Source organism: Delphinus delphis, chromosome 6, assembly GCF_949987515.2.
Source record: "Delphinus delphis chromosome 6, mDelDel1.2, whole genome shotgun sequence".
NCBI classification, from domain to species: domain Eukaryota; kingdom Metazoa; phylum Chordata; class Mammalia; order Artiodactyla; family Delphinidae; genus Delphinus; species Delphinus delphis.
The window spans coordinates 76,970,577-77,042,665 of record NC_082688.1 but is presented as its reverse complement, the minus strand read 5'-3'; the positions used below and the strand labels follow the sequence as shown (position 1 = coordinate 77,042,665).

At 36.8% G+C, this 72,089-nt stretch overlaps 1 pseudogene; it reads left to right on the top strand.

Moving 5' to 3' along the window:
* Positions 1-41,076: 41,076 nt before the first annotated feature.
* Positions 41,077-64,172, top strand: LOC132427685 (14-3-3 protein zeta/delta pseudogene; annotated as a pseudogene).
* Positions 64,173-72,089: the final 7,917 nt, after the last annotated feature.

Sequence of the window (72,089 nt, the reverse complement as noted above, 5' to 3'; positions counted from 1 at the left end):
GGCTTCGGTCGGAGCGCAGGGAGAGGACTGGGATTGGCAGCGTGAGCACAGCCTGCAGGGGGTTAGTGCGCCACGGCTGGCCGGGAGGGAGTCCGGGGAAAAATCTGGACCTGCCGAAGAGGCAAGAGACTTTTTCTTACCTCTTTGTCTCCTGGTGCGCGAGGAGAGGGGATTAAGAGCGCTGCTTAAAGGAGCTCCAGATACGGGCGTGAGCCGCGGCTAAAAGCGCAGACCCCAGAAACGGGCATGAGACTCTAAGGCTGCTACTGCCGCCACCAGGAAGCCCGTGTACGAGCACAGGTAACTATCCACAACCCCCTTCCGGGGAGCCTGTGCAGCCCGCCAGTGCCAGGGTCCCGGGATCCAGGGACAACTTCCCCGGGAGAACAAACGGCGCGCCTCAGGCTGGTGCAACGTCACGCCGGCCTCTGCCGCTGCAGGCTCGCGCCGCACTCCGAGCTCCTCCCTCTGCCCGGCCTGAGTGAGGAGAGCTCCCGAATCAGCGGCTCCTTTAACCCTGTCCTGTCTGAGTGAAGAACAAACGCCCTCCAGCGACCTACAAGCAGAGGCGGGGCCAAATCCAAAGCTGAGCCCCTGGGAGCTGTGAGAACAAAGAAGAGAAAGGGAAATCCCTCCCAGCAGCCTCAGAAGCAGCGGATTAAAGCTCCACAATCAACTAGATGCAGCCTGCATCTGTGGAATACATGAATAGAAAACGAATCATCCCAAATTGAGGAGGTGGGCTTTGAGAGCAAGATTTATGATGTTTTCCCCTTTTCCTCTTTTTGTGAGGGTGTATATGTATGCTTCTGTGTGAGATTTTGTGGAAGCTTTGCTTCCACCATTTGTCCTAGGGTTTTTTATTTTATCTCCTTTCTTTATTTCCTTCCTTCCTCCCTCCCTCCCTCCCTCCCTCCCTCCTTCCTTCCTTCCTTCCTTCCTTCCTTCCTTCCTTCCTTTCTTTCTTTCTTTCTTCCTTTCTTCCTTTCTTTCTTTCTTTCTTTCTTTCTTTCTCTCTTTCTTTCTTTCTACTTTTTCTCCCTTTTATTCTGAGCCAAGTGGATTAAAGGCTCTTGGTGCTGCAGCCAGGAGTCACTGCTGTGCCTCTGAGGTGGGAGAGCCAACTTCAGGACACTGGTGCACAAGAGACCTCCCAGCTCCACATAATATCAAACAGCGAAAATCTCCCAGAGATCTCCATCTCAACACCAGCACCCAGCTTCACTCAACGTCCAGCAAGCTACAGTGCTGGACACCGTATGCCAAACAACTAGCAAGACAGGAACACAACCCCACCCATTAGCAGAGAGGCTGCCTAAAATCAAAATAAGGCCACAGACACCCCAAAATACATCACCAGACGTGGACCTGCCCACCAGAAAGACAAGATCCAGAGTCACCCACCACAACACAGACACTAGTCCCCTCCAACAGGAAGCCTACACAACCCACAGAACCAACTTTAGCCGCTGGGGACAGACACCAAAAACAACGGGAACTACGAACCTGCAGCCTGCAAAAAGGAGACAACAAACACAGTAACATAAGCAAAATGAGAAGACAGAAAAACACACAGCAGATGAAGGAGCACGGTAAAAACCCACCAGACCTAACAAATGAAGAGGAAATAGGCAGTCTACCTGAAAAAGAATTCAGAATAATGATAGTAAAGATGATCCAAAATCTTGGAAATAGAATAGACAAAATGCAAGAAACATTTAACAAGGACCTAGAAGAACTAAAGATGAAACAAGCAACGATGAACAACACAATAAATGAAATTAAAAATACTCTAGATGGGATCAATAGCAGAATAACTGAGGCAGAAGAATGGATAAGTTACCTGGAAGATAAAATAGTGGAAATAACTACTGCAGAGCAGAATAAAGAAAAAAGAATGAAAAGAACTGAGGACAGTCTCAGAGACTTTTGGGACAATGTTAAACTCACCGACATTCGAATTATAGGGGTTCCAGAAGAAGAAGAGAAAAAGAAAGGGACTGAGAAAATATTTGAAGAGATTATAGTTGAAAACTTCCCTAATATGGGAAAGGAAATAGTTAATCAAGTCCAGGAAGCACAGAGAGTCCCATACAGGATAAATCCAGGGAGAAATACCCCAAGGCACATATTAATCAAATTGTCAAAAATTAAATACAAAGAAAACATATTAAAAGCAGCAAGGGAAAAACAACAAATAACACACAAGGGAATCCCCATAAGGTTAACAGCTGATCTTTCAGCAGAAACTCTGCAAGCCAGAAGGGACTGGCAGGACATATTTAAAGTGATGAAGGAGAAAAACCTACAACCAACATTACTCTACCCAGCAAGGATCTTATTAAGGTTTGATGGAGAAATTAAAACCTTTACAGACAAGCAAAAGCTGAGAGAGTTCAGCACCACCAAACCAGCTTTACAACAAATGCTAAAGGATCTCTAGGCAAGAAACACAAGAGAAGGAAAAGACCTACAATAGCAAACCCAAAACAATTAAGAAAATGGGAATAGGAATGAACATATCAATAATTACCTTAAATGTAAATGGATTAAATGCTCCCACCAAAAGACACAGACTGTATGAATGGATACAAAAACAAGACCTATATATATGCTGTCTACAAGAGACCCACTTCAGACCTAGAGACACATACAGTCTGAGAGTGAGGAGATGGAAAAAGATATTCCATGCAAATGGAAACCAAAAGAAAGCTGGAGTAGCAATTCTCATATCAGACAAAATAGACTTTAAAATAAAGACTATTAGGAGAGACAAAGAAGGACACTACATAATGATCAAGGGATTGATCCAAGAAGAAGATATAACAATTGTAAATATATATGCACCCAACATAGGAGCACCTCAATACATAAGGCAAATACTAAAAGCCATAAAAGGGGAAATCAAAAGTAACACATTAATAGTAGGGGACTTTAACACCCCACTTTCACCCATAGACAGATCATCCAAAATGAAAATAAATATGGAAACACAAGCTTTAAATGATACATTAAAAAAGATGGACTTAATTGATATTTATAGGACACTCCATCCAAAAACAACAGAATACACATTTTTCTCAAGTGTTCATGGAACATTCTCCAGGATAGATCATATCTTGGGTCACAAATCAAGCCTTGGTAAATTTTAGAAAATTGAAATTATATCAAGTATCTTTTCCAACCAAAATGCTATGAGTCTAAATATCAATTACAGGCATAGATCTGTAAAAAATACAAATACATGGACGCTAAACAATACACTAATTAATAACGAAGTGATCACTGAAGAAATCAAAGAGGAAATTAAAAAATACCTAGAAACAAATGACATTGGAGACACGACAACCCAAAACCTATGGGATGCAGCAAAAGCAGTTCTAAGAGGGAAGTTTACAGCAATACAATCCTACCTTAAGAAACAGGAAACATCTCAAATAAACAACCTAACCTTGGACCTAAAGCAATTAGAGAAAGAAGAACAAAAATACCCCAGAGTTAGCAGAAGGAAAGAAATCATAAAGATCTGATCAGAAATAAATGGAAAAGGAATGAAGGAAATGATAGCAAAGATCAATAAAACTAAAAGCTTGTTCTTTGAGAAGATAAACAAAATTGATAAACCATTAGCCAGACTCATCAAGTAAAAAAGGGAGAAGACTCAGATCAATAGAATTAGAAATAAAAAAGGAGAAGTAACAACTGACAGAAATACAATGGCAGAAACAATGGCACAAATACAAAAGATCATGAGAGATTACTACAAGCAACTCTATGCCAATAAAATGGACAACCTAGAAGAAATGGACAAATTCTTAGAAATGCACAACCTGCCAAGACTGAATCAGGAAGAAATAGAAAATATGAACAGACCAATCACAAGCACTGAAATTGAAACTGTGATTAAAAATCTTCCAACAAACAAAAGCCCAGGACCAGATGGCTTCACAGGCGAATTCTATCAAACATTTAGAGAAGAGCTAACACCTATCCTTCTCAAACTCTTCCAAAATATAGCAGAGGGAGGAACACTCCCAAACTCATTCTACGAGGCCACCATCACCCTGATACCAAAACCCGACAAGGATGTCACAAAGAAAGAAAACTACAGGCCAATATCACTGATGAACATAGATGCAAAAATCCTCAACAAAATACTAGCAAACAGAATCCAACAGCACATTAAAAGGATCATACAGCATGATCAAGTGGGCTTTATTCCAGGAATGCAAGGATTCTTCAATATATGCAAATCAATCAACGTGATACACCATATTAACAAATTGAAGGAGAAAAACCATATGATCATCTCAATAGATGCAGAGAAAGCTTTCAACAAAATACAACTCCCATTTATAATAAAAACCCTGCAGAAAGTAGGCATAGAGGGAACTTTCCTCAACATAATAAAGGCCATATATGACAAACCCACAGTAAACATCATCCTCACTGATGAAAACCTGAAAGTATTTCCACTAACTTCAGGAACAAGACAAGGTTGCCCACTCTCACCACTCTTATTCAACATAGATTTGGAAGTTTTAGCCACAGCAATCAGAGAAGAAAAGGAAATAAAAGGAATACAAATTGTAAAAGAAGAAGTAAAACTGTCACTCTTTGCAGGTGACATGATACTATACATAGAGAATCCTAAAGATGCTACCAGAAAACTACTAGAGCTAATCAATGAATTTGGTAAAGTAGCAGGATTCAAACTTAATGCACAAAAATCTCTGGCATTCCTAAACACTAATGATGAAAAATCTGAAAGTGAAATCAAGAAAACACTCCCATTTACCATTGCACCAAAAGGAATAAAATATCTAGGATTAAACCTACCTAAGGAGAGAAAAGACCTGTATGCAGAAAATTATAAGACACTGATGAAAGGAATGAAAAATAATACAAATAGATGGAGAGATATACCATGTTCTTGGATTGGAAGAATCAACGTTGTGAAAATGAATCTACTACCCAAAGAAATCTGCAGATTCAATGCAATCCCTATCAAACTACCACTGGCATTTTTCACAGACTAGAAGAAAAAATTTCATAATTTGTATGGAAACACAGAAGACCCCGAATAGCCAAAGGAATCTTGAGAATGAAAAACAGAGCTGGAAGAATCAGGCTCCCTGACTTCAGACTATACTACAAAGCTACAGTAATCAAGACAGTATGGTACTGGCACAAAAACAGAAATATAGATCAAGGGAACAGGATAGAAAGCCCAGATATAAACCCACACACATATGGTCACCTTATCTTTGATAAACAAGGCAGGAATGTACAGTGGAGAAAGGACAGCCTCTTCAATAAGTGGTGCTGGGAAAACTGGACAGGTACATGTAAAAGTGTGGGATTAGAACACTCCCTAACACCATACACAAAAGTTAGCTTAAAATGGATTACAGACCTAAATGTAAGGCCAGAAGCTATCAAACTCTTAGAGGAAAACATAGGCAGAACACTCTATGACATAAATCACAGCAAGATCCTTTCTGACCCACCTCCTAGAGTAATGGAAATAAAAACAAAAATAAACAAATGGGACCTAATGAAAGTTCAAAGCTTTTGCACAGCAAAGGAAACCATAAACAAGACCAAAGACAACCCTCAGAATGGGAGAAAATATTTTCAAATGAAGCAACTGACAGAGGATTAATCTCCAAAATTTATAAGCAGCTCATGCAGCTCAATAACAAAAAACCAAACAACCCAATCCAAAAATGGGCAGAAGACCTAAATAAACTTTTCTCCAAAGATGATATACAGACTGCCAACAAACACATGAAAGAATTCTCAACATCATTAATCATTAGAGAAATGCAAATCAAAACTACAATGAGATATCATCTCACACTGGTCAGAATGGCCATCATCAAAAAATCTAGAAACAATAAATGCTGGAGAGGGTGTGGAGAAAAGGGAACACTCTTGCACTGCTGGTGGGAATGTGAATTGGTACAGCCACTGTGGAGAATAGTATGGAGGTTCCTTAAAGAACTAAAACTAGAACTACCATATGACCCAGCAATCCCACTACTGGGCATATACCCTGAGAAAACCATAATTCAAAAAGAGTCATGTACCAAAATGTTCATTGCAGCTGTATTTACAATAGCCCAGAGATGGAAACAACCTACGTGCCCATCATCGGATGAATGGATAAAGAAGATGTGGCACATATATACAATGGAATATTACTCAGCCATAAAAAGAAATGAAATTGAGCTATTTGTAATGAGGTGGATGGACCTAGAGTCTGTCATACAGAGTGAAGTAAGTCAGAAAGAGAAAGACAAATACCGTATGCTAACACATATATATGGAATTTAAGGGAAAAAAAAAATGTCATGAAGAATCTAGGGGTAAGACAGGAATAAAGACACAGACCCACTAGAGAATGGACTTGAGGATATGGGGAGGGTGAATGGTAAGCTGTGACGGAGCGAGAGAGTGGCATGGACATATATACAGTACCAAACGTAAAATAGATAGCTAGTGGGAAGCAGCCGCATAGCACAGGAAAATCAGCTCGGTGCTTTGTGACCACCTAGAGGGGTGGAATAGGAAGGGTGGGAGGGAGGGAGATGCAAGAGGGAAGAGATATGGGAACATATGTATATGTATAACTGATTCACTTTTTTATAAAGCAGAAACTAACAAAAAAAATAAGAAAAAGAAAATTCCTGATAAGACAGAATAAACTTGTTTCCCATTAGACCATAACAAACATTTTATCCAGTGTTGTTGCACCTGAATCAGTGGTGTCAATTTTTTTCCCATGTTTTCAGATTATTGTCACTGAAAATATTTGATAAACTATTATGATATATGTCCATTTTAACATCTTAAGGTAAGAATTTCACTGTGCTGGAAAATAATGACCTTTAAGTATGAAGATAGTATTTTGATTATAAAGCAGAACATTTCTGCTACCTCATCCTTTAAAATGTTGCCACATTCATTAACTTCTCAGGTTATAGAAAGCACATAGAATCCATTTCTTATCCTTAAATATGTTTATATCTACAATGCATGAATCAGATATTGATGAATGTAATAACTTGTGGAGTTATTTAAACATTAAAAATTTCAAGTAGCACAATGATTTAAAGTCAACCAGAATACTCCCTCAAAATATTGTTTTATGTAATTTTGTGGCCAGTTCCATAATAGCAAAGTAAAAATGCTTATACATTATTAAGAAATTAAAAGAAAATATTTCACTTTTGCTGCTCCTTTGAAAACACCATTATTAGTGCTCAAATAAAGAGGGAAAACTTTTAATTTGGGTGAGGGTGAAATCCCTTATGAGTAAAATTATCAACTATATCTCAGTTTTATAATAACTTATTTTGAAGATAAAGAGATTACTTTGGTTTAAAGTATTACAAAATATATTATGTTACAGGAAAAGTGAAATTTAAAGCTAACATTATTAGCAAATTGAACTAACATAAATCACTCACCAATGTATTTTACTCTTTTTAACAAATCCATAATATGGAACATAGTTTAGGAGAGATGTCCTTTTTCCAAAAATTGGTCAGGTTTAGTTTTGAATCACTAGGCAAACCACACAAATCTTTGAGCCTTATGGTCTTCATCTACAAATGAGAAAACTAGACTAAATGCACTTTAATATCCCTTCCAGCCTACAAATTTATGTAGCAATGTTATCTTACGTAATCCTTTAAGGAATGAAGATTTCTAGATATATAAATCTCCCCTTTAAGTTGCAAACTTTACCTGATGCATTTACAATAAATGCATTATAATACTTAACTGTCACCCTAAAATAATATGAGATGACAGACAATCTCCTAAGTTCTGCCTCTTGAAGTGGCTGGTTGATTGATCAGCACACAGGGATTTCTGGGCCTTGGTTCCAATTCTCTGCAATATTGGGAAGAACTCTCTGAAAATGAGGACACCAGAACCTTCCCTGTCCCTGTTTCACTGTTTTGAAGACAAAAGAGATACTATGCATTGAAATATATACAGAAAAACAACAAATCACTGTAAGAATGCAAAGAATTATTATTGTGGTGACCAATTTTGACTTTCTCTTGATGAAAATATCTGGATATTATATAAAATATATCTTTTTTAAGAAGATTTGTACATTTATGGCTCAAATCTTTCAATTAATTTGACTATTCTATAGTCATTTTGTTTCATTTCTAATTTGCTGCTTTATTTCCTAATTATATAGGGCTTGATACTCTGTTTCTCCCAGAGTCTAGAAGTTTGAACTTTTAACAGTTAAAGACATACACCTACAGATCTCTTTGTCACTCTGGCAAATTTGGTATCACCATTCACTTTAAAACAATGGTCCCTTAAACTGGGAAAGTTTTTTTGTTTATTTTTGTTTTTTTGAGATTTCTAGGCTCCAGCCTGAGGTATTCTGATTCAATATGTCTGGGCAAGACAGGAAAGCTCTGCTTCTCAAAATCCCCCCCAGGTAATTCTGAAAAGAGTTAGTTTGGCAACTACAATTTTGTCCTCAATTTGTAGCTGCTGCTTATGTTTTATAACAAATATAAAATTTTCCTCTGACATTGGTCACAAGCACATTCAGAGAAAATTTATAAATATCTGTAGAGAACTACCTGTAACAATTTTCTGCAAGAAATTTTGAAACATTATATCAATGGTAGAGCTAAGACACTTCAAGAAGATGGTGAAAAGTGAGTGGAGTTACCCTTAGGAGGAAATTGTTTTCTGTTTTGTTTATAGTCATTCACTGGTCAACAGAAACTATCTCAGAACAGTTGTCATCACTAAATAAAACATGGAAGATCTCTGTATAACAAAAAGGTGGCTACACAGTTAATCAGCATTATTGAGAAAATGTTTCTCACAGGCTTAAATGAAAAGTATAAAATAAACTGCACAGTTTCCTGTAGAAATTCAAAGATTTTCATGCCTCTGGAGTTTACAACAAATAAGACAAAAAAGTTAACCAAAACTACCATTATAGAAAAATAAATTATATTAACTCCAAAAGTATAAGTGTAAAATAGGTACAACTTCATCTTTTGGGGGGGTTAAAGCATATATAGATTTTACATTCTATTCATTCTACGCAGAATAGTTAATTATGACAATGAGCTATAAAATGTTCAGTACCAAGAATTAACACCACTTCTTCCAAACTTAATGCAAAACCACATTTGTTTTTTCTAGGAGTCCTAGAGTCTGTAGCCACTGCAGAATGTCTTTATGTGCTTTGGTTATCTTCTTGGCAGACACCTATCATGAGCTTGATGGTTGGTGTTGACATGCTTCCAGGCAACTGTGTTATATGCTGGAAGTCTTATATAGATGAATATAACTGTTCCATTACATTCTAGGAGACATAGCTTAAGTTCTCCTTGAAATATTGTACAAGATATCATATGGGCAGTCTATAACGTAAATCAGCCAGGGTGCTACTCCAAATATCACCACAGGAGGCTGGAATGTAATTAAATACAATATCTAATTACTTAATGTGACATGTACTTGAAAAGAAGTGTAAACTACCTTTGTCAGTAAGGAGTTTCATGATTGCTCCCATGCATTCTTGAAAAGTTCAAACCCCATGTGAGAGAGATGGGTGATATATAAACCACTTGTATTGGCTGTTCTGGTGATTTCATGTTTGGTTCAAGTTTGTTTCAGAAGAGGTAACATAATACAAACCACACAGATTCTAGCAGTTTCATAGCCATCTTTAATAATGTTATCTATTTTGCAATTTGCATGAAAGCTTCCATGTCAAAGATATGAAATTATTTTTCTGTTGCTACCATACAATTAAGAATAGTGAATTGAGTAACATCCAAAGTAAAATACAACTTATGCAGAAATATCCAAAAAGTACTGAACATTCTGGCTAGTGATGGGGATCTTCCCGAAGCTCTCCTTACATTTAATCACACTTGGAGCCATGCCTACTTCCTGTTATCTCTTCTAGATCCTTATCACCTTGACTGTAAAAAGATAAACGTTTGCACTTCAGCATTTTTATCCTTGAAAAATCAGGCAATTCCTGAAGACTCGATTATAGTAGCTCTGTAACTGTTGAGCTGATGGTGTTCTGACCTTATCTAAAAGAAAACATTTCTGTAATTATCTTCTCCAGTCTATCAGGCAGCCCCTGCCTCAGAAATGGGAATGAAGTCTCACCTTCCATGGATCTGACGGTCAGAGAAGAAGCATGAGTACCAGTCCAATGGACTGGATAGTACACTGGGTACAGTGCCAGAAGGAAGAATACAAGTTGCTGGGGCCATCTCTTGAGCAGAGAGATTCAGAAGGCACAGCCTGGCGGCACCTCCAAGGTCCCTGCAGCTGCCATGTGAGCACTGAAACCTGCCCCTGCAGCCCAAGCCCCAGAGGTTTGGTTGCTGTCCATTTTCAACTAAGAATGTGTCCAGGAGATGAGCTTATGCTGAAGTATTTTGGCGTGAGCTATATGCCTCATTTTCAGAGTCAGGGAAGGTGTTTATTTTCCCCAAAACATGAATTCTTAGCAGAGAGAATCCTAAAATGAAAACCAGTACTATTACCAAAAGACAAGGGAATAGATGAGAGGTTAAAACAATTTATGCCAAAATGAGGAACTGATTTGCAATCGGGCTGAATATAGAGTAGGGGCTAATCATAAAACAGTTTTATTTTTCTCCTACCAGTGCCTGAAAACACACTCTGTAGTATCTAGCTTATCTACCTCTGGAGAGCATCTTGGTCAGACCTCCATCCACTCTGTTACTATATCAGGGCAGTCCAAGTCAAAGGTTCAACTTCAGCCTGACCTACTGCTCTTCCCCTCTTGATCTGCTTAGGCCTGACAATGGCTTGTAGAATTACCTGTGGGAGAGGGAGGTATCATCTTGATTTTATTTTCTATTTAATTAAGTTTTCTACTCCTTCCCCCACTGCTCTTATGCTTCTGACCGTCTGGAATTGGGAGCATTGGAAGAAGGTCTTGGAGGAAGAAAGGCAAATGCTTTATGTGTCTAGTTTGTTTGTTTGTTTAATGTGGCTCTTGTTGCCCTTCATCATGGGCACTGTCAAAAAGTTGACTTTCTTTTTCAAAGTCCATTTTTGTGTTTGGAACATCCTCCTTCCCTGCTCCCCTGCAGGGATCTTCACACTGTCCTCTTCCTTGACTCTTTGATGTATCCCCTGCACATACACCCTCTTCCATCTCTTGTCCAGCAAACAAGAGATGGCAGAAAAACCTAGCATCTTTTTGCTAAAGCCCTTCACCTCATTGGCCAGCCCTCTTGGGTGAGTTGCTTTTAAGACTGCCAAGTCTCTGATAGTACTGAGTCCTTGCTAAGTTTTCTTGCCTTATCTGGCTATAATAAGATGACTTCAGCCAATCTTCTACCTTCAAAATTATGCAGGCAGGAGATAGCCACCAACTTCTTGGTTGGCTTAAAACTCACATTTCTGGGATTTTGCATTTATTCAGAACTCTTTTGCATTTATCTCCAGTGGCAGCATAAGGCCTAAGATTTGCAGCTCAACAAGCATCCAGTCCAGAAATAGAATGCCTTCCCTCCTTCTTGTAGGCAGTCCAAGTTTTGGGAGTGATTCTCTTGGGATCCCTTTACTCAGCTTTATTTAATGGGAAGGGAAAGGAGCATTCGCCTCCCCTACCTGGAAGGAGGGGAAAATTCACAACCTCTTATTCCTGTAAGTATCTTCCAAAGCAGGTTTTCTCAGTGTCTCCAGTCTAATCTAAATATTGTTTGGAGATAAGTAGTGATAGTGCCTACACTTGTTGTAGCAGTCTTTAGAATGCAGAGGTTCATGCTACACATTCTCAGCTAAAGAATTTTAGGCTAAATTCTGAGACAATAGCAGTTTAAATAAGAAAAGTAGAATAGGGGATAAATTTTCTGATTTATTCTGCCACCCACTTAGTATTACAATAGCCAAACTAGAGAGCTTAATATTCTTTTCCCTACCATGCCCATTTTTCTATTGGCAGATTTTAAAAAAAGGTGGACCGAGAGAAGGCTAAAAGGAATGAGGAGTACTAAATATATAACTGCTCCTATTATCCTACCTTCTGAGATTCAAGACTCTTGGTTCATGAAAGGTTAACCACATTCTGTGATAGCAGTATAGAACATGTGTGATTCCCTTTTATCTAAAAATAGAGTATTCTAAAGAATGTAGAACTATATTATTATTTTACTATTTAATCCTGTGCTCAGTGAGATTCTAAAAACCTGAGAACTTTCTCAACACAGGAAACATAAATCAAGGGCTTACATTTAATACCCCACAAAGCAGAAATAATCTCCCACACACACACACACAAAAGAAAAAGCACTCTTATAGATGTAGAACATTAAGCAGATGCACATAGTATTTCTCTTCAATGTGAGCCATTGAACAGGTGGGAACCATGATTTAATAAGCTTTGTTTTAAATCATCATTAGATAGAAGACACCAAAAGCAAATGTGCAATCTTATCAAATACAGCAACAGAACTTGAGCTTAGCCATTCAATACTAGAGGCACTGAAACTCATAGAATATAATTCCGTTTTGATTATGTGCACAGATAAACCAATGTAAAATTATTTTCAATTTATACAGATAAAATAGATTTTCTTTTAGGTGGAACTCATCCCAATGATGAAATAACATTTAATAAAGAAGAGAAAGGGCTTCGCTGGTGACGCAGTGGTTAAGAACCCGCCTGACAATGCAGGGGACATGGGTTCGAGCCCTGGTTCAGAAAGATCCCACATGCTGTGGAGCAACTAAGCTCGTGCACCACAACTACTGAAGCCCAGTGCCTAGAGCCTGTGCTCTACAACAAGAGAAGCCACAACAATGAAAAGCCCGCGCACCGCAGCGAAGAGTAGCCCCCACTTGTCACAACTAGAGAAAGCCCGCATGCAACAACAAAGACCACAAAGACCCAACACAGCCAAAAATAAATAAATTAAATAAATAATTTTTTTAAAAAAAAGGAGAGAAAGAAAGATTTAAATACTATTATGCCTGAATAGAGGAACTAAATGTAATCTAATAAATTATTTATTAAGAAGAAACTGGTAATTAAAATAAAATTCCAAACCCGATATGCTTTTTAAATATTAGCTGCTTTTAAAATAGTGTGTGTCCTGGGAATATTGCATTCAGATATTTTTAATATTCAATTATTTTTTAAGATCATTGACTATTATGACAAGAAAAATGATATGATTCACATTACAGTGTTTATGAAAATTAAAAATATAGTGATTACTGGAACACATCCTTTATTTTTATGGAGAAATTCATTATTCCCTAATGCATCTGGAATGCAAAAAAAAAAAAAAAAGCTTTTTCTTTTTAAATTAATTAAGTCAAGGGTTAGAATTTCTTTACTTTGCTCAGTTTGTAGAGATGGAATAAGGCTCTTAAATTAAATGTCCCCAGAAATAGAAAAAGAGTTGAATTATCAGATAATCATAAAAACAAACTCCAAAAAGAGATTGTACAGTTAATAGTCTAATCATTTTGATGAAGAGTGCACTTAATTCTTAACCACATTTCTACAGTGATGACAACTAATGGAAAAGCAATTACCGTGTTAGAATTATTCCTTCACTTGCTGAGTCTGACCCTTTATGTTTCCATAGGGAATCCAATGGGGTTTGTGATAAATTGAGGTGGGAAAGTACACTAACTTTCTTTGAAGCTAATTGTATTGCCTCATTTACCAGCATCTAGCACAATAATTATCTGACCAAGCATTCTTTGTTATGAGCAATATGTACAAAATGTGGGCAATCAATAATAACTAGAAAACTGAGCTGGCAAAAAGAAATCATTATACATGAGTTGGAGTTATACTCAATTGCATAATAAAGTATTTCTACAAGAAAACTTGTGTTAGTACAAAGTTCTGTATAAATATGAAGTTGTACTGTAGTGATAACATTTCAGAAAATCAGAAGAAAATGTATCATTTTTTAATGTTAAATAATAAAGCAACCCTCCCCATGTAATGGTATGAGTTTTCAAACACATATGGAATCAATTCCTCCTTAACACTGTGTAGAACATTTCTTGAATAGTAACTGTTCCTAAAGAACAGTTCATAAGACAGAAAATCAGAAATCAAATTACCATATATATGGAATATAAAAGACTTGCTTGCTCTCTCCTTTTTCTGTATTTCTGGGGGATTTGAGTGGGGATGAGGGTACCTATGTATGAAGCTTGAAAATGAAGAGGAGGATTTTCCATAATCCAGACTGACTCCATCTTAGAATAGTAGATGTGAACTTTTGTAATAAATTAAAAGAAGGAAGGATAAAGTTATATTTTGTTAGCATAAGAACATAAACAATCATCCCAACCAATGTCATCAGGCAGTATGAAACACACATTATTTGGAGGATATTTGATCCTATGACTAAACTCATTTTTTATCCCCCTTATCCATTCATTGAGATTCTAAACTCTCCTGGGAAACATCCAAAACTAGGAAATAAAACAAGACAGATACGTAATAGAACAAAACGATTGACAGTCTCAAAAGCCTGGAGGGCAGGAGGCAGATTCCAGACCAAGATGCCTAGGGCAGCATGGGAAGAAAGAAGTGATTGGAAAGAGGGTGATTTGAAGTGCTGTGCCAGTGATGGTGACTGTAAATCTGTCATGCCCACTGGGGAACAACTGGGCTGAGAAATAGGATATTTCTCTCATCCTTCACATTTTCTACCCAAAGCCGATTCTTTTTAAACTGCACAAAGCAATGTGAAACTGAAACAATGAATAGTGAATGAATACTTAACAAATAAATAGAATAGTGTATTTTTCTAGAATCCGTGTGTGACAGTATATTAAGAACTCTCACATTAAGGAATTACCTGTGATTGGAAACATAATTTATTCTTTTTCTCTTTCTATCCATATAAAAGCAGCTCAAGGTTGTTCTTACTGGAACTCTTAGCACCAGTGTGTGTGTGTGTGTGTGTGCACGCACGTCAAGAGAAACAGGATGCCATAAACTATTGTCAAGTCACTTCACATGAATTATTCTCAGGCCTTTCCTTCTCTCCCAAATCCACTGACTTGAGGCTGTGAACAGCCTTTATTTACACCCCTAAAAACGTGAGGAAAGTCACCCTCTAGGAGTTGAACCAAAACCTAGTGAAGCATCTGGAGACTGAGATATTGAATTAACTTCTGATTTTCTAGTTCAAAACATTTTTTATGATTTCATTTGGCCAGCTCCAAATGGCACATCAAACACTATACCTTTATTTTTACTTTAGCTTAGAAACATTTTTTTTTTTTGTCAATTATTAGTCCGTGAGCTCTTTGTGAAATTGTTGGGTTAATGTTCTGATTACTTCACATATAATTCAGTGACTTTTTATGGATGGAGAAGGGAAAAATAACCCCACTCAACAAAGGGTTCTTTTTTTTTTTAGTGATTAGCTTTCACATGGCAGCATCCTTCTTGAGTTATACCAAAACAAACAAACAAAAAAAGGTTTTTGTTTGTTAGTTTTGGAGTCTCACTCTTCTGTTAAAAATTTTAAAACCATCAACATTAATTCATAATGCATATGAATCTATTATTGGTGAGTACCTGAACAGTCTCAGAGTATAAGACACAGCTAGCTCTGTCTATGAAGAATCAGTTACCCATGGTTAAGACAAGTACATTGGGGTCAAGTGAACCTGGATTCAAGTGAAATTTTCACCATTAACATCAAGTACAATGTTGGGTAAACTCTAAGCCTCATTTTTTTTTTTTTCACTTGTAAAATGAGAATACAACATCAACATTGTCAAGATGTTGTAAAGTCAAAAAAAAAAGTCTTTTAATTAATTTCTCTGGTAACTTTTGCAAGGTCACCTGCTCTTTTTCATACAGACTCTTAGCTCAAAACATAGTAAATAGAAAATGCTCTCTGAAAGTGTGTAAAGGGAAAGAAATTTAGTGTATGAACTTGAGAAGTTGGTGATGAAATTTTTATATGTGTTTGTGTTACCAGTTCTCTGGATTGTCTTTCTTCATTAAAACAGTTTCATTTCCATTATGTCTTAAAGCATTTCCTTAGAATTTCTAATCTAAGCCAGGCACAATTTGCTAGCACTTATATTCATTTTTGCCTTTACTTTCCTCATTTTTTGTGGAAACTTGGGAGAAGAAGGGGGATATTTGGGTAATATTACTCTGCCATGTTGAGCTAGAAGTCTCAATTTATTTTCTAAATTAGGTGACATATATCTGTCCATTTCCTTGGATTTTGAGTACAGTTGTAATTTCAATTATTCCCTGCCCTTGAAAGCTATCAGAGCTTGCAAACAAGGTGACAAGACTTCACAAAGAAGACCCTCTGTGGTAGGCTCTTATGTTTCATGAAATTTACCCATCTTGCCAGAAATAAATTGTGGGATTTTTTTTCAAAACTGGAATCCAATGCATATATAAGGATATACTTTAGCAGTTAAACCTCCAATTGATAAAATATGGATGCTTGATCATTAAAAGTTGAATGATGGACATGCATTCCAAGAGGAGATTTACCAGGTAAAAAACAAATCTTTAACGATAATAATAATAATATCAGTAGCCTTAATTACCCCTTCGTAATCAACTATACCCCAATAAAACTTTTTTTAAATTCCTTTTTTTTTAGGTCTGGAATTCTATCCTTTCAGATTCTAATAAGTAATCAATACAATTGATCAGCAGTCCAAATTTCCATAAATGTATTTAATGCCTCATATGTCTAAGTCTTTGTGCTAGACAGTATGAAGAATATAAATAGGAAAGGATGTAGCTCTTGTGTGTATAGAGTTTACAGTCAAAGTCATAGAGCTGGGTATACCAAATGCAGTACTTCATAAAAGGAGGAATTAATAAATACTGAATGCATATTTACTCCCAAAGCCATTGTTCTCTCTCTATTTCACTGAAGTGAATATAGGGGAAGAAATGAGCCAAGAATTCATGGAAAATGAGACAAATGCAATAGGTAGAGATGCAAGACACAGAAGTGTGTAGAGAAATAGGTTGTATAAGTGTATCCGGGCAGGAATCTGAAGACCATTATAGAATGAGAGGGACACCTGCTGACTGTAGGCCAATCAGGCTTGTCTTTGAACTGTTTCTAACTTCCTTCCCTGTGAAAGGGAATATACACTCTTTAAAAGATCAATGTTACACCTTAAATATACATATATGTAGCATTTGAGCTCTAGGAATAATACCTTAGTGTGCCATTTTATGCTGTAAGAGCCATAAATGTTTTGAACTTGACTCAGAGGTGAAAAGGCTCTCCAGAGAAGCTTTTAAATGTTCAGAGTTGAAGACATATTTTTCCTCTCTCTAAAAGTGAACAAAAATCCCTAGGGAGAGAAACCGAAATAAACAAATCAGTAGGAGGGTGGGAAAAATAGTGGACCAGGTGGTAAGATGGTGTTAGGAACCTGGCAGTTTGATAAATTCAATTTTCTGAGCAGACACAAGAGAGAGTAAGAACGAAAGGAGCAGGCCAGGGAGAGCAAGCCTCAAGAGCTATTATAAAAAAAAACATATAAGCAGAGGAGTGTTTATTATAAAACTAATGGAGCTTAATTTTAAAGGTTCTTTTTTTCTGTTGTCACCTTCCAGGGGCCTGGGAGGGTCTCTAATGATGTGTTCATGTGATAATATATCTTGAAAAATTTAGAAAGCAAAATAAGTTATTTTAACCAAAGTTAGTTAAGATCACTGTCTCTTTCCTCTCCAATTTATGCTCTGTGACAGGTCCCTTCCTATCAATTCAGGCAGCTTCAGTATGGCCTCAATTGTTACTGGGATCTAGCTAGAGGTAGGCTGAGTTGCAGATTTTTATTTTAGAAGGATAGTATCTGATTCTCAGTTACTTCTTTGTAATCAGTTAACTTATTTCTAGCCCTCTTGCTATAGCAATTACATCCAGCATCTTCAACCACCTATTGAACCAACTGAGTTTTGTTTCCAATTTTTTTAAATAATTTTTATTGGAGTATAGTCGATTTACAATGTTGTGTTAGCTTCAGGTATACAGTAAAGTGAATCAGTTATACATATACATATATCCACTCTTTTTTAGATTCTTTTCCCATATAGGTTATTACAGAGTATTGAGTAGAGTTCCCTGTGTTATACAATATGTCCTTATTAGTTATCTATTTTATATATAGTAGTGTGTGTATCTGAATCCCATTCTCCCAATTTATCCCTCCCTCCCCACAATTCCCCCCTGGTAACCATAAGTTTGTTTTCTACATCTGTGACTCTATTTCTGTTTTGTAAATAAGTTCATTTGTACCATTATTTTTAGATTCCACATATAAGCGATATCATATGGTATTTGTCTTTCTCTGTCTGACTTACTTCACTCAATATGACAATCTCTAGGTCTATCTATGTTGCTGCAAATGGCATTATTTCATTCTTTTTTATGGCCAAGTAATATTGTATTTAAAATTTTATTTTATTTTGCTTGAAAAGGGTCCCCAGAATTGTATAAGCTTCATGACCCACAAAACCCTGGATGAAACATAATTTTTGTAATGGAGATGTTGATCACTGACTTGGAGGCAGAAAAGAGATTCCAAGAAATACATGTGGTAAATAAACTGATATAACATGAGAGTATTAATAACTCTGGGTTGGGAATGAGGAGACCTAATCTCCTACCTCAGAACTGTTTAATAGTCATAATAATTTCATATAACAGGAATAATAATTTCATCTCTTCTGTAGTATCTGTAAAAAGGAAACGGTTAATCCAACTCATGATTCCCAAACACCCGTCCTTGAATTGGTAATAAAGTTTGAATTCATAATAACATCTTTAAGGACAACTCATTCATTCACACCTGACTAGAATGGTCATTGAATATCTACAATATGTCAGAGACTGCTAGGTACCAGGAACACATGGACTCTGCCTTCCTGTAGCCGAGAGCCTAGTTTTTTTGTTTTGTTTTGTTCTTTGTTGGTGGGGCTGGAGTGTGGAATCATTAAACAAATAATCATGGAAATCCATACAAAATTACATATTGTGTTTAAGTACTGTGACAATAACATAGATGCAGGAGTGTAAAATAATTAACTTCTGAAAGAGATTATTTAAGGCTTCTCTAAGAAAGTGTCATTTAAACTGAGATATGGATAAGCAGGAGGTAAGTAATGACAATGAGATTAACAGAGGAGACGGAGAGTTTATCAGGCAACTGGCAAAGCACAAACAACATCTTGAAGCGGGACAGAAACACAGCTCAAGAAAGCAGTGGTCTCCACATTTTATTTTGACCATGTATAATCGGATTAAAAAATTTGACTACACTACGATATATGTTTGTTATTTATTTATTCATAAATAGTATACACACACTATAGTTTTTATATTTTGTGTATAATACAAAAATAACAAAAATATAAATGTTTAAATATCAACATGAATGGTACAGAAACCTTTCCACCTTAGCACTACTAATTTGTAATTTAATTAAGCACTGTTAATCAAGTGATGTGACTAGATTATGCACCTTTACTTTTGAAAATCTTGGCTTAATGCTTTGTAATATAGTAATTAAAAGTCTTTGGGCTTCCCTGGTGGCGCAGTGGCTGAGAGTCCGCCTGCTGATGCAGGGGACGCGGGTTCGTGCCCCAGTGTGGGAAGATCCCACATGCCGCGGAGCGGCTGGGCCTGTGAGCCATGGCCGCGAAGCCTGCGTGTCCAGAGCCTGTGCTCCGCAGCGGTAGAGGCCACAACAGTGAGGGGCCCACGTACCGCAAAAAAAAAAAAAAAAGTCTTTGTTCTATGGCCAGTTTATTTTGATGACTAATTTTAATGGCTTTAAATTATAGCTTTAAAACGTAATAATCCACAAAAGAGCAAATCTAAATAAGAAAATTGCATGGTTAGCTAAACTTACCAAATTATGACTTCGGTTTTTCAACACATTAACCAAGTAAGCAAAAGTTTTTATTAAAAATTGCCCAGCAAATTACAATTTTTTGGCATCATTTCCGGGTAAACTAATCAGAGTGTTTTTCAGTTTTTAACAAAGGAATCTGAAATCCACAGAATTCTTTATTAAAAAATTCTAAGAGATATAAAACCTTGTTTCCATGGACATGAAGTGTGCAGAGATGAGAACATTTATAGATGATGCAATCACACAACTTTCAGCCTGTATATCGTAATGATGGAAAGAAACACTTCCACATATTTGTCTTCCAAAAAGCTCTATCCATAAAAAGAGTTTCTTTAAAAGAAAGTATCATTAGCTCTTTCACTTGTTAAAGTGATCACGGTTACCTCAAATAGATTAGGCAATTTTAGTTCCAAAAAAATAACTAGTAGGTTTGAAATTGAAAAGAGCCATATGACAGAAAAGATAAGCTCATTTTCTGAAAAGGAAAACTTCAGAATTTGTCTTTAAGTACAACAATTCTTCTAAGAATTTTACCATTGTTAACCAGCAAAACTTTGGACATTAGAGATTTTTATAGTTGTGGCTCATCTTATTTCCAAAGGATTATAAACACTCTATTCTATAAAGCATTGTTTTTAAAAGCCACTTCAGTTTAACCTTAGTAAAAGAGTAAAACTATTTTTAAAAGAAAGCCTGTGTTACATGAACTGCAGTGCTTTAAAATACTCTGAAAGGTGACAGAATAGCAAGGGTGAACCCATTTAGCAATCCAAGTTTTCAAGCACCCACTCTTTCCCAGAGAGCTCCTCCATTCTCTGTGATGGTTCACCTTCTGACAAAAGTAACAAGCAAGTAATTCTTATTGAAAATAGCAGTGAAGTCCGCTTTTATAATTTTGTACATGAATATTAAAATAAATCATAATACTTTCTCTATTACCTCAATGTAATATTATCTTGGGACCTCCTTTGTCTTTCTTTACCTCACTTTGTAAACTCCTACTTTAGAGGAACCAAAACAAAGTCAAGGAGGCTGGAGGGCAAAAAGCAAGGTGAGTGAGAGACAATGCAGGGGCCAGATCCTGCAGGACCTTGGAGAGCATGTTCAAGGTCACCTCATGAACAATAGAAACCGCAATCAACTATATGGTGGAATTTTTTGGAAGTGGAAATGTATTTACCAGATCATTCTCTATTCTCTGGTTGTATCATCATTAGTATTAGAGTTTGGTGTTAACTTTTTCAAATAGGTTATAATCATGGTATTTTCTTTTAAATTTTATTTTATTGTGATAAAAACACAACATTAGACCTACTCTCTCCATAAATTTTTAAGTGTCATTATTGTTGACTATAGGTATAAAGTTATAAGGCAGAGCTCTATAGCTTATTCATCTTACTGACTGAAACTTCATGCCGCATTGTTTAGTAACTCCCTAATTCTCCCTTCCCACAGCCCCTGGCAACCACCATGCCACTCTTCGATTCTATGAATTTGACTATTTTAGATACCTCATGTAAGTGGGATCATGCCATATTTGCTTTTTGGTAACTGGCTTATTTCACTTAGCATAATGTCCATACACCACATTTTCTTTATTCATTCAACTCTTTTTAATGTGTTTGATTCCATGAAAAGCTGTCCAGTCTTGTTTTCTTCCACCTCAATGATTGTTGCTATTGTTTTAAAATTTTAATGGTCTGTGTAATCCAAATGTCTGAGAACCACTGGTCTATATAAGATCTATGATCCCTTTACATAAAATCTATGGTCCCTTTAGTCTCTAGAATTCTGGGATTATATACTTGAAGAAAAAGATGGAAGTCCATTATGAAAACAAGCCAGGGCATTTTTGTTATTGTTTAAGAATAGAAATAAACTGTCTTTGTATAAAATGGTTACCTATAATTAAAGATGCCACAGAGATGTGTCCCAAGGGTTTGGACAACCCATAGATTATATAGCTCTTTCCAGTCAGTTTCCTACCAGCTATTATACTGGATATATTATTAAGCATCCTTCAGCAAGTGTGCTGATAATTACTGGAAGATTTTAGAAAACCATAAAGTAACTATATACAGGCACTCTTCAGAGATATTGCAGTTTAAGTTCCAGACCACCACATAAAAGCAAGTATCGCAATAACGTGAGTCACCAAATTACTTTTTTGTTTCCCAATGCATTTAAAAGTTATGTTTTACACTATACTGTAATCTATGAGTGTGCAATAGAATCATATCTAAAAAATGATGTGCATACCTTAATTTAGACATGTTATTACAAACAATGCTAACCATCATCTGAGCTTTCAGCAGGTCATATTCTTTTTGCTGGTAGAGGGTCTTGGCTCATTGTAGATGGCTACTGACTGATCAGGGTGGTGGCTACTGAAGGTTGAGGTGGCCGTGGTAATTTCTTAAAATAAGACAACAAAAACTTTGCCACATGGATTTGACTCTTCCATTCACGAATGATTTCGCTCTAGCATTCAATGCTGTTTGATAACATTTTATCCACAGCAGAAGTTCTTTCAAAATTGGAATCAGTCTTCTCAAGCCCTGCCACTGCTTTATCAACTAAGTTTATATAATAGCCTAAATCCTTTGTTGTCATTTCAATAATCTACACAGCATCTTTATGAGTAGTCTCCATCTCAAGAAACCATTTTCTTTGCTCATGCATAAAAAGCAACTCCTCATTCCTTAAAGCATTATCATGAGATTGCAGCAATTCAGTCACACTGAATTAGACTCCACTTCTAATTCTAGGTCTCTTGCTATGTCTACCACATCTGCAGTTACTTCCTTCACTGAAGTCTTAAACCCTTCAAAGTCACCCATGAGGGTTGGAATATACTTCTTCTAAACTCTCGTTAATGTTGTTATTTTGAGCTCTCCCTATGAATCACAAATGTTCTTAATGGCATCTAGAATGGTAAATCCTTTATTTTTCAATGACTCTGCCCCGATCCATCAGAGGAATCACTATCTGTGGCAGCTGCAGCCTTATGAAGTGTATTTCTTCAATAAAAAGTCATGAAGTCAAAATGACTCTGATCCATGGGCTGCAGAATGGCTGTTGTGTTAGCAGGCATGAAAACAACATTAATCTCATTGATCTCATTGTAATTTCCATCAGAGGTCTTGGGTGACTGGGTACATTGTCAATGGGCAGTAATATTTTGAAAGGAATCTTTTTTTCTGAGCGGTAGGTCTCTCAAGAGTAGGCTTAAAATATTCATTAAACCATGCTGTCAACATGTATGCTGTCATCCAGGCTTTGTTTTTCTTTATAGAGGACAGTCAGAATTCAGATTCAACATCATTCTTAAAGGCCCTAGGATTTTCAGGATGGTAAGTGAACACTGGCTTCAATTTAAAGTCGCCAGCTGCATTAGCCCCTAACAATAGAGTCAGTCTGTCCTTTGAAGCTTTGAAGCCAGGCATTGACTTTGCTAGCTATCAAAGTCCTAGATAGCATCTTATTCCAATACAAGGCTGTTTTGTCTACAAGATGTTGTTTAGTGCAGTCACCTTCAGTAACACTCTTAGCTGGATCTTCTGTATAATTTGCTGTAGCTTCTACATCAGCACTTGCTGCTTCACCTTGCACTTTCGTGTTCTGGAGATGGCTTCTTCCCTTAAACCTCATGAACCAAACTCTGCTGGCTTCAAACTCTTCTTCTGCAGCTTCCTCACCTCTCTTACCCTTGAATTGAAGAGTCAAGGCCTTGCTCTGGATTAGGCTTGGCTTAAGGGAATGTGGCTTGTTTAATCTTCTAGCCACACCACTAAAACTTTCTCCATATCACTAATAAGCCGATCTCACTTTCTTATCATTCCTGTGTTCACTGGAGTAGCACTTTTAATTTCCTTCAAGAACTTTTCCTTTGCATTCACAACTTGGCTTACTGTTTGGAGCAAGAAGCTTAGCTTTCAGCCTGTCTCAGCTTTTGACATGCCTTCCTCAATAAGCTTAGTCATTTCTACCTTTTGATTTAAAGTGAGAGACATGCAACCCTTCCTTTCACTTGAACACTTAGAGGCCATTGTAGGGTTATTAATTGACCCAATTTCAATACTGTTGTGCTTCAGGGAATGGGAGACCCCAGGAGAGGGAGAGAGTTGGGGCAATGGCTGGTTGGTGAAGCATTCAGAATACACATATTTGTTGATATAGTTCATGCTTGTGGCACCCCACCCCGAACAATTACAATAGTAACATCAAAGATCACTGATCACAGATCACCATAACAAATACAAAAATTTAGAAATATTGCAAGAATTACCAAAATGTGACATGAAGACATGAAGTGAGCAAACTGTTGGAAAAATGGTGCCAATAGATTTGCTAGACACAGAGTTGCCACAAACCTTCAATTAGTATAAAACACAATATCTGCAAAGTACAATAAAGTGAAGCACAATAAAACAAGGTATGCCTGTAACATACTCTAGAAAAAAAATTGAAACATCAAATACATTTTTCAGGTTTCCAAAAATGTATTATTTTAGAAGTGAGAAATCCTTAGAATTGAATGAAAGCTAGACTTTTTTTTTGCACATTTATTGTCATATAGACACATCCTAAATGGTAATGATTTTGTAAAATATAAATCTGTAAATGGCAATCATTCTGTAAAATATAGATCTTATTCTCTGGTTTTATCCATGAAAATAAAATCGCAAACTTGCATGAAACTTGTTTTTATCATAGCTGATACTTATCAAATTGCCAAGAAAAGCAAAAATATTAAAATAAACATAAATAAAAAACTAAAATGTTAGACTGGTTTTTGTTTCAATAAATCCACAAATATGGTACTTCTCAGTTTTCTTCCATCTCTCAGGCAGGAAAGATTGCATTTACACAAAGCTAGAATGAGGTCTCATGCTATTCAGACCTCATTATTTTGACCAAGTTATCTGTGACATCTGTGATATGTACTTATCTAAATGATATCAGAGATAATTAAAAGCAAGCTTCACTTGTCAGAAAAGATATTCAAGGTAAAGTGTTTCATGACGTCATTTTCATTTTACAGAAACAAATATAGGAACCAATATGAACTGTCTTTTTTTTTTTTATGAGTGACTATGTTTATATTAAACTGTGATTTTCACAAAGCTTTTCACAGTTCCCATCACAGATTTTCCACAAACTGTGTCATGACTAAAGTATAAACCCTTAAAATTTTAGAAGGGGCACAAATCTGTGGTGCAAAAATTTTTTTAAAAGATAAAGGTGTGTATTATTACCAGGTACACTAATAAAGACATGATAGGCCATATCTGGACAAATAGCTAAAAAACCAGAGTAAGTTGTGAGCCCTACTAATGCCTTCCATTCCAACTTTCATTTTTTAAAAAGCCATAAAAGAGAAAAACACTTTTTGTCTCCTATCCAATTATGGACTCAGAAAACAGTATTTGCTAACTTTAGTAATAAAATACTTTAAACAGGTTAAATAAAAATTCCTTTAAAATATTTAGTATTTTAGAAGTAGTAATATGTGTTTGATTGGCATACATTTGAAAATCTTAAATTCTGTTACAAAAAAGTCCTTGAATGCTATACTTTTTCCAATGAGTTTGTAAACACAATAGAATTTAAGCATTAGTTTTTAGGGGAAATGAATACATTTTTTTCTTAACATCACTAATGCAACTAACTAAATTCAAATTACCCAGTTCATGGATTATCCTCAGTGTTAAATGTTCCATTTCACAGGGAGATGAATTATTAATCTACCCAGTGGTAAACTCCATAGTTCTCTTTAACCTAAATTTCCCTTTTTAATTGAATGTTTCAAGACATTATAAATATATGGCTAAATATGTGGATATGAACAAGTATATCTATGAAAAATTATCTAATAAGCAAATCTCAAATTCTGTAGCATTTCATATTGTACATTTTTAAAAATTCAGATCCACAATGGCAAAGTCTTACAATTATATGAAGCTGGGACTGGTACTAGTTATGGAAATTAAAGAACAGAAATAATTTTTACCAAGGAGAACAGACATTTAACTGCTGAGTTTTTAAATAGTTTTTATAGTCTTAATATAAAATTGATCTTGTCCTGGGATCATCATATTTTTCCCAAATGTTTAGGGATATTCTCCATCTAGTTCCAAACAATACTAAAGTTTTCCTTCCATTTGGTTATATTGATCTTCATTGCTTCTGAGGACAGTATTTTGAAGTACAATTGAGTGAGCAATGCTGCTTGAGGACTAGAAAATTGCTTAGTAGTAAATTAAGTCTTATTCAAAGCCAAGGAATTTTAGCAATAAATAGGTTAAATTTCCATTCTTGATTATGCAGGCATTTGAAACAACCAATATTGATGCCTGTAAATTAATGTATTACCAGTAATTGTTAATGAAGTTGGACATGCAGGCTATATAATTTATAATAATATAATCTTGGAATTCAATCCCAGTAGAGAAATACTGAGGGCACTTACCAACAGATGTATGATGCCTCTCTTGTTCTGGGAATCGAAGAGCCTGTTAAATGCGGTCCATGTTTTAAAGAATAAATCTCACCACTTAAATGTAACTCTCTCCTTAAAATCAAGAACAATATTTTAATTGCTAAATCTAGTGACTTCTTATCGATTTTCCTCTTTTTTGGTCTCTCTAAAGGCTCTGGCCCTGTTGATCATTTCCTCCTTCTGGAAATTCTCCTGTCTTCCAGGATGTTACTGTCTTCTATTCCTTTTGCTTCTTTGATCATTCTTTCTCACTTTCCTTCATTATCACCTTTTCATCTATATCCCTATTGAATTATATTTTCCCTATTTTTCTTCCTTAGGCCTTAGTTTATGTGAGCTCTATACATTCCACTTGGTGTGTACATAAATGTGGAACTTTTAAGTTATAGGTACACATTTTATAGAATATACTACCTGAATATATTATAGGTAATTCTAATTCAATAGACCCAAATCTTGCCACATTATGTGTTCTCAACAGCTCTTCTTCCTGAGAATTGATTAAAGACATTGCATCTAACAGGGTTTTATTACCTCTTTTTCTAGTTAATTGAAAAAAAATATCTATGCTGTTTATCTCTAATCTTCCCAGACAATCTTATTTCCTGCAAACAAAGTGATTTTTCTGGACTACAAATCTGACATTGTCACACATCTATTTAAAATATTTCAACTGTTCATCAAAATATAAAGGTGATTTCTGAAATCTTTAGCATGGAATTCAAGACTTTTCATAATGTAGGTCTACTTCTCTCCATTTCATTCATTCATTCATTTTTGCCATGTCTGTCATTCTGATAGGCACTAAAAATATGAGGTCATAAATAATATACTCAGTCCTTTCCCTCCTAGATCTTTTAGTGTCCCCCACTTCCAGTCTCCACTGTACCCACAGACTGTTCTACCTTTTAAAATGTCTTGATTTTTCATACATCATGCCTTTGTTCCTGAAATGTTTTCTTACTTGAGTGTCCTTTTATTCTTTGCCCATCTCACAGTATCTTACCTATCTTTAAAACTAACTGAAATTGCAGCATCTTGTTTCAAGCTATAATTTCTCTTATGTATAAGTTCCAATAGAATGTTCTCTAAACTATTGATTAACTGTAATTATTTAATATCATAGAGAAGCTAATATATACTATTACTTTAATGTATAGTACTATGTATCATAGGAATTAATAGAAGGTCTTTGAAGTTAGTAAACTTCAGTCTCACATCCCGACTCTGTCCTTTATGATACGTGTGATCCATTGTAGGAAAATTACTTAGGCTGTCTGTGCTTCTCTTTCTTGGTATATAAAAATGGCTCACTAGATCTAGTTATATATCTTGATCTAGATGCCTAATCTATGCCTCCATCTCTACAAATCCATTTACTTCTCTAATATGTCATTGGTCAATTCATTCTAATTAAGAAAGTAATTCTGATATGTAGATAATGTATACACTGTTGATTCAATGTATTTTATAAAATGCATACCAATACCCATATATGATTATACCCAGGGCCCTGTCTTCAACATTGTCCACTTTTCTTTATTAAGGTACAGACATTCATAAGAATGGTTTGGTTAAATAACTGGCAGTCTTTATAATTAAATAGAACATGTGCTTATAAAACATTTTAATCAATGACTACCTGACATTAGGCAAGTTATTTAGCTGTTCAGAATTTTAGTATCCTAACTTCGAGAATGAGAAAGTAGTGTCATAGTGCTTTCCAGTTCTGAACACTCATTTCTGATTTTCCATAATCTATAGAACTCTGGTTACAAAAGCAGTACTGTATACTAGCAACTTTAATAGTGCTTCATTGATTTTAACATTTGTATATGCTTTATCTATTTTACTCTAATGGTTTTGTGAGATGAGCAAGTCGTTACTATATCTTTTAAGGTGAGAAAACCAGTGATAATGCTTAAATGACACTGGCATGACACATAGTTAAAATTAGTTCTTCTGTTTTCCAGTCTAATGTTCCCTTTGCTACACTAGTAGTTTCCAGCCAGTGGGCTCAGGACTCCCTGTAGGTCTCAGAGCCCTGAGTTTTAGATTTCATAAGCCTTAGTAGAAGCATTCACTCAAATTGCAGTCATGTTATACAAGGGCCTAGGAATGTTTGTTTTAACACTTTGTTCTTTTCAATCATAAAAAATCTATCTATCCATCTATTTATCTACCATGGATATTTGCTTTATAATTTTATGACAAGTGTTATAATGCAATTTGATACAAAATCAACAGACCGAGCATCCAAGCAGTTGAATAACCATCCCTCTGTTCTTCCTTCTACTTAGATATTCTGCCTCTTATCTATATCAAATTCTCCATGTGTAGAACAGAAAATAACAGCTACTCAATCAATTCTCCATGTTGAAATATACATATAAAAAAGGAAAATAGAACAATCCCAAAGTCCTATTTGGCCATTAATTTCAATCCTGTAATTTTTTTTTCAAACCTTATCTTATGCTGCTTAAAGCAGTAAGGATGGTATTTCATTATGTAAATTAAGGTTCTTACAGATTCTGAAAGTGCCAAAACCAGGCAAAGAACTGAAATGAGAGAAGCCGTGGCAGGAAATTGAGCAGCCATGGGTTGTTAGTTAAACTGCAGAATGAGGCCATGCCAGGAGCATGCCTTCATGATGTTCTCATGTTCTCATGAATAAGGATTTTCTGAGCTGTTACACTATATTATAATTTCCTTCAGTAAGAATCTGCTTTTAATTTATCTTTATGTCCATTATATTCCATTACAGGACCTAGAGTAGGTACCTAATAAATGTTTTGGAGAAGCAGGGAGAATAGGGAATTACAGCTCTGCTGTTTACATGTGCGAATTTGGGCAAAATACTTAATTGTATCCATTGTAACATGATACTAATAATAGTTAATTCACAGGATTATTTTAATTATTAAATGTGCTTGGCATTTATTTAAAGCTGAGTAAATGTTAATTTCCCTTTCATTAACCTTGAATGAATTAAGGAATAATTGCTATTTTAGGCAGGATGAAACTACAGGAATAGAGTGAGGTCATGCTTTTAAAGACCTCAGATTACATACTTAAGAATTTCAACTTTTTTTTCTAAGAAATGAGAAAGTATTGTAATTGAACAGTGCCATACATAAACTTATGATTTAGAAATAGTCCTTGGGCCTCAGTTAAAATTCATCTTGGAGAGTATCTACCCTCATAAAAATTCAGATAAGAGATTATGTGAGTTCTGGTTGGTGCAAGAGCACTGGAGATGGAACACGTGGAGTGGATGGATAAGAAGCAAATTTTGGGTGCTATCTTGATAAGACTTGACAATGGATTAAATGTAGAGACTGCTAGAAAAGAAGGATGTGAAGATGGCTCCAATATTTCTAGTTTGAAAAGCTAGATGAATAAATGTTATTTATATTCACAAAGATAAGAATGATTTATATGACTACATAATTAATGAAGGTTCATTGGAGAACAAATGATAATAATTAAGTATAAAAATATAACTATCATTCATTAGCACCTAAACTGCTACAAACTTTATCTCATTTAACCTTCATACTGCTCCTCTGAGATAGATGTTATTTCCATTTTACATGTGAGGAAAATGAGGCTCTGAGATACTGAGTGAGTAGTTCAAATTCACTGAGCTGAGCCAGAATTTGAGTACATGTCTTATTCTAAAGACTATGTCATTAAATTATATGCTACATTATGTGTCACTAAAGATTTGGGTAATTATCCTAATGAGGGAAAGCAAAGCATTTGGCATTATTTAGCCTAGGGAAGTAAAGACATGTTAATAGCACAAAGCATGTTTATAGAATACCAAAAAATGTCAATATTTTGGAGTTAGGTTGAGGTCAAAGCAATACAAGTAAGTTATTAAAAGAACTCACTAGGTCAGAGGACTGTAAGAAACTAGAATTAGAATTAAAATTAGAGAGGATGCAAAACATATCTTTGGGGAATGATGTATAAAAATGTAAAAAGTGTCCTAGCGGACTCACATTCTACGAATACTGCTCTGTAGGAAAATATAGGAGGAAATATACGGCTATTTTTTTCTTAGAAATTGTTTAATGCTATGTACATTTTGCTTAAAAATATGCAAACCTTGTTGTCCTATTAGACAGCAAAGAAGCAGCGCTTAGTAAAGAAAAAATTGAAGCAGCAAAATAAGTCAAAAGTGCTATGACTGGGGGGGATGTTCAAGATAGTGGAGGAGTAAGACATGGAAGTCACCATCCTCCCCACAGATACATCAGAAATACATCTACATGTGGAACAACCCCTGCAGAACACCTACTGAATGCTGGCAGAAGACCTCAGACCTCCCAAAAGGCAAAAAACTCCCCACGTACCTGGGTAGGGCAAAAGAAAAAACAGAGACAAAAGGATAGGGACGGGACTTGCACCAGTGGGAGAGAGTGGTGAAGGAGGAAAATTTTCCACACACTAGGAAGTGCCTTCACTGGTGGAGATGGGGGCGTGGTGGAGGGGGAAACTTTGGAGCCATGGAGGAGAGCACAGCAACAGGGGTGCGGAGGGCAAAGCAGAGAGATTCCCGCACAGAGGATCAGTGCTGACCAGCACTCACCAGCCCGAGAGGCTTGTCTGCTCCCCCGCCAGGACGGGTGGGGGCTGGGAGCTGAGGCTCGGGCTTGGGAGGTCAAATCCCAGGGACAGGCCTGGGGTTGGCTGCGTGAACACAGCCAGAAGGGGGCTAGTGGGCCACAGCTAGCAGAGAGGGAGTCCAGGAAAAAGCCTGGAACTGCCTAAGAGGCAAGAGACCGTTGTTTCGGGGTGCGTGAAGAGAGGGGATTCAGAGCACCGCCTAAACATGCTACAGAGAAGGGCACGAGCCACAACTATCAGCGCAGACACCAGAGACAGGCATGAAACACTAAAGCTGCTGCTGCAGCCACCAAAAAGCCTGTGTCCAAGCACAGGTCACTATCAAAACCTCCCATCCCAGGAGCCTATACAGCCTGCCACTGCCACGGTCCCGTGATCCAGGGACAAGTTCCTTGGGAGAACACACAGTGCGCCTCAGGGTGCTGCAATGTAACACTGGCCTCTGTTGCCACAGGCTAGCCCCGCATTCCAGACCCATCCCTCCCTCCCAGCCTGAGTGAGCCAGAGCCCCCTAGTCAGCTGCACCTTAAACACCGTCCTGTCTGAGCAAAGAACAGACGCCCTCAGGCGACCTACACGCAGAGGCGGGGCCAAATCCAAAGCTGAACCCCAGGAGCTGTGCAAACAAAAAAGAAAAAGGGAAATTTCCCCCAGCAGGCTTAGGAGCACCTGATTAAATCTCCGCAATCAACTTGATGTTCCCTGCATCTGTGGAATACCTGAATAGACAATGAATCATCCCAAAAATGAGGCAGTAAATTTGGGAGAAACTGTAGACTTGGGGTTGGCTTTCTGTATCTAATTTGTTTCTGATTTTTTGTTTATCTTAGTTTAGTATGTAGAGCTTATTATCATTGGTAGATTTGTTTATTAATTTGGTTACTCTCTTCCTTTATATATATATTTTTTTTTTCCTTTTTTGAGTTTCTATGTGTATGCTTCTTTGTGTGATTTTGTCTGTATAGCTTTGCTTTTACCATTTGTACTAGGGTTCCGTCTCTCCATTTTTTGTTTGTTTGTTTGTTTTTCTATGGTTTTTACTGCTTGTTATCATTGCTGCATTTGTTTTTACGTTTGTTTGCTCTCTTCGTTCTTTCTTTCTTTTTTTATGACTATTTTTTTTACTTTCAATAATTTTTAATAGTTTTTTTTACTTTTTATTTTAATAACTTTATTTTATTTTACTTTTTCCTTTCTTTTTTCTCCCTTTTCTTCTGAGCTGTGTGGCTGACAGGGTTTTGGTGCTCCAGCCTGGTGTCAGGCCTGAGCCTATGAGATGGAAGAGCTGAGATCAGAACACTGCTCCATCAGAGACCTCCTGGCTCCATGGAACATGAAATGGCAAAAGCCCTCCCAGAGATCACCATCTCAACACAAAGACCAAGCTCCACTCAAAGAATAGCAAGCTTCAGTGCTGGACACCCCATGCCAAACAACTAGCAAGACAGGAACACAACACCACCCATTAGCAGAGAGGCTGTTTAAAATCAAAATAAGTTCACAGACATCCCAAAACACACCACCGAATGTGGTCCTGCACACCAGAGACAAGATCCAGTCTCATCCACTAGAACACAGGCACCAGTCCCCTCCACCGGGAAGCCTACACAGCCCACTGAACCAACCTTAGCCACTGGAGGCACACACCAAAAACAACAGGAACCATGAACCTGCAGCCTGCAAAAAGACCCCAAACAACGTAAGTTCGGCCAAATGAGAAGACAGACAAAGAAACAGCAGATGAAGGAGCAAGGTAAAAACCCCACAGACAAAATAAATGAAGAGGAAATAGGCAGTCTATCTGAAAGAGAATTCAGAGTAATGATAGTAAGGATGATCTGAAATCTTGGAAATAGAATGGAGAAAATACAAGAAACGTTTAACAAGGACCTAGCAGAACTAAAGAGCAAACAATGATGAACAACACAATATATGAAATTAAAAGTTCTCTAGAACGAATCAATAGCAGAATAACTGAGGAAGAAGAATGGATAACTAACCTGGAAGATAAAATAGTGTAAATAACTACTTCAGAGCACAATAAAGAAAAAGGAATAAAAAGAACTGAGGGCAGTCTCAGAGACTTCTGGGACAACATTAAATGCACCAACATTTGAATTATAGGGGTCCCAGAAGCAGAAGGGAAAAAGAAATGGACTGAGAAAATATTTGAGGAGATTATATTAGAAAATTTCCCTAATACGGGACAGGAAATAGTCAATCAAGCACAGGAAGCACAGAGTCCCATACAGGATAAATCCAGGAGAAAGATGCCAGACACATATTAATCAAACTATCAAAAATTAAATACAAAGAAAAAATATTAAAAACAGCAAGGGAGAAGCAGCAAACAACATACAAGGGAATACCCATAATGTTAACAGCTGATCTTTCAACAGAAACTCTGCAAGCCAGAAGGGAGTGGCAGAAATATTTAAAATGATGAAAGAGAAAAACCTGCAACCAAACTCTACCCAGGAAGGATGTCATGCAGATTTGACGGAGAAATTAAACCTTTACAGACAAGCAAAAGCTAATAGAATTCAGCACCATCAAACCAGCTTTACACCAAATGCTAAAGGAACTTCTCTAGGCAGGAAACACAAGAGAAGGAAAAGACCTACAATAACAAACCTAAAACAATTAAGAAAATGGTAATAGGAACATACATATCGATAATTACCTTAAATGTAAATGGATTAAATGCTCAAACCAGAAGACATAGACTGGCTGAATGGATACAAAAACAAGACCCATATATATGCTGTCTACAAGAGACCCACTTCAGATCTAGGGACAAATACAGACTGAGAGTGAGGGAATAGAAAAAGATATTCCATGCAAATGGAAATCAAAAGAAAGCTGGAGTAGCAATTCTCATATCAGACAAAATAGACTTTAAAATAAAAACTATTACAAGAGACAAAGAAGGACACTACATAATGATCAAGGATCGATCCAGGAAGAAGATATAAAAATTGTAAATATTTACGCATCCAACATAGGAGCACCTCAATAAATAAGGCAAATACTAACAGCCATAAAGGGGGAAATCGACAGTAACAGAATCATAGTAGGGGACTTTAGCACCCCCTTTTCACCAATGAAGAGATCATCCAAAATGAAAATAAATAAGGACACAACTTTAAATGATACATTAAACAAGATGGACTTAATTGATATTTATAGGACATGCCATCTCAAAACAACAGAATACACATTCTTCTCAAGTGCTCATGGAACATTCTCCAGGATAGATCATATCTTGGGTCACAAATCAAGCCTTGGTAAATTTAAAAAACTTGATATCGTATGAAGTATCTTTTCCGACCACAACGCTTTGAGACTAGATAACAATTACAGGAAAAAATCTGTAAAAAATACAAACACATGGAGGCTAAACAATACACTACTAAATAACCTAGAAAACACTGAAGAAATCAAAGAGGAAATCAAAAAATACCTAGAAATAAATGACAATGAAAACATGCTGACTCAGAACCTATTGGATGCAGCAAAAGCAGTTCTAAGATGGAAGTTTATGCCAATACACTCCTACGTCAAGAAACAAGAAAAATCTCAAATAACAACCTAACTTTACACCTAAAGCAATTAGACAAAGAAGAACAAAAACACCCCAAATTTAGCAGAAGGAAAGAAATCATAAACATCAGATCAGAAATAATTGAAAAAGAAATGAAGGAAATGATAGCAAAGATCAATAAAACTAAAAGCTGCTTCTTTGAGAAGATAAACAAAATTGATAAATCATTAGCCACACTCATCAAAAAAACAAGAGAGAAGACTCAAATCAATAGAATTAGAAATGAAAAGGGAGAAGTAACAACAGACACTGCAGAAATACAAAGGATCATGAAAGATTACAACAAGCAACTATATGCCAATAAAGTGGACAACCTGGTAGAAATGGACAAATTCTTAGAAATGCACAACCTTCCGAGACTGAACCAGGAAGAAATAGAAAATGTGAACAGACCAATCACAAGCACTGAAATTGAAACTGTGATTAAAAATCTTCCAACAAACAAAAGTCCAGGAACAGATGGCTTCACAGGCGAATTCTATTAAACATTTAGAGAAGAGCTAACATGTATCCTTCTCAAACTCCTCCAAAATATAGCAGAGGGAGGAACATTCCCAAACTCATTCTACGAGGTCACCATCACCCTGATACCAAAACCAGACAAAGATGTCACATAAAAAGAAAACTACAGGCCAATATCACTGATGAACATAGATGCCAAAATCCTCAACAAAAAAACTAGCAAACAGAATCCAACAGCACATTAAAAGGATCATACACCATGATCAAGTGCAGTTTATCCCAGGAATACAAGGATTCTTTAATATATGCAAATCAATCAATGTGATAAAACATATTAACAAATTGAAGGAGAAAAATCATATGATCATCTCAATAGAGGCAGAAAAAGCTTTTGACAAAATTCAACACCCATTTATGATAAAAACCCTGCAGGAAGTAGGCATAGAGGGAACCTACCTCAACATAATAAAGGCCATATATGACCAACCCTCAGCCAACATCATTCTCAATGGTGAAAAACTGGAACCATTTCCACTAAGATCAGGAAAAAGACAAGTTTTCCCACTCTCACCACTATTATTCAACATAGTGTTGGAAGTCTTAGCCCCAGCATTAGAGAAGAAAAAGAAATAAAAGGAATACAAATTGGAAAAGAAGAAGTAAGACTGTCACTGTTTGCAGATGACATGATACTGTACATAGAGAATCCTAAAGATGCTACCAGAAAACTACTAGTGCTAATCAATGAATTTGGTAAAATAGTAGGATACAAAATTAATGCACAGAAATCTCCATTGCATTCCTATACACTAATGATGAAAACTCTGAAAGAGAAATTAAGGAAACACTCCCATTTACCACTGCAACAAAAAGAATAAAGTATCTAGGAATAAACATACCTAAGGAGACAAAAGACCTGTATGCAGAAAACTGTAAGACACTGATGAAAGAAATTAAAGATGATACAAACAGACGAAGAGATATACCATGTTCTTAGATTGGAAGAATCAACATTGTGAAAATGACTATACTACCGAAAGCAATCTACAGAGTCAATGCACTCCCTATCAAACTACCACTGGCATTTTTCACAGAACTAGAAAAAAAATTTCACAATTTGTATGGAAACACAAAAGACCCCAATAGCCAAAGGAATCTTGAGAAAGAAAAACGGAGCTGGAGGAATCAAGTTCCCTGACTTCAGACTGTACTACAAAGCTACAGTAATCAAGACAATATGGTACTGTCACAAAAACAGAAAGATACCTCAATGGAACAGGATAGAAAGCCCAGAGGTAAACCCATGCACATATGGCCACCTTATCTTTGATAAAGGAGGCAAGAATATACAATGGAGAAAACACAGCCTCTTCAATAAGTGGTGCTGTGGAAACGGGACAGCTACATGTAAAAAATGAAGTTAGAACACTCCCTAACACCATACACAAAAATAAACTGAAAATGGACTAAAGACCTGAATGTAAGGCCAGACAGTATAAAACTCTTAGAGGAAAAAATAGGCAGAACACTCTACGACATAAATCACAGCAAGATCCTTTTTGACCCACCTCCTAGAGAAATGGAAATAAAAACAAAAATAAAGAAATGAGACCTAATGTAACTTAAAAGCTTTTGCACAGCAAAGGAAACCATAAACCAGACGTAAAGACAGCCCTCAGAATAGGTGAAAGCATTTGCAAATGAAGCAACTGACAGAGGATTCATCTCTAAAATTTACAGGCAGCTCATGCAGCTCAATATCAAAAAAACAAACAACCCAATCCAAAACTGGGCAGAAGACCTAAATAGACCTTTCTCCAAAGAAGATATACAGATGGCCAACAAACACATGAAAGGATACTCAACATCACTAATCATTAGAGAAATGCAAATCAAAACTACAATGAGGTATCACCTCACACCAGTCAGAATGGCCATCATCCAAAAATCTACAAACAATAAATGCTGGAGAGGGTGTGGAGAAAAAAAGGGAACCCTCTTGCACTGTTGGTGGGAATGTAAATTGATACATTCACTATGGAAAACAGTATGGATGTTCCTTAAAAAACTGAAAATAGAACTACCCTGCGACCCAGCAATCCCACTATTGGGCATATACCCTGAGAGCACCATAATTCAAAAAAGAGCCACATACCACAATGTTCATTGCAGCTCTATTTACAATAGCCAGGACATGGAAGCAACCTAAGTGTCCATCCACAGATGAATGGATAATGAAGATGTGGCACATATATACAATGGAATATTACACAGCCATAAAAAGTAATGAAATTGAGTTATTTGTAGTGAGTTGGATGAACCTAGAGACTGTCATACAGAGTGAAGTAAGTCAGAAAGAGAGAAACAAATACTGTATAGTAACACATGTATATGGAATCTAAAAGAAAAAATGGTTCTGAAAAACCCAGGGGCGGGACAGGAATAAAGACGCAGACATAGAGAATGGACTTGAGGAGATGGGGAGGGGGAAGGGTAAGCTGGGATGAAGTGAGAGAGTGGCATGGACATATATACACTACCAAATGTAAAATAGATAGCTAGTGGGAAGCAGCTGCATAGCACAGGGAGATCAGCTCTGTGCTTTGTGTCCACCTAGAGGGCTGGGATAGGGAGTTTGGGAGGGAGGCGCCAGAGGGAGGAAATATGGGGATATATGTATGTGTATATCTGATTCACTTTGTTGTAAAGTAGAAACTAACACACCATTGTAAAGCAATTATACTCCAATAAAGATGTTAAGAAAAAAAAAACAAAAGAAGTACTATGACCAAGCAGGGCACAAAGGAAAAAATACAAATGACTGATAAACATATGATAAACATCTTACCTGCTATTAATCAAAGAAAGAAAAATTAAAACAATAATAAGATAACATTATTTGTTAAATTTGTAAATGTTTGTGATATACTGTCCTGTACGGTGAGGGAAAATAGTTTTTGATTGGAATGTTAATTGGAAATAATAATGACAATAATAATAATAATAAACATCTCTGAACGTTTCCTCTCTGGCAGATTCTATTATGATAATTTGCATATTTTACCTATTAAATCTTTATAGTGATCACATGAAGTAGTTTCAAGAATTCCATTGTACAATTGAGGAAACTGAGCCACATAGAATCAGCCTCTGGTCCCGTAGGCCGACTGACTACAGAGCCTGCATTCTACCTTTTCCAGAAAGGTACACTATTTGGAAAGTACTTAAATAATTAATTTAATGTCCAAACCCTTTGACATGGCAATTCAAGAATTTCTAGTAAGTGTTTAAAACTATGACAAAAAAATGGTGTAAATGGGTAGACAGTGTAGCATTATATATAACAGTAAGAACTCAGAAACAACCTAGTGTCCAGCAATTGGGAATTAATGGTGATACATCAATACTGTGTATATTATCTGTATTTTTTTTTTTTGCGGTACACGGGCCTCTCACTGTTGTGGCCTCTCCCGCTGTGGAGAACAGGCTCCGGACCGCAGGCTCAGCGGCCATGGCTCATGGGCCCAGCCGCTCCGCGGCATGTGGGATCCTCCCGGACCAGGGATGAACCCATGTCCCCTGCATCGGCAGGCGGACTCTCAATCGCCGCTCCACTAGGGAAGTCCTGATCTGTATTATTATACTTAGAAGATTATTTGATTACATGAGGAATGACTATATTCAACTAGTAAGCAAGTTGCAGAAGAGTATATATTGTATAATTATGATCTTCATAAACACAAACATATATAAACACACACATCTGTGAAGTATTGGGAAGTTTGTTCATGAAAATATTAGTTTATCCCTGAGTGGTTAGGATATTAGTGATACTTAATTGCATGTCTGTCTATTCTAATTTTTTCCCATAGAGAGTATGTTAAAGTGAACAGTCTCTTTGTCACAATCACAAGTTCAACACTTGTGACTCTTTATGACACAGGAGAAAGAATTGAGCAAGTCCAGTAGAAACGGTGCCTGTAGGACAAAAGAAGCATAACTCAGTCAACTTGGTGAAAATCTGCATCTTTTAACAAACAACTGAAATGTTACTCAAGGACACAGAAGGCTTCCTCTAAGTTGTAACTGAAAGGAGTAAACAATAAGGGAAAGGCTGCTCTCTTCATTTCCCACTAATGTTATCTGCTCACTCTTGCTTTTAGTGGTTCTGAGAGTTTAATCCGTGTCCTAAACAATGTCAGTTTCACAGCTTCCTGTGGTTGATAGATTGTTCTAAGAACTCACAGTTTTAGTAGTCAGAGAGCTCTTTCCTGATTATCCATTCTAAACATTCTCCCTCAGTTTCCTCCTAGTCAGTCTTCTTTGCATCTTGGTAATTATCGATTGTTCCAAAAGTCTGCAGACTGACTCATTCTTTTAGGGTTTTTTGGCAGCAACATGTATTCTCAGATATTTTACTTGTAGTTTAACTCATTCGTATCCCCTAGTGTGACTTCTCTGTATTTTCTACAATTGATTCATATTTATGTGGTTTTCTACCAAGGTGCTTAAAGCTCCCATTCCTGGTTAAGATAATTAAAAATGTATTTTCAGAAAACGTGATAGCTGGTCAGACTATGATTTATAGATTGGTAACTTTTGGATCTGGAGAAAATTTACCCACAATGTGAATGTAGTAAGTTAGCCTTCAGTTTGTTTAGTAAGCAGAAATATGAGCAATTTATTTTCCATGGACAATTAGGATGCTTTACTGTGAAGCTTATTGACCTTTTAAGCTGATGTTCTGCCAGACAACGTGACATTCTGCCCAAGTCCATGATCCGTGAGATTTTCCCCATAAGTCATTGTTAGGAATAGTGTGATGATGGCACTCAGGGATGTGTTTTGCCTGTTTTGCCAGACTGTTTTTGAAATCAGCCTTCCTAGGAAATACAGCACAGGCTTTGGAACCAGAGCCCCCTGGGTGTAAGGCCAAATCAGCCGCTTACCAGCTGTATGACCATAGGCACGGGGCTTAAAGTCTTCAAACCTTTGTTTTTTATTTATAAGAAGAGGACACTAATATTTACCTAATAGTGTTTCTGTGAAGATTAAATACAATAATAAAGAATTTTTATTCAGAAGATGCTCCATGAAAGTTTTTTGAGTAAAATAAGGAAGTAATTAATGTTTACTCTTCATACCCTTCTCAAGGGTAGAATGATAGCCCTTAGGCACGGACGGAGATCTTGCTGATAAATGTTCCAATGATTCTCAGTTTCTTCCTATGCTTTCTATGGTTTTAAATGTTCATTTCAACCTAAATGAACAGTATTTCTCAACCAGAAATGATATTAACATATCGTTTCTTTTAGCATTGATCATGGCAATAATTACCATCCAATAATCCTTACTGAAAAAATGATTCCTTATAAACGAAAAAGGGAGTATAACCAAGGACTCAGTTATCCATCTAAATCAGTAAGCATATGTCACTGTATATAAATCTGCCACTTGATACTCTCCCCCTGCCCTTTAACACAGATGCATCTGTTTGCTTTCTTAATGCTGTCATTATAATGTTGAACTGTACAAAAGTATCTATCTCGACAGTGTTCCCTCACTTTCCTTAGACTTTCTTATTTTAGGTCATAGTTGGCCACTTGGTGACTTTTAGAGTATTGTCTACTAGTTACATCCACAGTCTTTGTGTCAGGCAGACCTGGGATCTATTGCTAGAGTTATCATATGTGTTGTGTCCTTGGGTAAGTTACTTACCCTGTCTAGATTTACATTCTTCACTCCTGAGAAGGTCATAATAATAGTCTCTACATTAAGTGGTTATTTAAAGTATTTGTTTAGATAATGTTGATAAAGCATTAGCACTGACTTTATCACTTTTTAAATACTCAATTTAACTATTTTAATATTACAGTAAGTCCCCTACATACGAACCTTCAAGTTGTGAACTTTAAAAGATGTGAACATGGAACTTACTAACGAAGACCTGTTGGAATTGGAGGCCCAGAAAAAGGACAAAGAGAGACAAGAGGAAGAAGAAGTAACTGAAGAACCGAAGAGATTCATGACACAGGGAATGGCAAGAGGATTTTCTTTATTTGAGGAGGCACTGTTAGTTTTTGAGGCACAGGACCCAAACGCTGAACAGTACACGAAGGTCGCAGCAGCCGTTCAGAATGCAATCCAGTGCTACCTTGCCTCATCCATGACAAGAAAAAAAGAGCTACAACCCAGACATCACTGAATTGTTTTTTCAAGAGGGTAGATAGAATTGAATCCAGCAAGGAACTAGAACCTGTGCCATCAACACCAGGCGTGAGTGCAATTGCAGCTTGCCCTCCATCTCCTATTGCTGACGATCCTTCAGCTCTACCATCTCCCACCTCCTTTCCCTCCTCCAGTCAGTAACTCTTCTTGCCTGTTCACCTGTTCACTCGATGTATGCCAGCTGTTGTACTGTACTACTGTACTTTTCAAGGTACTGTACTGCAAGATTAAAAATGTTTTCTTTATTTTTTGTGTTTGTTTTTTATGTATTATTTGTGTGAAAAGTATTATAAACCTATTACAGTACAGTATTATATAGCCAGTTGTGTTAGTTGGGTACCTACGCTAACTTTGTTGGACTTATGAACAAATTGAACTTACGAATGCACTCTCAGAATAGGACTCGTTCATATGTAGGGGACTTACTGTATTGAAATTCAGTTTAAAAAGTCATAGTGCATGTAACCAGTTTTTGGATATGACACCAAAAGCTCAAGAAATCCTGCCATTTGCAACAATGTGGATGGACCTGGAGGACGTTATGCTAAGCAAACTAGGCCAAACACAGAAAGACAAATACCATATGATCTCAAAGGTGCAATCTAAAATAAATAAACTCATAGAAACAGAGAGCAAAACTGTGGTTCCTGAGAGTTTGGGGAAGGGGGAAAGGGAAGATGATCAAAGGGTACAAAGTTTTAGTAATGCAAGATAAATACATTCCAGAGATCTACTCTTAGCATAGTGTCTATAGCAAATGATACTGTATTGTATACTTAGGAGTTGCTTTGCTCATAGACCTCACTTAACAAAGCCTTAGCAGTATTAGTCTAGGCTGCTAACCATACCAGTGCTTCACAGACTCTATGGCATTCTCGGCATCCTCAAGAGCATCTAAGACTCCCACATTACCATATCTCTTTCTCCTTATTTCTAATACCAGTTCCCAGCCTGGTGCCAGGCTGGTACTACAAATTCCCTCTTCCACTTTCTCTCCATCTGCTTTGAGTTTACAAGTTCCAACTGCAGAGTTGTTTTTTTATTTACAAACAAAACAAAAAGAAAAACAAACAAACAAAAAACCCCTTTCTTCCCAATGATACATTCTAGACTTTCCACATGATTGACAGCTGCTCCCTCAAATATGGGACCATGTCATCCCAGGTTCTCTTTTCCTCTCTTACTAGCTGTTTGTTACAAATATCAACACATTCCATTTTGTTGTTGTTGTTGTTTAAGTTTTCTCTTCTCTTAGCAAATAACCTGGATTCTCTGTAACAAAAGTGACAGTAGGTAGCTAATTAAAGAAGCAAACATTTTTTATCCTTGAGACTCTGGATGGATGTTGAGGGGACTGTGTATGTCCACCCATTAAAAAATATTATTCCTTGTCCTGAATACATCCATTCTCTTGTGTGTGTTTTCCATTATCCTATAATTATTCCATTCGATTCTAGTGGATTCCATATGATTCCTCATGGAGGATCTAACTCAGTTTCTCCTTTTTCCTCAAGCCTTCAATCTTCTCAAATCCTCTCTTGTTTACTGATTTGCATCTTCAGGATTTTCATTCTTGAGAATCAAGCAGTTCCTGAAGACTCAATTACAGCAGCTCTGTATGTAACTGTTGGGCTTGCTTACTAATTCAGAGAATAAGGCTATTTAATATGATACTGTAATTTAATTTATACCAATTTCAACACATAATTAAATATATTTTTCAGTACTTTCTCTAGCCTCAGAGGAAACGTGTTTTCTTTACACTTATATCCTCCAATGAATTAGTTCTCAGCCTCAGCCTCAACAAAAATGATTGAGAAGAGAAATAGGGAATGAAGAGGTTGTTTGATTTTCTTCCCCAGAAAGTGTTTTGAAGTCAAATAAGTATTTTTATTACATTACATGGTTCCTTTATGCACTTCTGATCTCCCCAAAATAAAGCATATTGTTTAATTAACTATATAATTATATTATGCAAGATCAATATTTTCATGAAATACCATTATGACCACCTAGGTATATCATTATTCAAGGTAGTGTCTAGGTACTATAGAAAAAGGGATGATTTTGATATAAGCACAGTTCTCAGGGAGGTTTGAAGAGAATTAACAAAAGTTATGGTGAAATAGGTGGCACTGAGAAGAAACACCAGTTAAAATGGAGAGAGGTGGACAGAGGCAAGGAAGTATTTTTTGGAGATAATCGTACCTAAGAATTTGCCCCTTTTAAAGTCTTAAAATATGGGCAAAAGTTAGTCAGGTCATCTTAGTTTTTGGAGCCACCAAAAGCAGAGTCTGAGACTGAGCCTAATGAGCAGGTAGATTGTTTGGAAATTGATCCTAAGCAGCATAAGGGAAGGTGGGGGCAAAAAAAGGAAGGAGGGAAAGCCAAGATATCTATGTGTTTTGGGGAAGGTCACCAAGACTGGGGTGGGTGCTTGATTATGTGGAACATTCTCAGGAAATGTAGACAGTAGTCTCAAAACAATCCACTCAGAGGATGAAAGGGAAACATTTATTTATGTCCCCTGTTTAGTCAAGAATGACCCCACCGGCATCAACTTCCCCCATATTCACACATCACATGGCTACACGCACATTTCCACAAGCAGCTCACACCACAATAGCATAGAAACCCATGGCAGGATATGAAATGTACACATACAGGTCCACACCTGTGTGCAACTCTTTGAAGCCAGCACAAAACTATTCACATATAGTGTCTGAAGTCAGAAGTGAAGCCAAGAGGATATAAAGCGACACATAAGAAATACCTCATTCACAGGTCAAAGAAAGAATGGTAGCAGATACATAATGAAAAACAATACAGTTTGTGTGTGGGCCGAGACTAATAAGAATGATATTGCAGCAGGAGTATTCATGTGAAGCAAGGTAGGGTGAGACAAGAGATTGGAGAAGGAGATGAAGCTTTAAATGCCACGTTAAGAAACTTGGAATTAATTCTATAATTAATGGGAAATAATTTAAAGGAACGTACTCACAAAGGTTTCAATCTGTAATAATGCTGTTGATAAAAAATAATGTTTGAAAGCAGTAAATGAAATGGGAGGAAGAAAAGAATTATTTGAAAGGTGGGATTTTTGCTCCAGGAAATGATGTACTATATTATTGTCTCTAAACTGGGCAATTTTGCCTCCCAATGGACACTTGGCAATGACTAGACACATTTTGTTTGTAGCAATTGGGAGGATGTTACCATATGGGTAGAGGATGACGATGCTGCTAGATAGGCAACACACAGCACAGCCTCTGATAACAAAGAACTATCCAGCCCTCAATGTCAGTAGTACCAAGGTGGACAAACTACCTCAGTATCCGCAGTTCCCAACATCAGTTGATTGAATCCGTGGATGCTGCAGAACCCACAGGTATGGAAGGCCTATACCATTTTATATAAGGGACTTGCCCACCCTCAGATTTTGGTATCTGTAGGGGTTCCTAGATTCAATCCCAGCTGGATATCAAGGGATGACTGTGCTTTGGTTCAGCTAAAGATGTATGTATGTATATACATATATAGAGATTGAAGGCATTGAAGAAATAAAGCAGTAAGGAACTGTCAGAGCAAGATGAGCAGCATAAGAAAATCCAGAGACAGTAGGATTTTTATTGTGAAAGTGTTGAAATAAATTTGGTGAGAACATATATCTTAATAATGATGAGGGGCTTCCCTGGTGGCGCAGTGGTTAAGAGTCCACCTGCCGATGCAGGGGACACAGGTTCGTGCCCCGGTCCAGGAAGATCCCACATGGCGTGGAGCAGCTGGGCCCGTGAGTCATGGCTGCTGAGCCTGCGCGTCCGGAGCCTGTGCTCCGCAACGGGTGAGGCCACAACAGTGAGAGGCCTGCGTACCGCAAAAAAAAAAAAAATAATAATAATGATGAGTTTTTCACCCCATGAACATGATACAGCTCTCAATTTAGGCTTTTAAAAATCTGTTAGCAATTATTTGTTGTTTTCAGTACAGAAGTTTTTGATGTATTTTTAGAACTATCTTCCTAAGGCTTTTAGGTTTTATAATGCTCTTATAAATATTATTTTACCTTCCAATTGTTTGTTTTTAGCATATAAATAAAATTGACTATCAAAATTGATCTTACTAAATTCACTTATTAATTCTAGAATTTAAAATTTTGTAAATTTAATTTTCTCTGGTGGATTTTTAAATAATCTTATATTTGGGTAACTGAAAGCACTCTGTTGTACCCTAAAACTACTCACTCTGACTGTCCGGTAATTTTCAAACATTTTTAGTGGCAAAAACTTTTATTAAAATGAAATTTTAACTTAAAGCCCAACAAATGTATCAGATAAATCAGAGGTTTCTCTGGCTGAAGCTGGCGTGAGGAACTTGTATGGGGTTGGGGAAACAAAATCTTGCCTGATTAACCCAGTGACCCCCCCCCCCCCATGTGGATTGTGTGGGAACTCGATGGAGCCCCAAGGGCTCCATGGAACATAGTTAGCAAATTGATGCAGGTTCTGGGGGCTCTACATTTCTAATTAAAATTTGAACTTCAGAAAGTTGTCAAATTTCTATATTTCCTGAATAAAACATTTTTATTGAAAGAGAATGTGATGTAAACAAAGAGAGAGAAGCTTAACTCTGCATAGGAGACTGACCATTTTGAAAACATGAAGCTGAAGCAGGACCCCGCGAGGCCTTCCCAGGGATAGAACCCCTTTTTCCCCTGCCTCTTGTTTATAGAAAAGCTTTAGTCTCCTAGGCCTTCTTCGAGTTCCAAAGAGCAAATTTAATCAGAGAAGTGAGAAAATGCAGAAACGAAGGAAAAACAAGCAAGATAAAATAATAATAGTTTAGCCATAAAACAAAGTTAAGGACTTTTAGTTCCTCCTCAAGGGCTGTAGATAATATTCTGAGCCAAATCTTTGAGTTGTTGTGCAGATACTAAAACCCCCACCAGGGGGCGTCCAGCAGTTAAGACTGCGCTTCCAACGCAGGGGGCTCGGGTTCAATCCCTGGTCAGGAACTAAGATCCCACATGCTGCAGGGTGCGGCCAAAAGAAAGGAGCAAACATATGAAACCCCCGCCAGGTGGAAAAAGGTAATTGCACCCGATGACAAGCACATAGACTCCAGATTGGTTGGAACCAGAAGGTCGATGAAGTCCCAAAACACCATCGGGTTACCTCACCACCAACCAATCAGATGAGTATCACAGCTGATCAGGCACCCTATAACCCTCACCGTTAATGTTGCCTTTAAAAACCCTTCCCTGAAAGCCATCAAGGAGTTCAGATCTTTTGAGCATGAGCTACTCATTCTCCTCTCTCGGCCCCATGTTGGACACCTTGCATTAAACCTGGTGTCAGCAGATTGGCTTTGCTGCCTATTGGGTGAGCAAACCCAAGTTTGGTTCCATAACAAACATAAGAAAATATTTATAAGGAAAGTGGAGTAACTGAGTATAGGCGAAAGTCAGAATGGGAATCAGAGATCGTTTATGATCCCAGGAAAATCCAAATTTCAAATTAAAGACACGGAAAAGCAAAGGAAATACGAAGGGAACACACACACACACACACACACACACACACACACACACACACACACACACACCTCTCTATGCCTAGAAAGACTGTAGCAGAAGTGTTACCCGTGCTATGAAGCCCAGGCATAGAAACTGTTTTTAATCATACAGGCTAGTTGTTCTTTATCAACCACAAAGCCCCCCAACAAAACCAGACTGAACAGGCTAGATCCAAGACAGCAGGCAAAGCAGGCTAAAGGTCATTGCTTTCCTGCTCTGATTTATCTCTGTGTTGGTTTCCAAGTACCTGGTGTTTGGCAGAGATGTTTGGCGGCTGTACTTTGAGAGATATGCAGTGGTCAACCGTCTGGAACCAGCTCTGACTTGACCACGGGAAGGCGCCCGCGCGGATGAAACCTGGAGGTATCGAGAGTTACCTTTGCTTCACTACTGTGCCAAGATCTCTGCCCAAAGCCGGGATTTGTACTGTGCTAGGCACAATTCATGCCCAGTGGAATGCAAGGGAGCCTGAAGGACTGCGCATGCCTCGGCTGTTCCTAGAACTCTCCGCCCTTTTCCCCAGTTTCTGAAGATGCGGCTGCCTCTTACCCCTTAAAAGTCCCCCACTTTCCTCCCTTTGTGAAGAAGGTGCCTTTAGGGCATGAGTTCCCCTTCTCCATTCTCTGGCCATTGAATAAATGCCTGTCTTGCTTGAACCAAACTCAGTTTTGTTACTGGCAGCGTGAACCTGGGGGTGCGGGGGGAGAGCACTCTGACCCACCAGGGGGGCTTCGGGTTAGTTTAGGCCCTGAGAGAGGAGGCTTTGCATCTAAATTGGTAATAGAAGCTTTTGAATTAAACGGTAGAAATTTGAATCCTCGCTCAAATTGATATTACTGTGTGACCTTGGCCAATCACCTCAAACTCTCTAACTGTTAACTGGTTTATCTATAAAATCAGTTTTTTTGAGGTTAAGTAAAACACTTCTGATTGTGTCTGAAATCAGTAAGAGCTTAATTACTGGTTTCTTTATAGAAAAGGCGTTTCTCCAGATTTAGCATTATTCTACATCAGGCTACCTTTCCCCAAACTGTAGATATAAAAACTAAACGGTAACAGTGACCTTGTATATATTTGATTTTCAGAAATTATGCCATAATAGCAAGAGCATTCATGCCATATAAAAATTTCAATTCCAGGTAGATTTAAAACCTGCAGTGACCATGAAGAAAAATATTAATAAATTCAACTATGTGAAAATTACAATCATAATTTTGCCATCTTCAAAAGACACCATTAAAAAAAAAAAATGAAGAGCCATAGGATGGAAGGAGGTATTTGCAATACGTGTAGCTGATAAAGGACTTTTAACCAGATTATTTCTGGTAAGGAAGAAAATGCATAAAAAAATCAGACAACCAATAGAAAAATAGGTTAAAGATTTAAAGGAGTATTTCACAAAAAAGAAACCCAAATTACTAACAAACATAGGCAAAAGCACTAAACTTTAGAAGTCAGGAAAATGCTAAATCATAACATTTTTCTTAATACTAAGATGTGTTGACGAGCAGGTAGAAGCTGCAAGAATTTTCATATATGGCTAGAGGGATTGTAAACTGGTGCAATCTCTTTGGTAAACAATATACCATAATGTAGAAATATTGAAGATGTATTTATTCCCTTTGATTCAGAAATTTCACCCCGTGCATAGGTCATAGAGATATAAATACTTATTTGCAATAGGTACAAGAACGTTTAGAGCACAATTGTTCATAGTTGTCAAATACTGGAAACAATCCAAATGCCCAACAATATGAGAATGGGAAACACATAGGGGGTATATAAATAGAGCAGATCTCAGAGACAGCAACATTAGTGTATCTAAAAGACATCATTTTGAACAAAAGAAAGTAACAAAAGATTATAGATACTGTGTTTATATGAAGTTCTAAAAAAGGCACAATGAAACTATGTTTAAAAATGTGATGAAACCCAACATGAAGCCTTCCCCACCAAGAGAATGGAAACTCCTCACCCAGCAAGCCTCAGCTGGAGTCAAAAGTTGGAGTCTTTCCCATGAAGTGTACAAGCACATGTGTGCCCAGCTGCCCTCTGGCTCTGCAGGCATCTACTCATGTAACACACATGTTTATTGCCAGCATATTTGCACATGCAAACCCCTCATACCTACTTGAACTATTTGAAAGATACTAGCAGGGTATCTTTCATTTTTAGCATTGAAGCAATATTTATACATTTTTTCCTTTGTAGCAAAGCCACATAGGAACTCAAGAAAACAATTATAAATGAATTAGGAAAGTAGGTGCCTCTGGGGCTAAATGAGGGATCTGTGCTTTGTAAGGTGTATCAGCCAGGGTCCAAAACAACTCTAACAGAGGGATAATTACAAACACGTAACTAGAATTCTGAAGAAAACTGTAGGGCTAAGGGCGGTGTACAGGAAGACAAACTTGGAAGGGGATGCCCCTCCCCAAGACGGGGTTCAGACTTCATTCAGAAAGTGTAGTTGGAGCCCACAGCATGGTAAAGTTCACTGAGTTGTCCAGGACAACGTTGGTTCACAGTCAATCACTGGGCAAGCAGGACACACCCCTCTGGGGTGCAAGAGGGCAGAGGATGGCTAGTAGACACAGAGGGAGTTGGGACACCACGTTGAGAACCCAGCATCAGCAAGGCGGCACCTATGTACAGACCATAATAAACACACCAGGAGAAAGATGCCAGTCAGCACCCTGGAATCGGAAAGAGAAGCCCCTTCCTCCCACAAGGTCCCTCTAGGGCCCTGTACCGAAAATGCTTAATATTGCGCTGACAGCAAAGAAGAAAAGTGCTTAAAGCTCCATCATCTCAGAGCAGATAAAAAAAAAAAAGGTGGGTTTTGGGGGCTTCCCTGGTGGCACAGTGGTTGAGAGTCTGCCTGCCAATGCAGGGGATGCGGGTTTGTGCCCCGGTTCAGGAGGATCCCACATGCCAGGGAGCGGCTGGGCCCGTGAGCCATGGCCACTGAGCCTGCGCGTCCAGAGCCTGTGCTCTGCAGCGGGAGAGGCCAAGGCAGTGAGAGGCCCGAGTACCGCACAAAAAAAAAAAAAAAGAGTCATGTACCACAATGTTCATTGCAACTCTATTTACAATAGCCTGGACGTGGAAGCAATGTAAGTGTCCATCAACTGATGAATGGATAAAAAAGACGTGGCATATATATACAATGGAATATTACTCAGCCATTAAAAGAAACGAAATTGAGTAATTTGTAGTGAGGTGGATGCACCTAGAGTCTGTCATACAGAGTGAAGTAAGTCAGAAAGAGAAAAACAAATACTGTATGCTAACACATATATGTGGAATCTAAAAAAAAAAAAAAAAAATGGTCATGAAGAACCTAGGGGCAAGACAGGAATAAAGACACAGACCTACTGGAGAATGGACTTGATGATATGGAGAAGGGGAAGGGGAAGCTGTGACAAAGTGAGAGAGTGGCATGGACATATATACACTACCAGATGTAAAATAGATAGCTAGTGGGGAGTAGCTGCATAGCACAGGGAGATCAGCTCGGTGCTTTGTGACCACCTAGAGGGGTGGGATAGGGAGTGTGGGAGGGAGGGAGATTCAAGAGGGAAGAGATATGGGAACATCTGTATATGTATAACTGATTCACTTTGTTATAAAGAAACTAACACATCTTTGTAAAGCAATTATACTCCAATAAAGATGTTAAAAATAAATAAATAAATAAATACAAATAGATAACAACAACAACAACAAAAAAACTATAGATAACAATTCCAAACGTTGGTGAAGATGTACAACAACTGGAACTCTCACACATTGTTGGTGGAACTATACACTGGAAAAATGCTTGAGAGTATCTACTAAAGCTAAGCATATACACATTCTTGATCCAGGTATTCCATTCCTTGGTAGAAACTCTATAGAAATGTATAAGTGTATGCCCCAAGAGACATATACAGGAATGTTTACAATGGCACTGTCATAATATCCCCAAATTGGAAGCTACCCAACAATCTAATAGTAGACTGGATAAATAAATAGTTGTATATGTATACAGTAAGTACTATTTAGCAGTGAGGATGAACAAATTATAACTGTATACAACAACATGGATAAACCTAATGGACAGTAAAAGAAACTAGACCCGAAAGAGTGCAAATGTTATGATTTTACTGATAAAAGTTTCCAAAACAGACAAACTTAGCCTATGGTGTCAGAAGTCAGGAGAGTGGTTACTCTTAGAGGCTTAATAACTATAAGGGGACAAAAGAGGGCTTCTGGGATCTGGACAGTGCTTTGTTTTTAATCTGGGTGATGGTCACATGGGTTTGTTCACTTTATAAAATTTATTCTGATACACGCTTTTATTCTACACTTTTTGAAGATATATTTAAATTAAAAGTTTGCATCAAAATCTATATTCATATAGAAAGAGGAGCTGCCATTAGCTAGATTAAGATAACTGTCTTAGACTGAGATCAGTATCAACACCCCAGTGTGTATTAAATTCTTCTGTTAGACGCAATTGATTTCTACATTTGTGACTATCAAACTACTGAACAAATATTACTTAAATGCTTAATTGCTATGTTAGTGGTAAAAACTTAAGTCGAAGATATGATATGATCCCCAACTTCATTTTACAAAAATACTTTGTATTTACAAAGTATATACTTTGTATTTACAAAGTATTTACAGTCAGTTTGGGGAGATAAGATTAAAGACAAAATTAGCAAATAGAATTTGAAGTCTAAACTCCTCTTGAATTCCGGAAGTTTTCAGCTGATTGAGTTTGGGAAATTGCTCCAGCCACCAAGATATCCTTTGAGGATCACATTTTCTGCTTGCAGAATATGATGTTTATTTTTAAGGTTTTTTGCATCTATGTTTACGAGGAATATTGACTTATAGTTTTCTTGTAATATCTTTGAATAACAGTGGCCTCATAACCAAGGAAGTATTTCTCCTTCAAATATCTGGAGGAGTTTTTGTAGCATGGTACAAACATTTGATAGAATTAGTAAGTGAAGACATCTCACTTGGAATGTTCTTTGTGCATAGGTTATCTTTAATAGACAGTGGACTATTTAAGTTATCTAATTATTGTTTTCCCAGTTTTATTGAAAAATAATTGACATATATCACTGTAAAAGTTTAAGGTATACAGAATGATCATTTGATTTATATAAATTGTGAAATGATTACCACAATGGATTCAGCTAACATTTATCTTCTCATATAGATACAATAAAAAGAAAAGAAAAAAAAAAAAGGAAAACAAACAAAAAAGCACGTATTTATTTTTAAAGCAATATTACTATCAAAACGTACCAAGAGGGGCTTCCCAGGTGGCACAGCGGTTGAGAGTCCGCCTGCCGATGCAGGGGACACGGGTTCGTGCCCCAGTCCAGGAAGATCCCACATGCCGCGGAGCGGCTGGGCCCGTGAGCCATGGCTGCTGAGCCTGCGCGTCTGGAGCCTGTGCTCCGCAACGGGAGAGGCCACAACAGTGAGAGCCCCGCATACCGCAAAAAAAAAAAAAAAAAGTACCAAGAGCTAAAAAGTCTGTTATTCTTCTACTAATTGAGAATCAAGAGCATGTACACAGTGATTTACTCAAAAGTAAATGTTTCTTCTCTTATTGTTTGAAGGTATATTTTTCAAACAGAAAGTGACAGAAATTATCTGGTCTATTTTTAATTTATAAATATGGACATATTAATGCCAGAAATGTTAATGTTTTCAGTTAGTGAATTCCAGGGTCAGAAGTAGAATCCAAGTCTCTCTGCAACTAGAGATTATCATGCTAAGTGAAGTAAGTCAGAAAGAGAAAGACAAATACCATATGATATCACTTATATGTGAAATCTAAAATACGACACAAATGAACTACCTATGAAACAGAAACAGAATCACGAACATAGAGAACACACTGGTGGTTGCCAAGGGAGAGAGTTTGGAGGAGGGATGGAGTGGGAGGTTGGGGTTAGCAGATGTAAGCTTTTATATATAGACTAGATAAACAACAACATCCTACTGTACAGCACAGAGAACTATACTCAATGTCCTATGATAAAACATAATGGAAAAGAATATAAAAAAGAGTGTATATATATGTATAACTGAATCATATGCTGTGCAGCAGTAATTAACACAACATTGTAAATCAACTCTACTTCAAAAAAATTTTTTTTTAATTTTTTAAAATCCAAGTCTCCTTACATACAATTCATGGTTATCCTTAAATGGTACATATAGGACCTTAACAAATCCCCTAAGTTTGCAGAAAATCTATGAGTGTGAATGGAGGCAGTGGCTATGGTCTACTTTCTTTTTTACTCATTTGATTTCTCCTCTTTTGAGTGGGTTGGAAGCTGAGATTTATTACCAATTGGTAGCCTCTGGTAGTGTGAAAGGAGGATGAGCCTGCCATGGTGGAATAAAAAATGTAAAGTGTGATAAGATGTAATGAAGTGAAATAAAATCTCTGCTCAAAGCCCAAATAAAACTGTCAGTGTTTGGATGCTGTAGCCTGTTAGGCTGGGCTTTAGATTAGAGCAAGTGGGATCAGTGCAGTCTTGAGTGAGCATGCTATAACTTAATTTCTGAAACCACATATACTAATAGGTTGATATAAAGAATGAAAGGCAACACAACATGCTTCTCATAATGATATTTAATCTTGGTTCAAATCCAGTTTAAAGCAAATATTTGAAGCAAAGTTTGTGCCTGTCCTATAATTACTTACAAATGTACATACTAAATTCTGATCTCATTCTACCATAGAGTTCATTAATAGGTTAATGAAATGCACTCACAGACAATAATTACTATATTCCCATTGAAAATCAAGCGTAGGTTATTTGAGTGACTTGGGCAGAAAAAGTCTTTCTTACTAAAATCAGAAACCCTGAGTCCTCAGTTAACTTCTGACTTGTATAGGAGTTGAAATAGCTCTGACATCCTCCATTACCTGTGGAATGTAAAATGCAGCCATTCAGCAGCTGGATGACAGTGACAAAGTGCAGGCTAATGGTGATCACCCTCTGCACTGACCCTGATGTACCTGGCCTTTTCAAAACAGGGAGGCTAATGTCTAACAAGTCATGTAAAAGTCACTGTGAATGAACCTTAAAGTAAATGCAACCTAGCATCCTTTGCATTTCAGTGTTCCCTGAAATATCACCACTTTAAGTTCAGTGTCAAAGCCAAAAGGCAAAAATTCTGGATAAGTTTTGAAATAGGTGTTAACTTAACCAGAAAACAATCCAGTAAAAAGGAGTTGATTCACTTGCCATCACCTGATAGTTCTAGAACTCAGTTTTTGCTCTGGTAATCAAGGTGCTGGAATTGGATTTAAGATACTTTCCTTAAAATTGGAATTTAATTATTTTCAGTCAAAAGCTAAAACAGTGGTTTATGAAAATATAAATTAGTTTCATCATAGAAAATCCTGGAAATGGGAGACTTACTTTTAGAATACCAGATATTTTTGCATATATTATTTGCAAAATGAGTATATGTAATCTTACCAAGTAAATATATTTAGATTTTTTTCTCATTTTACCAACATGGCAACTGAAGTTCAGAAAAGTAAAAGAACTGTTCAAAGTCATAAATTCAGTAAATGGTGGCTCATAATAAAACCCCAGATTTGTTCACGATGTTTTGTTTTAAATATATAACACAACTCCTGGTGCAAAGTGAGATATTCTGTTAATCGTTATTTTAGAGCAGTAAAAAATGCATAGTATATATGTTCAACTGTCTAGTTTAACCTGTCTGCATATTCTTCTTTAATAGAATACTGGATCTGCATCACCCTTCTAAGCCTGGAAGGGGAGGTGGAAGGAGGCAGGGGAATCAGAGATGTTGTACTATAGAAAAAAGGTGATCAAAAATGGCATATAAAATTAGTAAATCAGAATTTCGGTGATCTGAAGACCAAGGCACAGCACCCTAAGAAGATAAAACTAGGAGAAAAAGGTTAGGATTTGAGAAAGGAAATAGAATGCTTCCTCAGCTTGGTCTTAATCAGCCTAAGGGCTTTAAGTTGTGATTTGTGTCTTTCTGCTTCCTTCTTTTAGAGACATCTTAAATATTTAAAAGCCTTGTGATTCTCCTTTAAACAAAAACTTCAATATAGAAAGGCTAAGGCTTGATCTTTCAATAATTGTAAATTATGGTTTGTGGCCCTATTTTTTCTAGCTTTATTAAGATATAATTGACAAATAAAAATTATATGTATTTAAGCTGTACAGTTGATGTTTTGATATATGCACACATTGTGTAATGATTACCACATATCCATTATCTCACCTAGTTATGTGTGTGTGCGTGTGTGTGTGTGTGTGGCAAGAACACTTAAGATACAATCTCCTAGAAAACTTCAAGCACACAATACAGTATTATTAACTATAATCAGCATGCTGTGCGTTAGATTCCCCAGAAGACCCTGTTCTCATAGAAAAGGCCATCACTGAATTGCCTGTAGGACAGTTTGACTTAAATAAGAAGAGTAAACCTTGAAGCTCCTGGTCCTGACTGGCAATGAGATTCAACTAATTAAACAAAGAAGCAAAACTAAGACTAAGAATGTAATTGTGTAATCTATAGCTATATATCAGCAGTGACCAACTAACTGTCGAAGAGAGATCATATAGATTCAGAAAATAATCAATTTAATATCAGGATGTGAGCTTCTTAGAAAGCTGCCTCCCTCTTGCTACTTCTCTAATAGGAAAAAAAAATTGTTTTCTCATTGTAATTATTTTGCACAATAAAATAGGTAGTGCAAGTTGTATAAACATACCCTTTCCTCTTGGGACTCAATGAAGTAAAATACAATTAATGTGTTTTTGTCGCTGTTTCTGGGTGTTGGTGATTTTTATTGTAGTTGGAAGTACATAGTTTGGATGTTTTTAAGTGAACATTTATCATTTTTTTAAAAGATACATTTTTAAGACTACTTTCATTTGTAAATATCATTTTAAATGACTTTGTTTTCCATAAATTGGTTCTCATGCCAAAAAATGCTGACTAAGGGTATATATAACTGAGTCATGTGTAATCAGCATTACTCTCTTAAGTAGACCATATAGGATGGTAGGACATTCCAGATCTGGATAATAAACTTATTCTGTTTAGTGATGGTAATAAATCAGCATCATCTGGAAAGTCCCAACACTCTAAAATTTCTTGTAATATTCCCTAACCCTTGGTCAATGCTCTTTTTCTTTAGAATCACAGATACTGGTATGGAAGAAAACTTTCTGGTTATATCATGATATACAAGAACATGTTCCAAGCTGTTTTTGTTTGGGAGGGGAATGCTTGTATTGTTCTGTTTAGTTTAATTTAGCTTACTTTAATTTAGTTCAGTTTTGTTTTTAACTGAAAAGAAGGAAAATACATAGATGCCATTCCAAAATTGCACAGGGAACAAAAATAGAGAGAGATAAGAAGTGCCTGTCAAATGGAGATCTGAGTGATCTGAGTAAATCACCAGCCCCAGCCTACCACATTTTCTTCTGCTTGACAAGAATAGACAGAGTATTAGTGAGAATGATCAGAGTTACACTCAGGGCTGGTGATACCTCTTCAAGAAATAAAAACAAGCTTGTTCTTTCTTCAGTTAATCATTTTCAGTTTGAGATATAGGTTTCCAAACACATACGAGTCCACTGAGAATCTATTTCTACAGGTTATTTTCTAAAGTGAGAAGGATCTTGAACCCAGCTTCTTTTAGGTAGAAAATTCGTCTTTCGGGACAAACTGGTTGAACAAAATCTCACTACATAAACATTTTCTTGGAACAAAAATATTTTAAAATACATTCTTTATAGCTGTCATATGTTGAGCTCTAAAAGTGCCTGCATATATTAATTCATTAAACACTATAAAGATATAAAAACCTTTCAAAAATTTATTGTTCTTACTATTATTCTCTTGATATTACAAATGAGGAAAACAGGGCATAGAAAAGTTGTCACATTCTCAATGTCAAATAGCTACTAAGTGAAGAGTTAGGTCTATCTGAGTCCTGAACTTGCACCTTCAGTGTTTGCCTTCTACTACCTCTCAAGCAAGAAGCATGGTCATGGATGTCAGTACAGGAAACAATCTGGATGATATCTGAGAACTAATTAATGGGTTGGAGCCATAGTATAATTGTCTCTATTAATCGGCAGTGTCAGAGAAATTATAGTGTTTGCTATGTGGATTTCTTAGGAAATGATGTCTATATAATTGCATAAAGTCCAGACATTTTCAGAGAAACTAGCAATTTCAAGTTCCAACCATGTTCTCTATTCTTTGTATATTAGGGAAACTTCTATCTCCTATTTTTTTTTTAAAAAGGCTGTAGTTTAGGCTGAGATCAAGGATTATCCATCTGAATTTTTAGAGAAATAATGGAATCTAACCAATGAAAGATGGTTACATGAGTTGGCATTCTGACTTTCTTCTGCTTCAGACCTTTGGCACATCAAGCTTCAGCTTCTATGCTGAATTCCAGCAAAGAGAGTATCTGACCCTTCCTTGCCCTTCCCTGTTCCTCCACCCCTGGTTCCACCTTACAGCTCCAGAGAACTAGGATCGGACATGACTTCTGTCTGCAAACAAATTATCCACTGTTTTTCTCAATACACTAATAGCAGATAGCAGCTGAAGAGTCATGTAATTTTCTTTGTATCTCTAATAAGTTTTCAAATATCAAGGAAATAATAACACATGTTCCTATCAAAGATATTCTAAACACATATCAATTCTCAGACATGCCAATAAAGTTTTATTTAAACTTTCTAAAAGGCATTGAGAGTGCATGGGCAGATGTGTTTCTTTTCGAAATTTTAAAGGATCTCAAGTGTCCAGACTAGGATCGATCATAATCCAACTGTACATTTGTGACCTTCCATTGTGTAGGTATATATTTACTAAATTTATGTGATTAGATTGTTTGTTTAGTTTAACATAATACATATTTGTGAACATACCACCCAGAATGAAGGTGATATTCTTTTTTGTCAATTTTACTGGAGTACAATTTATAGAAAAGAAAATGTACTCATTGTAAGTATACAGTTCAATGAATTTTGACAAATATGTAGACTTGGATAACCATTATCACAACCTAGACATAGAAGACCATCATCATCCCAAAGAGAGCTCCCTGATCCTCTTTTGCAAGGCAATACACCTCCCTCAGCTCCAGGCCCTGGCAACCACTTAGCTACTCTCTCACTGTAGTTTAGATGCTTTAAGAATTTCATGTAAATTGAATCACATAGTATGTACTTTTTTTCTGATTTATTTCATCAAAATTCTTTTGAAATTCAGTCATGTTGTTGCAGGTATCAACAGTTAATTTTTTTAGGTAGTATTCCATTACATGGATGTACTACAATTTATTTACTTGTTGGCAGACAGTTGGTTTGTTTCTGCTTTTTTGGCTATTCTAAATAAAATTTCTGTGAATATTTATGAACCAGTATTTGCACATTTTTCTTTTTTTCATTTCTCTTGGGTAAATACTTGGGAGTGAAATGGGTGGGCTGAAAAGTAAGTGCATTTATTTTTAGATAGCACAATGTGATGACTTAATATATGATAACATTGTGAAATAATTACCACAATCAAGTTAATTAACACATCCATAAACTCATATAGTTATCATTTTTTGTTTGTGCAATGAGAACACTTTAGATTTACTCTCTTAGCAAGTTTTAAGTATACAGTACTGTATAATTAACTATAATCACCAGGCTGTATATTAGATCCCCAGAGCTGATTCATCTTATAACGGAAAGTGTTTACCCTTTGACCAATATCTCCCCATTTCCCCCAACACCCAGCCTTTGGCCATCACCATTCTACTCACTGGTTCTATGAGTTTGACTTTTTTAGGCTCCACATATAAATGAGACCATACTGTATTTGTCTTCCCGTGTATGGCTTATTTCACTTAGGATAATGTCCCCCAGGTTCATTCATGTTGCAAAGAGAAGAATTTCCTTCTTTTTATGGGTGATTAATATTCTATTGTATATTATATATATATATATATATACACATGTACATATGCATATATATACAAATACATATATGTATATTCACACACACACACCACAGTTTCTTTATCTGTTGACAGACACTTAGGTTGTTTCCATACCTTAGCTATTGTGAATGATGCTGCAGTGAAATTAGGGGTACAGATATCTCTTCAAGACACTGATTTCATTTCCTTTGGATACATACCCAGAAGTGGGATTGCTGGGCCATGTGTAGTTATATTTTTGATTTTTGAGGAACTTCCATATTTTTTTCCCATTATGGCTGTACCAATTTACATTCCCACCAAAAGTGTACAAGAGTTTGCTTTTTTCCACACCCTCATCAATATTTATCTCCTATCTTTTCGATAATAGCCATACTAACAGGTATGAGGAGATATCTCATTTGATTTGCATTTTCCTGATGATTAGTGATTTTCAGCACCTTTTCATATAACTGTTGGCCATGTGTATGTCTTATTTGGATAAATGTCTGTAAGGTCCTTTGCTCACTTTTTAACTGTATCGTTTAGTTTGCTATTGAATTATATGAGGTCCTTATATATTTTGGACTGTAACCTCTTATCAAAAATATACGATTTGCAAATATCTTCTCCCATGCCATACATTGCCTTTCCATTTTTCTGATTGTTTCCTTTGCTGTACAGAGGTTTTTAGCTTGATGTATTCCCACTTTTTAATTTTTGCTTTTCTTGTCTGCTTTTGGTGCCATATCAAAATATATATATATATTGTTGCCAAGACCAGTGTCAAGGAGATTTTCCCCTATGTTTTCTTTAAGGAGTTCCATGGTTTCAGATCTTACATGTATGTCTTTAATCCATTTCAAGTTAATTTTTATTTACGGTGTAAGATTAGGTTTCAATTTCATTCTTTTGCATATGAGTATCCAGTTTTCCCAGCACCATATATTGAAGAGACCATACTTCTCCTATTGTGTATTCTTGAAACCTTTGTTGTTGGCTGTATACGTATGAGTTTATTTCTGGTCTCTCTATTTTGTTTCATTGGTCTATGTGTCTGTTTTTATGCCAGTGTCATACTGTTTTGATTCCTATATCTTTCTTTTATCAGTGTTTTATAGCAGTGGTCCCCAACCTTTTTGGCACCAGGTACCAGTTTCATGGAAGGCAATTTTTCCACAAGTGGGGGGGAATTGTTCAGGTGGTAATGCGAGCAATGGGGAGTGGCCAATGAAGTTTTGCTCACCCGCCTGCCCGTGGCTCACCTCCTGCGGCCCGGTTCCTAATAGGCCACAGACTGGTACCAGTCCGCAGCCTGGAGGTTAGGGACCCCTGTTTTAGAGTTTTCAGTTGTACAAATTTTCCACTTCCTTGGTTAAATGTATTCTTAAGTATTTTATTCTTTTTGATGCTATTGTAATTGGCATTGTATCCTTAATTTCTTTTTCAGATAGTTCATTGTTAGTGTATAAAAATGTAACTAATTTTTGTATATTAATTTTTTTTTCCTTCAACTTTACTGAATTCATTTATTAGTTGTAATAGTTTTTGGTTGGAGTCTCTGGCCAGAGCAATTAATCAATAAACAGAAATAAAATATATCTGATTCAGAAAGGAATAAGTTAAATTGTCTCTGCAGATGATACAATCTTTTACATAAACAAACACTAAAAGCAAATTTTTCATGGTAACTCATTTCTAGCTCTATGGCTTTTCCCCCTGTTTTTCTCCTATTTCTTTCATCCTTTTCACCCAAAGAAACTGTCACCTGATTCTTATGTTCATCATTCTCTTGCTTTCCATTTCATATGTTCTTTTTAACTATTTCATGTTTCCATAAAGTGTATATGATTTTAGTTGTTTTAACACTAGTAAGGAGGATATTGTACTATAATGTAATAATTTAGTATATTTTTTCACTAAATAGCATGCAATTAACAGTCATATACAGTGTTGCTATAATTTGTTCAATTTGAATGTTGTTCTATAGTCCATCATGTAAGTACACAATTAATTCATCTACCCTCTTGCCAATGAACATTTGAGTTTCTTCTATGGTTTTGCTATTATGAACAGTTTTGCTATGAACATTCTTGTACATGTCTTCTGATATATATATGTATAAACATACATATAAACATATGTTTCTCTTGACTTTATATACAGGATTAGTATTACTAGTTTAAACTTACAAGGTAATACCATGGTGCTTTTAACACTTAGCACTCCTACCAGAAATGCATAAGAGATTTAAGGTGTATATCACTTCCAACACAGATGCTGACTTTAAAAAAAATGCATAAAGTGAGAGTTGCGAGTTAAGTTTTATTTGAGGCAAAATGAGGACTGCAGCCTGGGAGACAGGGCTTCAGATATCTCTGAGAAACTGCTCCAAGGAGGCGAAGGCGGCGGGGGGTGGGGGGGGGTGGGGGGGGGGGGTGGGGTGGGGGGAGCCAGGCTATATAGAAATTTTGTAACAAAGGGCAGGTAGTCTGTACATCAAAAGATTATTGTTAATTAAAGAAAACCAGATATCTCAAGTTAAGGAATTGAGCGCTTTTCTACGTATGGGAAGATGCAAGAGTCTGGGCTCACTGAAATCATTCCTTTGATATGAACCTCAGCTATCTGGGGCCAGTATTCTGTGTTTTCACATCCTGTGTTTCCTGAGAGCTCACTGTAGGGAGTGGCTGCAGTCTGATGGCTGCTAGATGGCAGGTATTCTTTTCAGCCCTGAGTTTCCTCAGGGCTCACCAGCTCATGTTGGAGGGCTGCAATCGTTGATGACTGTGACATCCTTTGTTTACTGATATGGCCGGAAATATTCCATTTATCACAGGGTTCTTCCAAGCTTTTAAAATATCTGCTCGTTTAATGAGCGTTACACTGGTATCTTATAGCAGTCTTGATTTACATTGCCCTGACAATGGATGAAGTTCATTTATTAGCGATATGTATTTCCTCTGCTGTGAAATGCTTTTTCATGTCCTTTGCCCCATTGTTTTCTTTGAGTTGTAGCTTTACTTACTAATTTGTAGGAGTTCTTTAACTAGCCTTGATAAAATTTATTTGTTGGCTGTGTTTATTGCTGATAGCTTTTTCTCATTCATAACTTATGTTTCACTTAGGAGTATTTGTTGATGAACCAATTTTCTTAATTTTAATATTATCAAATATTGTCAATAATTTTTGTGCCTAAAGTGTGTTCACCAATATGTTCTACTAAGATGCTCACAGTTTTGTTTTTAATATTCAAATCCTTAATCTTTCTGGAAATGATTTTATTTTTGTGGATAGCCGGTTTTTCAGTTTCACTTATTGAATCCTCCCACCCTTTCTTACTGATGAGACAGGACATCTCTGACGTAGTTAAAGTTCTATGAATGGGTGAGTCTAGTTCTTGGTTCTCTATTCCATTGGCCAGTTTTCTATTCCTGTGCCAGCTACATACTATCTTTATTACTATAGCTTACAAAAAGTTCTGATAATTGATATGAACAAACATACAATAAATTATTTACTTACACAATGAAATATGAAACAGTCAAATGAATGAATGTGATAATATACATAAACCTAAACAATAAATTTTTAGTAAAAAGTCCTAAATTACTACAAATAGCATGGTATACTTTATAATAAATTTTAAAAGAACTGAAAAGTATGTTACCAAACCAAACACATGTCAGTTCGCCCACACGCAGTAGAGCCAATCTACTGACACTGAGTTGTGGTGAAGGAAAGTGCAGCGTTTATTGCAGCGTGCCAAACTAGTAGTCCAGGGTAGCTAGTGTTCAAAATACCAGAAATCCCTGCTATGTTTCAGGAAAGTGTTTTTAAAGGCCAGGTGAGGGAGGGGAGTCCCAGGTTATGTAACCAGCATAGTCCTGTGATTGGTTGACGGTGAGGTAGCAGGGCAGTGCCACAGGGGCTAACGTTATCAATCCTTGGTCTCCAGGAGGCCTGCAGGCTATGTGCCCATGGTCATCAAGTAGTTAATGTCTTCCCTTTGGTGGGGGTTTTAGTAACTGTAAAACAACTCTCGAAATGTGCATCAGATACTGTTACCTAAATACTTAAGAGAGGAACTAAACCAGAGAATATGGGGGAGGGGTCTGTCCCAGGAAGGCCCAGTAGGGCCCTGCTTGGTTACAATTAAACTTGTATGGGTACATATAACAAAGAAAATAAATTATATGAAAAGAAAATGCATAAAACTGCTCTTCCTCAGGCTTATGATTCAACAATCCATGACTATAATTCACCACATTAAGATATTAAAAGAGAAAAACAATATGGTTATTTCAGTTAGGTGCAGGGAAAGTATTTGATAAAGTTCAACCTAAATTCATGTCTTAAAAAAGAAAACCTCTTAGTAATTCAGGAATAGATGAGAACATCATTAATCTGATAAAAGTATCTTTGAAAACAAAAAGTCAGACACTGCTGAGCCCCCATCCGTCTTTCACCAGACACTATGGACATAAACATCCAGTCATGAATGAAAATAAGCTGGATCAGAAACAAAACTGGCTGAGCAGGCTGAGCAGTGTGATGTCACGTCAGCCTGCATGAAGTCTGTAACTAAGCAAGGAGCTGAATTATCCAATGGGGAGGGTAGTCTTCTCTCAGTTCCTTACAAAAATGTTGTAAGAATTTGTAGGCCGTTTTGGAGGGTCATCTCAAGTACTGAGTTAAAGACAGAAGATGCTGAACAAAACAACAGATGACTTGTGAAGAGAGGAGGTTGAGACCAAGGTTAGAGTACATCCGCAATGATGTACTGTCTCTTTTGGAAGAGTTCTTGATCCCAGTGCTGCACAAGCAGAGAGCAAACACTTCTATTTGAAAATGAAAGGTGACTGCTACCGTTACATGTCTGAGGTTGCCACTGGTGACAAGAAAGGACTTGTGGATCAGTCACAACAAGCGTACCAAGAGGCTTTTGAAATCAGCAAAAAGGATATGTAATGGACTCCTCCTATCACATTGGATCTGTCCTTAATTGCCCTGTATTCTATTTTGAGATCTGAACTCCTCTGAGAAAGCCTGCTTTCTTTCAAAGACAACTTTGGATGAAACCATTGCTACATTAAGTGAAGAGTCATACAAAGACAGGAGGCTAATAATGCAGTGACTGAGAGACAACGTAACATTGTGCACATCGGATACCCAAGAAGACAAAGCCAACGCAGGAGAAAGTTGGGAAAATTAATCAGTCTTTCAACTTTTGTCTGCATCACCCTAAAATTTACAAAAGATCATTCTCATCCAACCTGTTTTTTATGCTTTGTGACAGTTTTATATTACTTCTATTTGAATTTCTTTCTCATGTGGTTTTTATGTTTAATACTAGAAGACAAGGGTCAGTTAGCATTTAGGGACTTACCTGTTTTCATTATGAGGTACTCAATATGGTGATGTGGAATTTTTATGCAAGTTATTAATGCTTGGCATAGTACTTTTGGTACATTGTGGCTTGACAAGGGCCAGTGTGAAAACTGTTTCCATGTCTAAGCAAACAAAACTGCCTGGTGGGAGATAGAAGGGGTAATTGGTTCTAGACAGAGGTGCCATTACTGTGGGTCCTTTAAGATTTAGAGTTTAAGGCTGTAGTACAAATATATATATACCAATGGATATTGTATGTTGAACCAAGTGTATCTGTGGAATACACAACCTCAATTTGCACACTTTTGACTACATCTACAGAAGTGTTCCTTTAGAGAAGGTTGTGTCCCAGTTTGTTTTGGATAAAGGCAGAAATGGTTCATATTCCATAATTTGTAAAGTTGCCTGCTTTTTACTTTCATTATTTTTGCTACACTTATTTGTATCTAAATGTTTTAGGCAACCTAAGAACAAATGTACAATTAAAGATGCAGTAAAAATGCATTTCCTAATATCCATTACTTTATAAATGTCAATCACAGCAGTAAAACAAAGTTGTATTTAACTTTTTTTAGGCTTTTTTCATTTTCGTGCTGTACTTGAATGACTGTAAAAGTAGTTAATGGAGAAATAAGTTGACATGATGGATAGGTTTACTTAATTTCTCATAAAGTTTTCAACATCAATTACATTTTTAAGAACATATGTATTAAGTTAATGTAAGTAGAATAAAAGTTTTATGAATGGACTTTCAGAAAGAAAAGATTGCCCACTATTGTCCCTTTATTCACTTTTATTTGACATTATAGCCAGTGTAATAAGGTGAACAATTAGAGATATGGGGATAAGAAAGGAGGAAATAAAACTCTGTTTCTTTATCAATCATGTTACCATTTACAGAAAATTCAAAATAATCTACAAATTATTAGAAGGCAGAAAAGTTTTGTCAAGATAGCTGGATAACAGTTAGTATACAAAAGCCAACTACATTTCCATACTCTATCAACAAATAAGTGGGAAGTATAAGTAAAAATATTTTTATAATAGTATTAGAAAATATCTACTACCTTAGAGATAATTTTAGTAAAGCCAGGCAAGCCTTTTACTGTGAAAAATTTACAACTTTTATTAAGAAACATTGAAGAAGAGACTACAAAAATGGAGAGATACACCATATACATTCATAGGAAGACAAATTGATTTGTAAATTCAATGCAAACTTCAATAAAAAATCTGAAAATTTTCCAGAGAACTTGATATATTTATTTCAAGATTTGGTCAGAAGAGTAACATGCCAAGTATAGTAAGGCAAATACCATATACTTTCACTTATATGCAGAATCTAAAAAATAAAACAAATGAATAATATAACAAAACAAAAACAGACTCACAGATATAGAGAAAAAAACAGTGGTTACCAGTGGGAAAAGGGATGAGGAAGGGGCAAGATAGGGGTAGAGAATGAAGAGGTATATACTACTATGATGTATAAAATAGATAAGATATGAAGATATATTGTACAGCACAAAGAATATTGCCAATATTTTAGAATAACCCTAAATGGAGTATAATCTATAAAAACACTGAATCATTATATTGTACACTTGAAACTAGTACAATGCTATAAATCAATTATATTTTAATAATAGTCATAATATAATAATAATAATATTCATATTTCTCTGGGGATATTTACTTCTTTGGTCAAGCAAAGATGAAAAGATGATTTGGCTATAGACCAGACCCTCGTTTGTATCAAGCCCTGTGAGTTCAAGAATAGTGGGAGATAGATGCACGCTAGTGTGAGGAACCTCAAGCACCAGAAACCTTACCAAAAGACCTTTCAGGTCAAGGCTCTACCCTCTACAACCAGAGAGAAGCAGCCTTGGGAGGAGTCACTGCTTAGGTTGGAGTTCATCATCCATGGGGATTTAGAAAGGCAGAGGCCAATTCATCTTTACCTATTTTTCTCAGCTCTTTGTCTCTGCAGTACTGCTATATGTTGTGTTAAAGTCCTGAAGACATTGATACCAGCAAGTGTGTCACCAGATGAGGGAGTAGGCATTGATTATCTCAAGACAACTAATGAGGAGAAGGACGGGCAGAATTCCAAGGACCTCTCCCTTATTTTATCCTGCCACAGTTGTCTCATGCTTCCTTCCCTCTCAGGTTTTGACAGACAAATAGGCTAAGGTTGACGGGAATTTAAGAGATTCCTAATGCAAGTAGAATCAACATTTTCCACCCTGTCTCTAATGGCAAATGATATAGAGTGCAACACACAAAATTTATGGGGACTTCCCAGGTTAAGAACAATTCCTAATAAAGTGCCTGGAACACTACTACTTTCTTTCACTTGAGAAGCCTTATCAAAATACAAGAGAAGGTGAAGATATTTAAGGTATAATCTAGACTGCACTGTATTTTTAAGTAGTAAATTATACACAAACTCAAGAACTTGAACGATTTTTAGTGTATTAGGGTCAAAATTTACACACAAAAATTCAGACATGAGAAAAAATTAATTTGTTTTCAAAAACTGGTTTCATCTTTAATCCGGAGCTTCCATTCTCATCTGATAGTAACAAAGAAAACTTCCATTCAAGGTAACAATCTCTTCCAGTTTAAAAAACATATCATAGTTGTGTTTAAACATGTTTTTAACTTTGATCCACCCACAGTAAGAAATACTTTTTTTCTCACTGTGATGTAGTACAACAGAAGTATAAATATGTATGTGTGAGGATATAGATAGATTTAGAGATAGAAATATTTGACTATTGATATAAAACTGAACCTCATATTTCGCCAAACAACACTTAACACCATGTGGGATACACTTGTATTTTTTTTACTTTATGCTATTTTTAACCCACAAATTGATTTCAAGATTCACCAATATGTTACGGCTACAGTTTAAAAGATACTGATGTAAAAACACCAATCAACAGCAATTTATTTTAATTTCAATTAACTCTGGATTTTCTATCTCTCTTTTTATCTTTTTTTTTTCTTCCTTGAATAAATTCAAATTCTCCAGCTGTTGGAACAGGGAAAGGTGAGTGCTGAGCTTCTCTACAACATTACCAGACTATACCTGAGAAGCAAGGTATCAACCCCCAAACTTATCATGTTCTTTCTAGCCCTCCCTCCCTAAAATTTAACTCCAATGAATGGTGGAGTATCAGTTACGTAAGATATTGAGTCTAGCCACTTGGCTCTCTCTCATTCCTTCTCCTCCAATTTCTTTCCCTAGTACAAAAAGAGTATTCTGTTTTCCATTCTTTTCCAGTAGAAATTGCCCTGAAGTGTCATTCTTTTCCTTATCTTGGTAGTATTTGTTCCTCCCTTTGCTGAGAAAACAAATCTCAGCCTCAAGAACTAGTCATCAGAGCAGAAGAAAAATATGAATAAGGGAAAATCTTGCAATGTTTCCAAATATTATCCAACTAATTAGGGAACAAATTTCTTGCAGTGTGTTTCCTAATGCATTATGCTGTGCTGCTATGCAGAAACCTTAGAGTTGAAAAATCACTAAAGTCCAACATCTTCTTTTCCAAATGAGTTAGTGGGAACCCTCAGAGAGTGGGAGTGATTTTCTCAAGATTGTGCCCTTGATTCTGTATAGTTTCTTCTCCCCTCCACTGTGTTCTGATTTTCAAAAGGTGTGTCCAGATATACGTCTTTTGGACCAATTAATGGCAAAATGATAAAACAGATAAAAGAAAATATAAATATGACCAGTCTTCCCATTCCATTATCTCTGCATCTTCTCCTACTTTTGCATCTCTACAACAACCTGTGCCCTCAACCTCCAACACTTTGCTTCTCATCAGATTGCCTTCAAAATTTTACACTATGGTGGTTCTATTTTTAGTTTTTTTTTTTTTTTTTCTTTGCAGTACGCGGGCCTCCCACTGTTGCGGCCTCTCCCGTTGCGGAGCACAGGCTCCGGAGGCGCAGGCTCAGTGGCTATGGCTCACGGGCCCAGCTGCCCCGCGGCATGTGGGATCCTCCCTGACCGGGGCACGAACCCACGTCCCTTGCATCGGCAGGCGGACTCTCAACCACTGCGCCACCAGGGAAGAAGCCCTATTTTTAGTTTTTTAAGGAACCTCCATACTGTTCTCCATAGTGGCTGTATCAATTTACATTCCCAACAACAGTGCAAGAGGGTTCCCTTTTCTCCACACCCTAGATTTCTAGATTTCTTGATGATGGCCATTCTGACTGGTGTGAGGTGATACCTCATTGTAGTTTTGATTTGCATTTCTCTAATTGTAAGGTCGGATCTTAACAAACGGCACCGCGAAACAGAGGAAAGCTTCAAGTGAGCTTTATTAGGGAGCGCTCCCGGGCGAGGTTCACTGGTCTGAGAGAAAGGGGCCAGAGAAGTCGCACCCGGGCGAGGGCTGGGCAAGATTTTATAGGGGAAGAAGGGAAAGTGGTGTGGTGAATCTGGGAGGGCGCAGGGTATTCCTTATTTGGTGGTCTTTTCGGGTATCCTGGGGGACCGTTAGTCCCGCCCCTCGAAAGGCGGGAAGGCTGGGCTGGGTTCAAAGTCCCCAGGTCACTTCCTGGAACTGGGTGGTCCGGAATGTCTCCAGGGCAGTTTCTGGAACTGGGTGGTCCGGAGAATTTCGGTCTGATGCAACCTGTGCATCTGATTGTGTTCCCCTGCCTCGGGCCAGTTGGCCTTACACTAATGATTAGTGATGTTGAGCATCCTTTCATGTGTTTGTTGGTGATCTGTATATCTTCTTTGGCAAAAGGTCTATTTAGGTCCTCTGCCCATTTTTGGATTGGATTGTTTTTTTGATATTGAGCTGCATGAGCTGCTTGTAAATTTTGGAGATTATAATAAAGATGCAGACGTAGAGAATGGACTTGAGGACACGGGAAGGGGGAAGGGTAAGATGGGACAAAGAGAGAGGCATGGACATACATACACTACCAAATGTAAAATCGATAGCTAGTGGGAAGCAGCCGCATAGCACAGGGAGATCAGCTCAGTGCTTTGTGACCACCTAGAGGGGTGGGATAGGGAGGGTGGGAGGGAGGGAGACACAAGAGATATGGGAACATATGTATATGTATAACTGATTCACTTTGTTATAAAGCAGAAACTAACACACCATTGTAAAGCAGTTATACTCCAATAAATGTGTTAAAAAAAAAAAGAAAACTTTACACTAATCTCATAATATGACATATCATTTCCTCAAACTAGAATATTTTTGTCAACACCCTGTACCATAAAATTCAAATTAAATATCCAGGGCTGGCTCAAAATTGAAGGCAGTGCTAAAAAAAAAAACTTACTGAAAGAGAGATTTTTGAGTCAGTTTTCTAGTTATACTCACATTTCTAACATGATATATTAGCACTGCAGAGTCATCATAGCCAATTCTAATACAATAGGAAGTTTTGTTATATATTTAATTTTAATATTAATCACATTAATAACTGTCCCAATTAAAATAATATTATTCTTGAGATATGAGAAAAGTTTACTTAGATAACAAATATGTCTGATTTTGAGGTAATAGGAAATACTCCAAATCCTTATACATTGTTTTTAAAATTAATATAATATATGTAAACAAGAAATTAAGTGGATCTGATTTTACCATAATTATACTAATGAACAAAGCATCTCTCCCGTCTTAAACATCCACATGTTTAGGAAATAATTATTTGGTAAAGGGCTGTGTGTTAATTAGAGAATTAAAGCACATTAAACACGGTGCCTTATAAACATGTTTCAATTTCTCCTTTTCTCACTTTGTCATGTTAATATGATAATAACCCAAAGTCATCTCATAGGAAGCTGAGAGTCATCTCATAACCAAAGTCAAATTAGGTTAAATCTATCATCAAATATATTCCTAATTTTTAAAAAATATGATTTATGCTGCCTTGTATTTTAAAATATGAGTTAAAAACAGTTGCCCATTGCTTTTTCACCTATTGCCCTTCTCCTCCTTCCCATCATTAGAAATCAGGCCCAGTCACTGTGATTTGGTGATTGCTCTTGTAAAAGTTGCAAGGGGATAAGAGCACTTGACCTACATTTTCCCTTAGGCTTTTCGTTCTGCAACCTAAAAGAAAAAAATCAGAGTTCACAGTGAGAACAATAGTCTTTCCTGCACCACCTACACCTTTATTCTCAGGGTTCTGTAATCAACTGTGACAGCATTTGAAAACGCTAATCAGTCAGACTCTGAGATTATTGATCCCAGAAATAAGTGTATGAACTATTTCCTTTCCATTTCTTCATATCTGTGGGTAGCTCCAGATAGAAAACTCAGTAACATCAATGACTCAAAACCTCCTACAAATTGATGTGTTAAGTCATAACACATACAAAATTAAAAGACATGATAGGATTTGTGTGATACTGTTTATATCTGCTTGATTTTGAGAGAGGTTCTGGTACAAGGCATACTATGCACAACTGCTCTTTCCTATGAAGGACTAAGGAGTTGCGGGTAGAGGGGACTTGGTTACAAACACTCCCACAGTTCTCTTCTGATTAGATTCTTTGATACGTTATAGCTTGAGCCCTAAGAGAGTGAGCCTTTAGCTCTACAGAGACAATAGGGATTCATGTTTGATCGTGTATGCAAGGATAATGTATAAGGATCAGCTTAAGATAAAGAGAATCCAGATAATGATGTTTTGTTGCTCCTTCCATATACATCTCCTAAGGAAAGAGGCTCAGGGTGTAATTTACACCCCTTACATGCTAAAAGCCCATTTTAATCTCACACATTGCATCCCTTTGAGCAGCTAATAGTGTATTTTCCGCATCTTATTTATCTGTGTTTTCCCAGCACCTAATATAATGCCTACCACATAGAAATTACAAAAGAATTGGGGCTGAACTGAACAAAATAGAGGCACTCTTACATACTATTGCATCATGAAGAGTTAAAAATCACAAATATCCCTGTATTAAAAAATGTCATCTAATCAATGAAATTATATTTATAAAACTCAAAGTAAAGCTTCTTGACTTCCAGTATCCTCCCTGCGGGGAGGGATGGTTATGATTTTGGAAATATTTGGAAGTAAATATCAAATATGAACCAATAATATACAACATCTGAGACTAAATTCTGAAACAGAAATATAGGAAACCACATGGAAATTCATCACATCTACCATTTTAAGTCAAATTGTTTGGGAGGTTTTGACATTTTCTCTGCACAAAATCTGTGTTGCATTTGGTAGGGCCATTACCTATCTTTAAGGCAAGAACTTTGCAGTGTTCTTCAAAGAAAGATTATCTCTAGGCACACTTAGTGCTTGGCTTGCTAGACGGCTGCCCTAACAATAAGAGTCTGGTGAATTACACTCACAGTGTATTCAGCCATATAATTCTCTGCATCGTCAGGGAGGAAAAATAAGTGTTTTCAGTACAGCCTCCCCAAAAGTTGCTTTCTTTAACCTAGCGTACTTTTAGCCAGCAGAGTTTTGAAATAAAACGTTATAGGGGTGCTTTATACTTTCCTTTAGTAAGGTCTTTCAAAGTTAAAATAGTTTCTTATCTGTCTGGCTGTATATAAAGATAAAGAAGGAAGGTAATATTTCCTTTAGAGAATTTTTTCCACCTCTGGGGTAGACATGATCCTCCTTCAAGGTAACAGAGTGCATATACAGAGTGCAGTTGGCAGATGGTTTCCAGCTGTCTGCTCCTTCAGGGTCTACTTCAGCAGCAGTGAGCCACTTCAATCCG